The sequence below is a fragment of the Melitaea cinxia genome, chromosome 14, assembly GCF_905220565.1.
Source record: "Melitaea cinxia chromosome 14, ilMelCinx1.1, whole genome shotgun sequence".
Taxonomy (NCBI): domain Eukaryota; kingdom Metazoa; phylum Arthropoda; class Insecta; order Lepidoptera; family Nymphalidae; genus Melitaea; species Melitaea cinxia.
Window position 1 is genome coordinate 9,179,991 of NC_059407.1, and position 54,141 is coordinate 9,234,131.

At 34.6% G+C, this 54,141-nt stretch overlaps 3 protein-coding genes across 3 annotated transcripts; 1 reads left to right on the forward strand and 2 right to left on the reverse strand.

Moving 5' to 3' along the window:
• Positions 1 to 17,189: 17,189 nt before the first annotated feature.
• Positions 17,190 to 35,216, forward strand: LOC123659752 (cAMP-dependent protein kinase type I regulatory subunit). The gene is made up of 7 exons (XM_045594933.1): positions 17,190 to 17,557; positions 19,385 to 19,546; positions 19,840 to 20,040; positions 20,874 to 21,093; positions 21,415 to 21,537; positions 28,544 to 28,712; positions 34,854 to 35,216. Exons 1-7 carry the CDS (start codon positions 17,396 to 17,398, stop codon positions 34,936 to 34,938), a joined length of 1,122 nt encoding a protein of 373 aa, XP_045450889.1. The 5' UTR covers positions 17,190 to 17,395; the 3' UTR covers positions 34,939 to 35,216.
• Positions 35,217 to 39,186: 3,970 nt separating this feature from the next.
• LOC123659741 (ATP-dependent DNA helicase Q4) lies at positions 39,187 to 43,352 on the reverse strand. The gene has a single exon (XM_045594922.1). It carries the CDS (start codon positions 43,090 to 43,092, stop codon positions 39,232 to 39,234), a length of 3,861 nt encoding a protein of 1,286 aa, XP_045450878.1. The 5' UTR covers positions 43,093 to 43,352; the 3' UTR covers positions 39,187 to 39,231.
• Positions 43,353 to 49,392: 6,040 nt separating this feature from the next.
• LOC123659742 (xylosyltransferase oxt) lies at positions 49,393 to 53,335 on the reverse strand. Its single transcript, XM_045594923.1, has 4 exons — positions 52,619 to 53,335; positions 52,297 to 52,439; positions 51,464 to 51,621; positions 49,393 to 51,268 (listed from the first exon to the last, which is right to left on the reverse strand). Exons 1-4 carry the CDS (start codon positions 53,203 to 53,205, stop codon positions 49,460 to 49,462), a joined length of 2,697 nt encoding a protein of 898 aa, XP_045450879.1. The 5' UTR covers positions 53,206 to 53,335; the 3' UTR covers positions 49,393 to 49,459.
• Positions 53,336 to 54,141: the final 806 nt, after the last annotated feature.

A 54,141-nucleotide genomic window follows, 5' to 3' on the forward strand; every position in this document is an offset into this window, starting at 1 on the left:
TTGAAAAACATTCTTTTATCAATATTTTCAAACTCCTGTATCTTTTGATGTATACAATATTTTAAATTGCTCAACGTGTTAAAACCCTGCTGAAGTTGCATTTATAATTGCTCAAGTACAGATTTGAACAGCTCCACTTTCCTTAATTTTTAAATAAATATATAAAGTTGGAACAAATTTAACGTTTATATCGATAAAGTGAGCGCTGCAGATGCGCATAGACAATGATGGGAAGCCAAAAAAATTGCGGATATTCGTAATAAAAAGATGCTAATCGTTCGATTTTCAATAGCTCAATTCAACTACGTTGGCCTTTTAAATTGCTCACTTCAAATTATTTAATTAAAAATCAAAAAAGTCGTTGAAAAAAATTCATTTATCAATATTTTCAAACTCCTATATCTTTTGATGTATACAATATTTTAAATTGCTCAACGTGTTAAAACCCTGCTGAAGTTGCATTTATAATTGCTCAAGTACAGATTTAAACAGCTCCACTTTCCTTAATTTTTAAATAAATATAAATAGTTTGAACAAATTTATCGTTTATATCCATAGAGCAACACGGAGGGGAGTGGCCATTGCGTTTGTTACCGATACAAAACTTTCTGTCATTTTTTGCGGGGGGAAATTACACAACTACTCAAATTATTACTTACTCAAATTATTTAATTACAAATCAAAAAAGTCGTTGAAAAATATTCTTTTATCAATATTTTCAAACTCCTATATCTTTTGATGTATACAATATTTTAAATTGCTCAACGTGTTAAAGAACTGCTCAAGTTACATTTATAATTGCTCAAGTTCAGTTTGGAACAGCTCCACTTTCCTTAATTTTTAAATAAATATATAAAGTTCGAACAAATTTAACGTTTATATCATAAGATAAGGTGAGCGCTGTGGATGCGCATAGACAATGATGAGAAGCCAAAAAAATTGCGGATATTCGTAATAAAAAGATGCTAATCGTTCGATTTTCAATATCTCAATTCAACTACGTTGGCCTTTTAAATTGCTCACTTCAAATTATTTAATTAAAAATCAAAAAAGTCGTTGAAAAAAATTCATTTATCAATATTTTCAAACTCCTATATCTTTTGATGTATACAATATTTTAAATTGCTCAAAGTGTTAAAAAACTGCTCATGTTGCATTTATAATTGCTCAAGTATAGTTTGGAATAGACCCACTTCCCCTAGTTTTTAAATAAATATAAATAGTTTGAACAAATAAAATAATGGTATTTGTAAAAAAAAAATACTAATCGATAGATTTTCAATAGTTCAATTCATCTACGTTGTTATTTTAAACTGCTCACCTTAAACTGTTCAATTAAAAATCAATAAAGTCGTTGAAAAAAATTCATTTATCAAAATTTTCAAACTCCTATATCTTTTGATGTATACAATATTTTAAATTGCTCAACGTGTTAAAGAATTGCTCAAGTTGCATTTATAATTGCTCAAGTACAGTTTTGAACGGATCCACTTCCCTTAATTTTTAAATAAATATATAAAGTTGGAACAAATTTAACGTTTATATCGATAAAGTGAGCAATTTAAAATATTGTATACATCAAAAGATATAGGAGTTTGAAAATTTTGATAAATGAATTTTTTTCAACGACTTTATTGATTTTTAATTGAACAGTTTAAGGTGAGCAGTTTAAAATAACAACGTAGATGAATTGAACTATTGAAAATCTATCGATTAGTATTTTTTTTTTACAAATACCATTATTTTATTTGTTCAAACTATTTATATTTATTTAAAAACTAGGGGAAGTGGGTCTATTCCAAACTATACTTGAGCAATTATAAATGCAACATGAGCAGTTTTTTAACACTTTGAGCAATTTAAAATATTGTATACATCAAAAGATATAGGAGTTTGAAAATATTGATAAATGAATTTTTTCAACGACTTTTTTGATTTATAATTAAATAATTTGAGGTGAGCAATTTAAAAGGACAACGTAGTCGAATTGAGCTATTGAAAATGTATCGATTAGTATTTTTTTTTTTTACAAATATCATTATTTTATTTGTTCAAACAATTTATATATATTTAAAAATTAAGGAAAGTGGAGCTGTTTAAATCTGTACTTGAGCAATTATAAATGCAACTTCAGCAGGGTTTTAACACGTTGAGCAATTTAAAATATTGTATACATCAAAAGATATAGGAGTTTGAAAATATTGATAAATGAATTTTTTTCAACGACTTTTTTGATTTTTAATTAAATAATTTGAAGTGAGCAATTTAAAAGGCCAACGTAGTTGAATTGAGCTATTGAAAATCGAACGATTAGCATCTTTTTATTACGAATATCCGCAATTTTTTTGGCTTCCCATAATTGTCTATGCGCATCTGCAGCGCTCACTTTTTCGATATAAACGTTAAATTTGTTCCAAATTTATATATTTATTTAAAAATTAAGGAAAGTGGAGCTGTTCAAATCTGTACTTGAGCAATTATAAATGCAACTTCAGCAGGGTTTTAACACGTTGAGCAATTTAAAATATTGTATACATCAAAAGATACAGGAGTTTGAAAATATTGATAAAAGAATATTTTTCAACGACTTTTTGATTTATAATTAAATAATTTGAGGTGAGCAATTTAAAAGGACAACGTAGTCGAATTGAGCTATTGAAAATGTATCGATTAGTATTTTTTTTTTTTACAAATATCATTATTTTATTTGTTCAAACAATTTATATATATTTAAAAATTAAGGAAAGTGGAGCTGTTTAAATCTGTACTTGAGCAATTATAAATGCAACTTCAGCAGGGTTTTAACACGTTGAGCAATTTAAAATATTGTATACATCAAAAGATATAGGAGTTTGAAAATATTGATAAATGAATTTTTTTCAACGACTTTTTTGATTTTTAATTAAATAATTTGAAGTGAGCAATTTAAAAGGCCAACGTAGTTGAATTGAGCTATTGAAAATCGAACGATTAGCATCTTTTTATTACGAATATCCGCAATTTTTTTGGCTTCCCATCATTGTCTATGCGCATCTGCAGCGCTCACTTTATCGATATAAACGTTAAATATGTTCCAACTTTATATATTTATTTAAAAATTAAGGAAAGTGGAGCTGTTCAAATCTGTACTTGAGCAATTATAAATGCAACTTCAGCAGGGTTTTAACACGTTGAGCAATTTAAAATATTGTATACATCAAAAGATACAGGAGTTTGAAAATATTGATAAAAGAATGTTTTTCAACGACTTTTTTGATTTATAATTAAATAATTTGAGGTGAGCAATTTAAAAGGACAACGTAGTCGAATTGAGCTATTGAAAATGTATCGATTAGTATTTTTTTTTTTACAAATATCAATATTTTATTTGTTCAAACTATTTATATTTATTTAAAAATTAAGGGAAGTGGATCTGTTCCAAACTATACTTGAGCAATTATAAATGCAACTTGAGCAGTTTTTTAACACTTTGAGCAATTTAAAATATTGTATACATCGAAAGATATAGGAGTTTGAAAATATTTGTTTTTTTTTTAATTTTGATTTTTAATTATATAATTTGAGGTGAGCAATTTAAAAGAACAACGTAGTTGAATTGAGCAATTCAAAATCTATCAATTAGTATTTTTTTTATTACAAATATCATTATTTTGCAGGCTGGAGTGGGGTAGGTCAATAAACGTAATTGCCATGTTTATACAAAAAAGTGTGTGCCAAAGAGTATATAAGGTGTGTGTGTGTCGTGTCAGCCTGTCAGGTCAACTCCGGCCACCTAACTATTTATATTTATTTAACAATTAAGGAAAGTGGAGCTGTTCCAAACTGTACTTGAGCAATTATAAATTTAACTTGAGCAGTTTTTTAACATTTTGAGCAATTTAAAATATTGTATACATCAAAAGATATAGGAGTTTGAAAGTATTGATAAATGATTTTTTTTTAAAGACTAATGATTTTTAACAAAAATAATTTAAGGTGAGCAATTTTAAAGGACAACGTAGTTGAATTGAGCTATTGAAAATCTATCGATTAGTATTTTTTTTTTTTTTTTTATTTCAAATATCACTATTTTGCAGGCTGGGGTGGGGTAGGTGCTCTGGCCTCACGCACGATTAGGGACAAGAAAAAAGTATCGATACTTTGTGGTATCGAGTGCATTTCCTTTCGATACCGATACTTTTGTTCTCAATAAAATAAAAGTATGGGTAAGATATTTTTTTTAATACTACTCATGAGTACAGTATCGATACTTTGTATTCGATACCGTGTCCCTACGCACCATTGGAGTTTACTCTTTCAGATCGACTATAATATAAATAGGCACAAAAAAGGCTTACTAGTGTAAGAAAAAGGGGAAAAAACTATGTACCTATATTAAAATTAAGTTCGCAATATTGTAACATATAGTTCATTTTCTAACTTATATTTCGTTTATCGATATAATTGCTGTTATAATTTTGCTAGGCGTTGTCGCTCTTAGCACGTGTCCTCGCATGTTTCTTGTGACGTAGGGTTGTGCGTAAGTAACCATAGTTGGGGGTCCACTGAGTAGGGTAGGCTTAACGCTATTTAAACGCTGGTGGTGTGTGGATCCTTCCTTTTTCCTTTGTTTTCAGCCTCAGCCAGGTTCAGGGTGCGATTTTGTTGGGGTCCTTGGCGTGGCGGTCACGGGCGGTGCTGTTGGTGCCTGTTAATACCACGTGGCAAGACAATTGTGGGTTACCCGCTGAGACCCCAACAATACTGATTTACGGTGTAATCCGTACTATTACCAGAGTACGGATTCGCATTATTAGAAACCTACCCTCTGGCATGAAGATAATATTTTTAACCCTGAAGTGATAATTCTCCTGTTTCCGGTTGTTATCATGGGGGTATACGGTGCTGTGGAATTGTGAGGTCGAAGAAACTCGAAAGTTGGCGTGAGATCATCCGGTGGTGCTACGGCGGAGCCACGTGTTCACGGAATCCAGTTGACGATAAGTGAACTTAGTTAACCTCCACCCATGTGCCAGAAATAATACGAACCTTAATTTTGTTTTAAAATAATATTGTATTGTTTTAGAAACGTACGTTTAATTCTCAGGAGTAAGTTAAAGATGTTGGTTCATACAAATCTGTGTAAACCCTAATTTTTTTCGGTTAAATCCAGGTTATTGAATAACTTTGTATTAAATTTCTTTCTAATTATCGTCTTATTTAATTTTGACCTCCAAATCATATTTTAATTAGCTATCTTTTTTTTTTTTTTTACCTTTCTCTAATTTAGTTCGTCGCATAAAAACATAGAGCAACACGGAGGGGAGTCGCCATTGCGTTTGTTACCGATACAAAATTGTCTGTCATTTTTTGCGGGGGGAAATCACACACATGCACACTTTATCTAATTCCCACACAAAAATAATCCTCTGTCACTACGAAACTCACACATACTAAATTAAAATCACACTTACATTTTTCACACACACATAGATACATTTTGTGTCATTACACTATAATGACACGCCGCAACTACACTGACAAGTTGCTTACAGCCGTGGTTGTAACAACGGTCGATATGCATTATTGATAAATTCAAGTACTCGGTTAGGGAAATAAGGTTTTTAAAGTGATACAAAGGTAAGACGTTATTATAAAAATAGACTTAATTTATTATATACTACAAATCAAACATATTCATGTAAAATAAACGATTATAAAGAGTAAAGATTTGATAGTTTGTTTGTTAGCTATGAATAGGTTTCGAAACTACTGGAACGATTCAAAAAATTATTTCACCGTTGAGAAGCTACACTATCCTTGAGCGACAAAGGTTATACTATATTTTCAAAAATATTAGGGATCCTTACTAAAACTCCAATAATGTAACCCAAGGGATAAAAAAATAACCTAAAAAATTCCTTACATTGCGTGCGCTGCCAAAACTAATGATAATAGAAATATATAATGTAGTAAGACTTTGTACAACACATCATTATCTACAATAATTGTATTTGCTCGCGAACGAAAAAAAAACTAACTTCAGTTACATCGCCAAGTAATACAATATACGTAATATATACGCGTTATCAAAGGTTACTCAAAAAGTTGTTATCAGATCTCGATGAAATTTGAACGCAGCCACATGATAAACATTAGATTTCTATTAAATTGATTGATTGATTGATTGGTTTAATGGCTTTCAGTTGTGCCAGAGAAGCACGGTTGATTCCGCCAATGTCACGTAGTGGAGAACACACGTAGGAGATTGATTGATCGGTGCAGTTGAGATAACAGTCTCAATTTAATTTTGAAAACAGGCAAAATAGTAAGACTTTCATTGTTACACCTTAACCTAAAACAACACAAACATTTAGTGTTAGACTAAGACAACCACTGTTAGTAACTAAACTATTACAAACTAATTACACTAGGACAGACACGTGGTTTATTTACAACTTAATTTTATTTATTTCAAAATATTTACACAAAAATGTACAGTAGGGACTAAACACTAACATCAACAAACATTGAACATTTATAGGGCGGGGAATATCATAGGGAAGGATGTCATATATAGGACGGAGGAGGTTGGGACAGGAAAAAAGGATGTGGGAAACCGTGCCTTCGTCAAGGCCACATTCACACAATGAGTGGTCACGAACTCTGATTTTGGCAAGATGTACAGGTGTACACGCATGACCAAGACGCAAGCTACATATGCTGGATGTGACCCAGCGACTAGCATGTCTATGAAGAAAAAACCAAGGGCGTCTTGGGATGTCTGGTTGTATATTTGAGTAAAATTTACCCTTTACCAATTTTGATAAACTCCAAGATAAATTCCAGGACTTGTCCATATGGATTTTGGCTAGGGAACGGAGGTCTTGGCAGGAGTTTTTGTAATGGTCAAGGATACCAGTTTGGATTGCAGCTTTAGCACATGAATCCGCTGTCTCGTTGCCTGCAATGCCAGAATGGCCTGGAATCCAGACAAGTACAATATGCAGACCCTTTTGACTGCAAGAGAGCAAAGCCTCTCTAATCTTAAAAACAATAGAAACGTTTAATTTGCTACGAAAGGGATTTCCCTTAATGGCTAAGAGACAACTTAGTGAGTCAGTAAAGATTACTGTCGGTCCTAAGTCATGGGAGAGGGCAAAGAGGATGGCTTCCAGTATAGCAACAGCTTCACCGGTAAACACAGATATTTCAGGGGGACATTTAAATTGGAGGATGATTTTAAATTTAGGGATCCAGCAGGCAGCACCAACACAGCTGGACGGGGAGAGTTTTGATGCATCGGTATATATATGATGATGATTTAACCAATTTTGATGAAGAATTTCTTGAAATTTAAACTTTATATCAGGATCTCCTTTCTTTAGACCCAAATCTGTGACGATAGGAACATTGTAGGTAAGGGCTTTGAAGGAAGTAGAGAATAAGGGATTGATACAAAAGGCTGAGAAAGGATTTGGGAGGTTTGAAAATTTGGTGTAACTGATTAAAATGTAGGAACGTGGCCGGTTTGGGTTGCAGAGTTGGGAGAGCTTGTTAAGTTTAGGCCAAAGAGGATGGGAAGACAGCTGTAATGATTTTATGACAAAACGATCGCTTAGAAATTGTCTTCTGATTTGCAAAGGAGGGTCAACACACTCAACCTGTAGGGCATTAGCGGGCGACGATTTCATGGCACCTAGAATAATCCGTAATCTTTTGTATTGGATTTTATCTAACTTTTGTGATAGCAACTTACTAATAGGGTCTAAGACAAACAGACAATAATCCATATGGCTACGTACAAGGGCATGATAAATTAATTTTAAGCAGTAGGGATGTGCACCCCACCATACACCTGATACTGCTCTTAATACATTAAGTGATTTTTCACACTTTTTGGAAATATATTCTATGTGGGAAAATCCGTTCAATTTGTTGTCGAGTATTATACCAAGAAATTTTGCCTTGTCCACCAGGTTGATGCGCTCACCCTCATAAAACAAATCAAAGACAGGGGCTACTCTTTTTCTGGTAAAGGTGACTTGTTTGGCATTTGTTTATCGATAGTGATAAACTGTTATCACATAGCCACTGACCTAGATAATGTAAAGCAGAGTTGAGGCGGAAAGATAAATTTTCTACTGAATCTGAACTATAATACAAAACTATGTCGTCTGCATACTGAGATCATGTGTATAAATACTATAGAGCAAGGGACTGAGGACAGAGCCTTGAGGGAGACCCTTCCAGATAAATCTGGAAGGAAGCACAAATAGTGGATGTCTCACAGATATTGTTCTGAAAGATAGCATACTACATATAAAATGAACCATTCTTGGCGGAATACTCAGCTGGTGCATTTTCTGCCTGAGTATCGGAAGAAGGACACTATCGTATGCAGACGCTATGTCCAGAAAAATGCCTACAAGATATTCTCCCTTAGCAAAAGCTAATCGAATGTCTGTTGTGAGTAAGCTTAAACTGTCAATTATGCTGAAACCCTTCCGGAAGCCAAATTGGGAGGGAGACAGAATGTTTCTACTTTCCACTCCGTTCCAGGCGATTTTTCAAAAGGTGCTCAGTAACTTTTGCCAGAGTAGACGATAAAGCAATAGGACGATAAGAATTACTGTCTAGGGGATTTTTACCTTGTTTCAATATAGGGATAATAATTTGAGACTTCCATGATTGCGGGACGATTCCTGTCATAAACAAGGTGTTAATTATGTTAAGATAACAATGTTTTGCTTTATCATTTAAATTTTGGATAAAAGAGTATGGAATGCCATCTTCCCCAGGTGTTGAATCTTTCAATCCATTCAGAGCACACTGAAGCTCAGAAAAAGAAAAGGGGGCATCCATTTCATCCGAGATAGACGCTGGCATTGAAGTAAAGATGCTGTCCTCACAAGGGACAAACGGAGGGGCGAGTTTGTCTGCAAAATCATTAAGCCATACAGAAGGGTCATCAGAGGATAGGGTGTCCGAGGCAAGGGATCGGCGAAATTTTTTAAATTGGTTCCAAACTAGACGGGGAGGAGAGTGAGGAGTAAGGGATTCACAGAAACGTATCCAACCAAATTTTTTCTTTTTGGAAACCAAGCGTTTAAACTTGGCATCCAATTTTTGATACCTGATAAAGTTTTCAGGGCACATGCTCTGAGAGTATGCCTTTTCTGCTTCCAATCTTAGTTCAGCCAAACGCTTGCAATCCTCATCCCACCAGGGGGTGGAAAGCAAACGTGTTTTTGAGAGGTGCTTTTTAGGTAAGTGGATATTAGCGGAATTTAAAATAGCTTTAAGAAAAAGATCATAACAAATCAAAATATTTCCATCATCTTGAGATTCAGGGAGGATGTCAATCATGCTATCAACAGATTCAGCATAATGGGAGAAATCAGCAATATTCAATTTAAATTTAAGAATGGGCATAGGATTAGGAGGCAGGGAAGGTCGTAAGTGCATAGCAAGGATAATGGGAAAGTGATCACTGCCAAAAGTGGATGAGAGGACTTTCCAGGACAACATAGAAGCTAGGGGAGGGGAGGCTAAGGAAAGGTCTACAGCAGATTTGGGGTTCTGATTAGGATAAACTCTTCGAGTTGGTGAACCATCATTGAGAATGCAAAAGTTGAATTCGTCAAAGATGTTCAACAACAAGAGAGCAAAACCATCAGTAAGGTGGGATCCCCAGGAGGTGTGATGGGAGTTGAAATCTCCCATGACAAGAACAGGGCTAGGAAGAGAGGAAAAGATAGAACGGAGTTCAGGGATAAGGGAAGGACTAGGATGAGGAATATACAGAGATAAAAAGGAAATGTCACAGGATCTAACAGCAACAGCATTGATATGCTGGCTGGAAGAGGATATGGAGATTTGGGAAAAGGGGATTTTGTGCCGAATAAAAATGGCACTACCTGCATACCAATCACTTCTGTCATCTCTCAAACAAAAGTACCCCGGAACTCGAAAACGAGAACCTGGGACCAACCATGTTTCAGAGATGGCAATAATGGCAGGATTATGCAGGTTGATTAAAGATAGGATTTCGTGTTTTTTTGGGCGGATGCTCTTACAGTTCCACTGAAGGAAGCTGAGTGGGGCCATTTTTGAGAATAGAGAAGAGTTGAGAAAGTGATGCGGCAACGTTGGGCGGTAAGGACATATCATTACATGTAGTAATAATACTGAGGATCATTTGGACAAGGTTTTCTAATAGGTTACTACTATAAGGAGTTAAGGGACTTTGAGGGTTGTTTAGTGCACAACCATTAGGGAGAGAGGAAGGGATGTCACCCACAATAGATTGGTGGGCTTGTTTATCATATCCTTTGCCTAGGGCGGGTACAGGACGAGGATAATGCGTTACCGTTTTACGATAGGACCTATTAAGTGAAGAAGGAGGTTGTGTTGAGGAGGTGGGAGTATATACGGGGGGAGTGAACATTTCCTTTGTCATCTCTGCATATGACCGACGAACAGGGGGATAGCGAGAGGATGCTTCTATATAGGATATGTTATCCGTGGACATATCAGTTTTAATTTTAATTTGACGGAGGTATTCAGGACAGTCCTTCTCGGTTGTAAAATGCCTACCAGAACAATGTAGGCAGGTCGCATGTTCTTTAGACACGTCGCATGACTCACCTGTGTGCGATTGTAAACACTTGTAGCACCTTGGCTTTGACCTGCATTGTGTCTTAATGTGGCCAAAACGGCAACAATTGAGGCACTGAATGGTAGGTAAATTATAGGTCTCTACTGGTAAGGATGTGTGGAACGAAAAAACTCTACTTGGGAGAATTTGACCTCTAAAAGTTAAAACCACTGACTGGGTTGGAACCCAAGTGACTGAGCCTTCCTGAATATTTTTGCGATTCAGCCTTCGAGCTTTCATGATCGAACCGCAGCCAGAAGGGAGCTCTAATGACTCCACTAATTCCTCCATTGACCAGTCGACCGGAATACCCTTTACAAGACCCATTCGAGTTATATTGTAAGTCGGTACAGTAGCATTGAACTTACACATTGCTAATATAGGGTTTTTTAAAAATTCATTTGCAGCTTGAGCTGAAACAAACTCAACAGAAATTTTGTTTCTGCCTACATTTTTTACGCCGTCTTTTACAACTGAGCCAATTTTATGAGTGTGTAAAAATTGGCCGAATTTCAAAGCGCGAACAGTAGTTCCTGAAGCTGGGTCTGGGGTTTCACGGGCAACATGGACAATGAAAGGACCTTTGTCGTCATCAGAGTAACTTTTAGGGCCTTCAGAAAAGGATGGATGGGTGTAAAGTGATTGTATTGACGGACTAGCTGTGGATGGATGAACAATAGTTTTTTTGTAAGAGGCATTGCTGGAAGGTTCAATAGCGGGGCGTTTTCTTAGATTTTGCTGAGAGGAAGAGGATTCAGAAGTTTTTTCAGTGTCAGTAGTACCACCCGTATCTGGCGGGTCAGGAGGACGATCGAGGTCCATTTTAAAATTTAAAATATGCTCTAAAGAACGATACAATTACAACTAAACACTTACCTACAGTAAAAATGTTAGTTTAACCACTATTCCCACAATAATCTACTATTTACACTGTAAACAATTAGAAAAAAACACCAAGATGACTAAAGCACATGTGTTAACCACAGCTAACGCAAGCAGAAATCCTTCTATTAAATTAAAAATCATCAAAATCGGTCCACCCAGTCAAACGTTCTGAAGTAACATACATAAAAAAAATACAGTGTCGCGACAGCATATGTCTAACTATTATAATTATGTCACAATACGTTTGGTGCAACGTTGTTGTGCCAAACAATGCCAGTCTACAATAAACGATTTAAAGTTAACATACATTTTGAGTCATCTGCTAGATTGAATGATTTGTTGATGACTCTGAAAGGATGGACATTGTTAATTTTCAAAGTTGATAAATCTAAGCTTCATTTCACTACTATGACCAAGGTGAACCATATCTTGATTACCTTGTACATGAGACAAAAAAAAACTTACGGGACAAAAACAGTGTGGCGTTAGTGTTGGTTTGGTGCCCTCAACTAATCCTTCTATTATGTACGATTTTATTTTTGTGTTACCCACAATTAGGAATTCTAAACATTTTTGAATATCATATCAAAAATTCTTCTATTGTTCGCCAACACTTGAAAGTCAGTGGTATTGATATGATCTGAACAAATTGCATTATTTTTTGTGGGCGTCCAGGTTAATCTGTTATTACAAATTTTTCCCATGTATCCCTTAAATTTGGATTTTTAGAAAACCTGACAAATTTTTATATAAAACATTATGGTTGAAGTTCACATTAAGTAATTCTAGTAAAATGTATTAATACTCATAATACGTGTATTATATTTAATTTAATGCAATTTTATTATATAACTATGTTTATTAAAAAAAGCTAGCAATATAATATTTTAAATAAATCAAATTCTCAAAAATGTCTGTCTCCTCTTTTGCCTTTGCCGTTTTTATCGATAACCATCTACAAACAAACCGGTAACAACACTATCGCTCGGCGATAGTGACTTCTTGGAAATAGACTCCGATCAGTCGCTCGACCGATCCGCTTTGTATGAGGGCGAGCGGCCTGTGTTGGTAAACAAATCGAGTCAACACGACCGATAATATTTGTAATTTTTAAGTTTAAAAAAGGTTTAAAAGAAGTATACAAGTAATAATGTGATTAAAAAATACTTACGTATGAAAGATAACGCTATGTTTTAGTAAATTTGACGTGGCAGATCTTTTTTTGCAGCAAAAAACAGAACAATTTAGCATTTTTTGAAGGACGTTGATTCAATCGCGCAACTAGATTTAGTCTAGTAATCAGTACATATGGCCATTTGGCCTTATACCTTGACAGAGGGGAACGCCTGTACATGGCTACTCCCCTCCGTGTTGCTCTTTGCATAAAAAAAAAAAACTATTTTTTCCTCTCTTAATCTTATTTTTTTTCTTTTTACAGAATAAATCAGAATCTCAAATATGACTCTCTTCTCCTTTGCCTTTGCCGTTTTTATCGATAGCTATCTACAAACAAACTGGTAACAACGCTATCTCTCGGTAACAGCAACTTCTCGGAAATAGATTTAGATCAGTCGCTCGACCAATCCGCATATTGTATGAGTGCGAGTGGCCTATGTTGGTAAACAAATCTGAAACAACACGACCGTTAACATTTGTAATTTTTAAGTTTAAAAAAGGTTTAAAGGAAGTATACAATAATAATGTAATTAAAATATTATGGGTTGTCTGGAAGAAATGGCTAATTAGCCATAAGTCCGCCCTGTCTGTAACTATCTTTATGCTTTGTTTGTAATATATTTGTGGTGTACAATAAAGTAAAAAATAAAATAAATAAATAAAATTAAAAACACTTACATATGAAAGGCAATCCATCTTTTAGTAAATTGTACGTGGCAAGATCTCTTTTTGCAGCAAAAAACAGAACAATTCGGCATTATTTGAAGAACGTTGATTCAATCGCGCAATTAGATTTAGTCTAGTGATAAGTGCGGCTACAACTAGTTTTATTGTACGCGTAGGACAATTTGGATTACCTTGTGTAGCGTCCTTTATTGACTACACAGTTTTTACTTGCTAATAGGAAATAAACCCGAATCACAATTAATTAAAATAAATTAATTTATTGATCTCTTGATTATGATCAAATGACCCGATGTGCGAGCACGCGAGATTGCCTTGATAGATCGAAACGTGCTGACTAATTATTATATTTAATAACCAATTTATTTAATAAATTCTCTGATTCGCAAATAGATTAATGTACGACTTGCTTCGTATATCTTAACAGAGGGGAACGCCTGTGCATGACTACTTCCCTCTGTGTTGCTTTATGGTCTTAGTAGCTAAAATAAAACATTAAAATAGAGTATTTTACTCAAGGTATGTTCCGATATGCACTGCGAGCACTGCACAGTGCTATTGAAATGAAAAATTTGTTCCGTTATGGACTGCCAGTATAGTGTCGCAGTACCCTAGGGAAATATATGACGTCATAAATCGCCGCCATATTCTACTGTGAGGCCTGGCGTTTTCGAGGTAAGGTACTCATAGTACTTTGATTGTGTGATCAGTCAAAACCAGTCGAGTGCCAACTGCCAAAGTTCTTTTAAACAATACCTCCAGTTAGTGTAGATAAGTGATAAAACAACGTAAGGATTGCAAAAAGTAACAATATTAGACTGTGTTAAAAATGTTCGATACGAGCTAAAAGTTACGCAGGAAATTTTTGATCGTGCAAAGACATGTAAATTTACCATTGTTATATTAATTAAAAAAAAAAACTCCTAAATTTTACCCTACATGTGCATGACATTCCTCTGTACATTAACTTATATACAAAGTTAATATAAGTTGAGTAATGAAAAACATATTTTTATAATGAAAAACTACTTACTGTTAATATATTATAAATTCAATTACATTTAATTATTTACATTTATTTTTATTCAATTCCAAATTACATCTTTGTGCCGTTTGCAGTCGAAACACTTGGACCTTGGAGTACTAGTGCTAAAGGGGCCTACTCAAAGCACTGCCTGCAGGGCCTGCTTGCAGTTACTGCCGCAGAGGATGTTGCTCCACAAAGCACTGCAAATCATTTACGCGGCATACGTTGTCGTGTTCAGTTGTGTTCTCTTTGTCCTTGCCTAAATTCGTCAGTTTTTATAAATGGCTCCTACATTATTCAAACACCAAAAAATAGCATTGGGTTTGACTGTATTGAGTACTTGTAGCGTTCAAAAAAAAAAAAAAAGGAAGCACTGGTGTAAAAAAGTTTAATATTTTTCATGTAAAAGCGACATAGCCTGCGACCGCATATCTTTGTTATGATAATGATCGTGGTTAGTTTTCCAAAGACATGGCAAATCCCTATACAATTAGATTACGTCCCTCCACACCTCTTTTTCTCGCTGGCTCATTTTTCTTGAAGAAAACAGAGCCAAACAAATCTTTAATATAAAAATGAGTCGCTGAATGTGTTGCTAAGCGCAAAACTCGAGAACGGTTGGACCGATTTCGCTAATTCTTTTTTTTTAAATATTCCTTGAAGTACGAGGATGGTTCTTACGGAGAGAAAAATTCAAAAAAAAAAAATTTAAATTTCCTGAAAAAGTCTAAAAACAACACTTTTCTATACTCCCATACAAAATATTTGTGATAATACTTAAAAGTCAATTTGAACTTTAATACCATACGATAAAGTTTGTGTTAGGCGATACGAAGTTCGCCGGGTCAGCTAGTAATATAATAAAACCAAACCAACTAACCACCAACTAACTGATTAATTGCTAAATGACAACCACTGACAAGACAAACCCCAGGTCAAATAGAGTAGACAAACGTCGCAATGTACCGACGTAAACAAAATGGTGGTCTAAATCGGCCCGACCGAGCTACACATGTCCCTGATTGCAGTTTAAGGGGCCTACTCAAAGCACTGCCTGCAGGGCCTGCTTGCAGTTACTGCCGCAGAGGATGTTGCTCCACAAAGCACTGCAAATCATTTACGCGGCATACGTTGTCGTGTTCACTTGTGTTCTCTTTGTCCTTGCCTAAATTCGTCAGTTTTTATAAATGGCTCCTACATTATTCAAACACCAAAAAATAGCATTGGGTTTGACTGTATTGAGTAGTTGTAGCGTTCAAAAGAAAAAAAGGAAGCACTGGTGTAAAAAAGTTTTATATTTTTCATGTAAAAGCGACATAGCCTGCGACCGCATATCTTTGTTATGATAATGATCGTGGTTAGTTTTCCAAAGACATGGCGAATCCCTATACAATTAGATTACGTCCCTCCACACGTCTTTTTCTCGCTGGCTCATTTTTCTTGAAGAAAACAGAGCCAAACAAATAATATAATAAAACCAAACCAACTAACTGATTAATTGCTAAATGACAACCACTGACAAGACAAACCCCAGGTCAAATAGAGTAGACAAACGTCGCAATGTACCGACGTAAACAAAATGGTGGTCTAAATCGGCCCGACCTAGCTACACATGTCCCTGATTGCAGTTTACGGAGTGGGGAGATCGTGTGTCGGGCTGGCAGAACGACACTGCGGCCCTGCGACAGGGTGAACAATTAAAATATCGGCCCTGCATGCATACATACAATACGATCGGCAGTGGCACTGCAAGCAGGGCCCTGCAGGCAGTGCTTTGAGTAGGCCCCTTTACGGAGTGGGGAGATCGTGTGTCGGGCTGGCAGAACGACACTGCGGCCCTGCGACAGGGTGAACAATTAAAATATCGGCCCTGCATGCATACATACAATACGATCGGCAGTGGCACTGCAAGCAGGGCCCTGCAGGCAGTGCTTTGAGTAGGCCCCTTAAGAAAAATTTAAATGACATAACTCCTTGCCTTATTGCCTCCACTGGTAATAAGAGGGCTGGTACATTTTTTGCCCAGAGAATCGGCATAGCGATTCAACGGGGAAATGCTACCAGCATTCTTGGCACAATTCCACGCGGACATGATTTATACCAAAACTATGTGTAAATATTTAATTCTTAAGTTGTGAATTGTAAATATGTATAATGTTTAATAAACAATTTTTAAAAATTCAATTTAAAATTAACATTAATTAAAATATTTTTAATTCGATAGTAACCCAAGAACAGTTTTTTTAGTGAAATAGAAAACTGTTTAATACACTTATTTGAAACTAGCTGACCCGGCGAACTTCGTATCGCCTAACAGTGACTTTTAAGTATTATCACAAATCTTTTGTATGGGAGTATAGAAAAGTGTTGTTTTTAGACCTTTTCAGAAAATTTAAATTTTTTTTTTTTGAATTTTTCTCTCCGTAAGAACCATCCTCGTACTTCAAGGAATATTTAAAAAAAAGAATTAGCGAAATCGGTCCAACCGTTCTCGAGTTTTGCGCTTAGCAACACATTCAGCGACTCATTTTTATATTATAGATTTGAATGCTGCGTCAAAAAATGCGGCTGACAGTACACGGGATTGCGTTCCGTTTTAAATAGTAACCAGTATAACTGACTTAACGGAACAGCTTCACAGTATACTAAATTGACGTCTCACTGTACAGTGACTCTTTGTACAGTGGTCTGTATGGGTCTGTATCAAGGTCTGTTTATATCATAGCTATATTATACTATGGTATAATATCATAGTACTCTGTGACAGTGGTCGCAGTGCATATTGGAACATACCAATCCATAATCCATATATACAATATTTACGGTTCAATCAAACAATTCTTACATAGGTTTCTTTGTCTTAGCAACATAGGCAATGTATTGAAATCCGTCAAAATATTGTTGAAATTTATGACCTAATCTGTACGATCCTTAAACATCTCAATGACAACACCAAATGCAGTAGAATATCATTGGTAGAAAAAATGGACTCAATGGAAGAGGAACAATGTTTACAACAATGTGAAAATTATATTCAGAACCATAACATTCAATTATTATTAAAAGAATGCATTGTTCAACTTTGCTTACATAAGCCTGAAAATCCAGTAGTCTTTTTAAGGCAATATTTTCAAAAGTTAGAAAGAGTAAGTGCTTTTCTTTTTCAAATAATCACAAAAACAAACTACCTTGCCACCAAGCAGTCAGAAAAAGAACGTTTGTATCTATTTTTTTTAATTTTGAATTAAAAATATTATTTGGTACCAGAAATTTTGTTCATATGATACTTCAGTTGACAGCTAACTTAAAATAGAAACGCACAAGATTGGAGAGAAGCGATCTATTTAAACTATAAATATTAACTGAATCCTATATTTAATAACTGCGTAACTTTTACTATTTTCGAAGGAAAGTTTCGCGAGTACAGCCGCAGTCGTTCTTTTTTATGTTTATGTACTTGTCATCTATAAGAGTATTATATGCTCAGATAATTGAATGTGCTTAGGTGATTATAAATAAAATGGTAAGATCAGCTATTATTTCAGACTAACCTAAAAAAATGTAAAGATCAATATTCTATTAGAGTAGCTGCTGTTTGACTTCTTATTGTTTTTTTTTTTTTCAGTTGAACAAAATAGTATCTTTAGTTCATCAATTTTAGTTAAACCTTTAGCTTAACACTAATATTGTTATATTAATACTATATATAATATTTCATTATATAAATTAGTTGAAGGTCACCTGATACAAATAGAACACAAATATTTCAGGTTTACCACAGTTTATAATACTTGCTATGATTATTAAATTATTCATGAATTATTACATGTAAGAGAACAGTTGTTAAATGGATTTTTCTCACACATAATCATTTCATCATCATCATTTCAGTCTATTGCAGTCTACTGCTGGACATAGGCCTGCACAAGTTCACAGCTAAAATAGCCTGAACTCATGTGTGTTGCCCATAGTCACCACCCTGGGCAGGCAGGTTGGTAACCGCAGGGCTGGCTTTGTCGCACCGAAGACGCTGCTGCCCATCTTCGGCCTGTTTATTTCAAGCCAGCAATTGGGTGGTTATCCTACTATCAGTCGGCTTTTTAAGATCCAGGGTGGTAGTGGAACTGTGTTATCTCTTAGTTGCCTCTTACATCACCTTGCTATATTCTTTAATGCCGTAGCTACACAGCATTTGCTGGGCGGACATATTTTGATGGTTTTTTTATAATCGCTAGGTTGTGTGTCATGCCGGCCCATTTAAATTTAATTGAGATCTAAGAAGTATTTTTCGAGTTATATCTAATAATGCGTACATTTGCTTTACTATTTCTATGTTGACCTACATTGTGTTATACAGCATAACTTTTTACTAGTTATTTTGATGAGTCTTGTTTTGATCAAAAGCTGATGCTTGTCTTGCAATTATCCTTTTAGTTATCCGAAATTTATTTGAGATCTGATGATTATTTTTTGAATAATCATTGACAACGCGAATTTATTTGACCATTTTTTTTTCCTACTTACGTTCTCTTATTTTCAATGTAATTGGTTGGTTTTTTTTTTTTTTCATTTGCGAGCAAACAATTCTGTATACTCATACATTTCCATTTCAACACTGAAAAATTAAAAAATAAAATTATATAAATCATAATTAAGATGCTTTTCTTAATGCATTATATAGTTATAATATAGCTTTTCTTAGGTAAATGACATGCATTATTAGTATTTATGGCTTCGTATGGTTGTAAAAACGATCAGTTTTCCTATACTAAATTATACATGTATTATACATATAAACCTTTCTCTGGAATTACTCGTATTTACTAAAGAAAACCGCATCAAAATCCGTTGTGTAGTTTTAAAGATCTAAGCATACAGATATCGGGAAGCGACTGTTTAATACTATGTAATGATATACAGTATATTTTAACTATATATATTACATACTATTATAACATTATATATTTTAATAGGAACAAGTAAAAGCTGCTGCTGCGGCAGCAGCAACATCAGAGGGTGAGGCAGATGGTGAGTTGTCACCACTACCAGTGCCGGGTGGACAGTTACCGCGCCGCCGTGGTGGCATCAGTGCTGAGCCCGTTACAGAAGAAGACGCAACAAGCTATGTTAAAAAGGTTATCATGGTCATATGTATGGTAATGTAATAATAAATTATTTTAGTGTTTTTGACAAGTCCGTTTTTTCCTGTTAAAATATAGCCTTTGCACCCAGTGATAATGTGGCATTCCAGTAGCGAAAAAATAAAACATTACCTCTTTATAATGGAGCTATTAAATTAACGTATTTTGTCACTTAACCTTACCATTAGCTTTTTTACAGAATACTAACTTATAATTTTTTTTAAATATAACATTTTTAAAATAAAACATTTTTAAAAAAATCACAAATATTACTGGTTTTTTCCCAGGTAGTGCCAAAGGATTACAAAACTATGGGTGCGTTGTCACGAGCAATTGCATCCAATGTTTTATTTACACACTTGGATGAATCAGAGCGTGCGGATATGTTTGATGCTATGTTTCCAGTGCAATGTTTGCAAGGTGAAACTGTGATTCGGCAAGGTGACGAAGGAGACAACTTCTATATAATTGACTCAGGTGAAGTTGAAGTGAGTACTTTATGACCTTTTTTTTTGTTATAATAGACCAGTATAACAATTTGTTTTATGCTTTAGAGGAGCTTAAATGTCGTAGATAATCCATAGAAACCTAAATTTGAATGTAAAAGATTTAAAAAATGAAAGCCCATGGGATGACAAGAATACCGAATCGGCCCTGGAAAGATATTGAGCTCATAATTTCAAGAAATGTTGGTATTTATAAGAAACTTTGATGGTGCAAGTTTCAGATTTTTAACTATTACCGTTTCCGAATAAATCGAAAATACTGAAAATCAGTAAAAATTGTTATTCTCAGCACCTTGTGAATTGATTGATCTAAATACCGGATATGTTTTGGGGCATGATGGTAGACTCTAAGGAAGAAAAATATGAGGAATATTGGTTTGTAAGAACCAATATTCCTCATAGAAAAAAGAGAAGGAGAAGTAGTAGGATATTACAGGCTGAAGTGAAGAACCATAAAAAAAAAACGAGGTTATTTTCTTAATTTTAATTTTTAGCCTAAAATAATTATAAAAAACATTAACGCTAACATTATGAAACAATTTTTTTTTTTAATTTCATTAGAATCTACAAAGACTAATAAATTTCTCTTACATATTATTGTATGATTAGAAAGAAACTTGTAGTGCTACCAGTTTTTATCAACTGATCAGTGCTCAAATATAGTCTCAATAGTGTTTAAATTTCATACGTTAAAATTTCATCAGCTGTGAACCAAACCGGCTTATCTCAGTAGAAATTATGAGATTTTTACATTGTACATTCACTAATCCTTATGATGGAAACCTTTCATAAATACTCCGAGTGAGTGGGTGTAGGTGCTGGTGAACGGCGAGGTGGTGACGACGATAGGCGAGGGCGGCAGTTTCGGCGAGCTGGCGCTGATCTACGGCACGCCGCGCGCCGCCACCGTGCGCGCGCGCTCGCCGCTCAAGCTGTGGGGGCTCGACCGCGACTCCTACCGCCGCATCCTCATGGGCTCCACCATCCGCAAGAGGCGCATGTACGACGAGTTCCTCTCGCGCGTCTCCATACTGGGTGAGCTCTGTTACCTCATTACTATCGGGGCTCTGCATCCAAACAATGCCAATGAGACCTTTCTACAATATTGTGTTAGACAATATCATACCGCCATATTTAATAACGTCGTAGACAATTTTGACCAGATAATATGTTATATGTGTCACGCTCAACTAATTTTTTTTATAACATTGTAGTGACTGTCCTTATGTATTGCTTTCATTAAAATGCAAATATGTATTTAGATGTTAGGAAAAGTTCAAATTTTTAAATCCTGGAATGTCATGCTATGTACAATTGGAAACAAAGCATTTACAAACACACTTATATATATTTCAGAGAGTTTAGAGAAGTGGGAGCGTCTCACAGTGGCCGATGCACTGGAGCCAGTGTCCTTCAACGAAGGTGAAACTATCGTGCGGCAAGGAGAGCCCGGGAATGATTTCTACATCATTGTTGAAGGTAAAAAATGTGTAAATATAACGCTTTATAATAAAAAAATAATTATCAAAATATTATCATCAATAATTATCAAATACTAGCTTTTACCCGTTGCTTCGCTCGCATTAAATTTTTTTAAATAAAAAGTATCCTATGTTATTTCAGAATATGTGTACAAAGTTTAATGACGATCGGTTAAATAGTTTTCGGGTGAAAGCGTAACAAACAAACTTACATTCACATTTATAATATTAGTAGTGATTATCAGAGGATGTTTGACTTCCTAACTGCATTCCTTTAAATAGAGGGTTCTGTAGGTGTTATAAATTACTTTTTTAAATTAGATTTTCATTAAAATAGACCAGACACTGATATGTAGGTTTCGCATGACGTCTTTCGTGAGCACGTAAGCTCGGCTATAATTTACAATAAAAAACATTCTACCAGAAAAATGTTTCGTTTCCATATGCGAAAACTTACAAAACACACCTACGGAACTCCCTATTTGCAGGAACACAATTAGAAGTCTAATACTTATATGAGAATAAATTATTTTATAGTGCCCACTTTGAGCAATCTTTTAATGAATATTAGTTGATGCTCACAAGTTGTAGTCGAGAGTCCTTATAGATTAAATGACAAGTCGCCCCCCCAAGCCTTTACACAGCGCCCACAAGGGGGCATTATCGCCCACTTTGGGAAACACTGCTCTATATAAACAATGTACGCATTTTTGAACAGAGGCATAACATGTAAAATTTTTCAAAGGAATGATATTGATAAGACCCTATTTTAGTCTACAAATCACGAAATTTTTTAATATTATTGGTGAAAAATCCCCGAATCTATAATTTTTTAACTTTAACTTTTTTTAACTTTTTTAAAATAACATCATGTAAGGTCTGTTTTTTTGGAATTGTCCTAATTGGTAAACAAATATGGCGTATTTATGACCACAGACAAATAGAGTATAGTGTAGCTTAGTGAAGTGACACAAAGAGCAAATGAATGAACAATATCAATAAGCCATAGACAAAGTAAAATTAATTTTACATCGAAATATTTAATGATACCATGTTGCTGAAATTATTTCAAAAACTAATAATATATTAAATAATTTTGTTAATAATTAGTAAAGGTACAGAATTACGAAAAAAAATATTAATCGAGCATCGAGCATAAAAGGCAACAAAGGGGACTGTCCATTTTGGCCCAAGGTGAACAGAATTCATACAAAAAAACAAATATACCAATAATTTTCATAAATTAAATCATGTTTATTCGTGAATTGCAGTTTTATCAATATAAACTGATGAAAAGTTTATTTAATAAGTATTTTAATTCATTAATTATATACTTCTAGTTTATTTTCGGTTGGTGATTTGATTACAACACGTTGCCAGTCTTAAACAAACAATTATTATTAACGAACAATTGATTTTAAAATATTTTTAAATCAATTATTTGTTAAAATCGATTAAAAGTATTGTTAAATCGAATTAATAAGAAAAAAGTCTAAAAAAGTCTATAAAAGTGTATTTAGTAAAAAAACATTTAACTTTGGTGAAAAATAAACTATTTTAGAAACATTGTTATTGACTAAATAAAAAGCAAGCAATTAATTATATTACATTCGATTATCGATTTAATCGATTTATTTGTTTATTGATAATATTATTTATTATGGCAACCCTAAACTACAGACTTTTGTTTCATACATTCATTTGACTTCGATGTTGCTTTCATGGTGATATAGCAACCTACTGTAAGGTTTTCCGTCAACCGAGAATTCATCACTACTGCGACGTAAAATACACAGTAGGCATATTCATAAGTAGGAAAATATATTTTGTATTTATTTTATATGTAAACAATAAAGGTCAGGCAGAGAAGCCATAAAAAAATATTATTGTAACTGCATGGTTGGTCGACGGACAGTAGGTTGTTGTGACCATGTCATGAAATTATTTGGTTTTTGGGCTGAAAAAGGTTTCAAGATTTTATAAATCTACCTGCCTAGTTTTTAGATAACATTCTGTTAACGTACGAATCCGATTAGTAAAACAAAAATAACAAAACAATGATTTTTTATTTCAGAAACCTTCTTGTAATTATCCACAAAAAAACAAAAAATGAAACACCTGGATACAAAACTATATCATTTTTCTAATTCATACTTGTTAGTACTACTAACTTAATATATAATTATTATTCTCAGTGACTGTCCACTCGGGGTCGAAACCCCCATACAAAGTGGACAGTCCCCTATATATTTCGTTTATGTGATATGGTCGGTAAAAAAAGCCAAAAATAAAATTTACAACAAAATAAAGGGGCCGCCTGTGTCTAAAAAAAGTCGACCCTATTAATATTATTGTCACATTATTTGTATTTACTATGAATAAAAAACCTTGCGCCGGCGGCACACTCTCTCTAACATCTAAAAAAAGGACTAATAACATTGTACTCCACGAAGCTCTCATTGGGTAATCTTAAGTCTCATCCTAAAGTCTCAAATTTTTTTCCTGTGAACTACAGTAAACGTTCATGCCGTTGCTATGTGGTATACTTTAATATTATATGGGATAGCATTAAAAATGTTCAGGATGAAATTGATATTCAGAAATATTCATAATATAAAATAAAACCTTTACAATGAACACTTTACCATAAATGATTGACATTTGCAATATTTTGTAAGCATTTTTTTTGTGCGCTTAACATAAAAAAAAGAAGAAAAAAAAAACAATTAATAACAAAATACAAATAAATAACAAATCGCTTTACTGTAATATTATTTAACAAGTTATAATTCGTGAAATTTTAAAATATAGTTAAAGAATATGGCCTATTTTATCGCTCATGCTGTTCATTCATTTATACTCATTCACTTCTAAAAATATTATGACCACATCCCTATTTGCCTTATAAAAAAAAGATATTGAAATGTCATATTCGAAAATATTAGTTATCTGTACTCTCGGAATTCGTATTTTGTAGTTTTTATGTGTTTAAAATGATAAATTGATATTTGTTTTTAGTGAAATAAATAGTAAATGGAGTTTTACAAATGTCCGTAAGCTAATATGTTGTGAAAGTGAGTGATAAATGCGGAAAAAACGTGAATTACGATTGACAGCGGTTTGTTTACCAATTAGGACTCTTCCAAAAAAACAAGATATAAGTCTTCTATGTCGTCTCCTCACTGCGGAGGAAAGTGACCACATATGATCTTCCACTGAACACGGTCGTGTAAATAAATATAGTTAAAAAATTATAAATTGATTTTTTATTTACTCTTCTTTGCTTGAAATTTTTTGATTTTGAGACTTTAGTTTTGAGTCTGATTATAATTATTGTAGCTCGTTGGATAGCTTCGGAAGTGTAAATATTTTTAAAATAATACGCAGATACACGTTCATAGATTTTTTTTTCAGGACGTCATAAGTTTATAAAACAAAGACATTAATTATTTTCCTCTTTTTAACTTTGGTGAGTCAAGGGTTAAAAATTCAATAAGTTATCGTTATGTTTGTTGTTATTTTTTATTATTTAGAATATTGTTTATCATTCTATGACAAGTTTACGAATATTCGTCTATTCATTTCTTTTTAATGCCATTTAAAGTGATAGATTCGGGGATTTTTCACTAATAATAATAAAATTTAATAACATCTAAAATAGGTGAACATGGATACCCCCCCCAACCCCCTGACAACCCAAGTACCCCTTCAAGGGATCGTGGCATATTACAAGTAAACCTGTATAATAAAAAATATTAACACAGATTAATTTTACAAAATCCAGCAGTTTCCACCAATTATTATCTCATAAAAGCACTCCAAAGTAATGATAAGGTATAATACATTAATCAACATCAAAAACTCAAAAAAAAGCACAAATCATCGGTATAAAATTCATTCCACATTAAATTATTGTTCAGCCGTACGGTGAACGTGCAACAGTAGTTCTCCAGCCGTACGGTAAACGTGCAACAGTAGTTCTCCAGCCGTACGGTGAACGTGCAACAGTAGTTCTCCAGTCGTACGGTGAACGTGCAACAGTAGTTCTCCAGCCGTACGGTGAATGTGCAACAGTAGTTCTCCAGCCGTACGGTGAACGTGCAACAGTAGTTCTCCAGCCGTACGGTGAACGTGCAACAGTAGTTCTCCAGCCGTACGGTGAACGTGCAACAGTAGTTCTCCAGTCGTACGGTGAACGTGCAACAGTAGTTCTCCAGCCGTACGGTGAATGTGCAACAGTAGTTCTCCAGCCGTACGGTGAACGTGCAACAGTAGTTCTCCAGCCGTACGGTAAACGTGCAACAGTAGTTCTCCAGCCGTACGGTAAACGTGCAACAGTAGTTCTCCAGCCGTACGGTGAATGTGCAACAGTAGTTCTCCAGCCGTACGTTGAATGTGCAACAGTAGTTCTCCAGCCGTACGGTGAACGTGCAACAGTAGTTCTCCAGCCGTACGGTAAACGTGCAACAGTAGTTCTCCAGCCGTACGGTGAATGTGCAACAGTAGTTCTCCAGCCGTACGTTGAATGTGCAACAGTAGTTCTCCAGCCGTACGGTAAATGCGCAACCCGTACGGTGAATACGCAACTCGTACGGTGAACACGCAACTCGTACGGTGAACCTCCAGTTTCCTGGAACGCGTCGAAATGATACTTGAAGCGCGAAAGATCCGACCCCCAGGCACTAGGTAAGACCAGGAGTGGGCATCGGCAACTTTCGCGAAATAATTAAAAAATTATGGAGTGGTGATATTTAGGTCCGCTTTTAAGTATAAGGCAAAGAAAATCAATTAATTTATTGTTAAAAGAAAATCAAATTATTAAAATTGAAAAATTAAATAAAATAGAATTACCCAACCCAGAATCAAACTCTGACTATTTATATACCGGACGATCACCATTCCACTACGTCATGAGGTACAAAAGAAAAGATTACATTTTAACTTATGCAAAGGCAGGAATTTAACAATATATCGAGCGAAGCAATGACCGTTGATATTTATTTTGCGGGTACATCGAGAAATCCTTCTATCATAACATTACGCTAATTTAGTAATTAAATCTCAAAGCTATTGTGTTACATTATAATATGAACTAACACATAACATTCCAACTATTATACAATTGGCTTTAAACCTAAACGAATTTAAGATATGTGACAATTCAAATATTTAAATTACATTATTAAAGTTTTATTATTCATAAACACAATTTTTCAGCGGTAATTTTCTAATAACTACTAACGATAAAAATAAAAGCTTAGTAGGTATGGAATTTGAACAAAATAAATATTTTAAAATAATAGGTTCTTATTTAAGATACAAACAAGCCACCGATGTTAACAACACACGCGTGAAATACACAATGGGAATTATAGCGGCCATAGCAGGACTGATTAGAATTTAGACTAAATTAATATGATAATAGAATGTTAATAAAGACAAACACCACGGTGAAACATATATATAAAACTACTCGGATTGATTAAATAGATAAGGTTATACCTACTTTAATAATTATAAGGTACTCACTGTCACATTTCGTTACGTTGTTAAACCACCATTAAGAAATATAAATAGCCATAGCACTTTTTTGCACTATTAAAAGGTTGAAGAAATCAGTTTTTGAATAATAATCGAATTAATCCAGACACGAAAAACAAGTTAACGGCAACTAACTTATTAGAATCAATTAAGTATATTAAATTTACCATGAGGGTTGACAAATAATGCTATCTGATTTAATTTTCTTCGTTATTTTAGTGTAGCACTAATTTAAATTATTAATAAGTACTAATCACATATAGTTGTCGTGTCACTCTCTGGCGTCGAAAAATACCTTTTCTCTTCCCCGAATTCGTATTTATATAGTTATATGGAACGGCCTACTTCCGCCCTGAGGCGATGCGTACTCGCAAATTTCTAGATTTTTCGAAGGGACATGACAATTCATGGAAGGGACGGTTCGATCGCACAAAATACGTCTTCGGCAGGGACGCGCACCGCGGTTCGCCATTTGACGACTCCTGGCTCACGTTCCAGAAAGTTCTTGTGGTACTGAGATACCAATAATCAAACGAGCGAAATGGAGACAGATGTTCTAGAAAGAATTTGATTTCCGGTACCAAACGATTACGGTACGGTAATTAGGATGCTATCACTAGTTAAAGCGCGCGGTTGCCGAACGATCGTAACAACTAATTATTTTGTTTGTTTGTATGTAATTATTTTATATTTTTCCCAAAACTTTGTCACAACGTAACAGTGAACCAGACCGTGGACAGTTCAAAAGTAGATTGCTAAGTAAAAATGAAGAGTGTATGTGACTATTAGCAATTTTAAATAAAAATATTTGGTCTCGAACAAAACGGCGTCTAGAGAGACTCAATGGCTTGTTTGGTAAGTCAGTAAATTTATACGACAAATACTTCAGAAACTTATTCTGAATATTCTCAATCCGATTCTTATAAACGCCATACTGTGGATTCCAGACCGTAGAGGCATACTCAAGTACAGAGCGAACGTAGGAATTGTAAAGAAGATTAAGCGTGGAAGGTCTCCTAAACTCAGATCCTATCCTCATAATGAATCCAAGCAAACTATACGCCTTTGTTAAAATGCTGTTAACATGGCTCCCAAAAGTAAGTTTACGGTCTAGAGTAACGTCCAAGTCTCTCACCTCAGATTTCCGGGTTAATAAAGTATTGTTAAGAGTATATTTATAAATTAAAGGTTGGAGTTTACGTGAGAAAGAAACTATCGGTCTAGCGGGCTCGATGCCGGTCTTAGCCTGGAATCACTTGTCCCTTATCGGCTCTAGTTCGAGGAGTTTTCGGCTTAACCGGTTTTCCTAGATGGTCGGCCCTTAGAAACAAAAAAAAAAAGAAAACGAAATATTTAAGTTCGAAATTTAGAGGTTGCCGTAAAGCTTATTACGGTCACTTTGTGACCGGAACGAATTGTTATTCAATATAGGAACTGATCTTAAGTCAAAACGGGCCTTACAGGCACGGCGGTGGTGCTGCAGCAGCGCGGCGCCGGCGGGGACGCGGTGGAGGTGGGGCGCCTGGGCCCGTCCGACTACTTCGGCGAGATCGCGCTGCTGCTGGACCGGCCGCGCGCCGCCACCGTGCGCGCCGCCGGCCCGCTCAAGTGCGTCAAGCTCGACCGCGCCAGGTACGCACTACTAACTAGAACTTACTATATCATCATTCCAGCCTATTGCAGTCCACTGCTGGACATAGGCCTCCACGAGTTCGTGCCAAAAATGCGTGAACTCATGTGTGTTGCCCATAGTCACCACGCTGGGCAGGCGGGTTGGTGACCGCAGGGCTGGCTTGGTCGCACCGAAGACGCTGCTGCCCGTCTTCAGCCTGTGTGTTTCAAAGCCAGCAGTTAGATGGTTATCCCGCCATCAGTCGGCTTCTTAAGTTCCAAGGTGGTAGTGGAACCTTGTTATCCCTTAGTCGCCTCTTACGACACCCACGGGAAGAGAGGGGGTGGCTAAATTCTTTGGTGCCGTAGCCACATAGCACTTACTATATACCATGTACTTAACGCGCTGGAGTCCAACTCACACTCTTCTATCTGCTATAGTTATGGAAATAATGTTTTGTACAAAATGATATACGAGGGGAGGTCAAAAAGTTCGCGGAATGGCAGGGTTGGCGAGGGTTAGTTTACTCATCCAGGTAGGCGCTAATTGAGTGACTCATTTTTAGTATATACACTAAGTTTCAGCCTAATCAGGTATTTTCATTATCTTTTGAGTTATAAACGAACAAACAAGTCAATCCGGAAGAAACTAGCCACTATGGAGAAAATTGAATATTGTGCCGTCATTAAGTTTCTCACCAAACAAGGAAAGACACCTCAAACCGTTTTTCAAGAGATGTCAGCTGTTTATGAGGATTCCGCTCCTGGGAAAACCATGATTTATAAATGGCACATCCTTTTCAAACAAGGGAGGGACTCCATCGAAGACGACCCCCGACCAGTAGGCTTACTCTTGACTTCAATCCCAATTTCACAAAAACACAAATCCAATACAGTTCCAGTTCCAATCTGTAATATTTTGGCACTCTTGACCAAATCGAGCTTTCAATTGAATTGAAATTGGAATCGAATTGACGATCGCTTTCCGGTGTAGCCATTATAATTAAAAATAATAAGAAAATAAAATTTAACTCATGCAAGTTTATGTTTTTTAAATTATTAAGTGTCTCCAATAATTAATAATTATCTATTATATTGTAATTCCTTAAATTAAACCTAAAACTGATTTTTTTTAAGCATAAAAACGCAAGATATATTCTGGATAATGTGTGTTGTTGTTAAAAAAAAGCTCACGACTAGCGCAATTTTGAGACTTCTTAAATTTCAAATTATCTCAATTACGTATTTTCTTTATTTATATTTATAATTAACTTATCTTCTTTCTTTATTTACTTCTATAATAATTTCTGCTATTTTATCAGTGTTAAGCTTAAATTAGTGAATAAAAAAGTATATTGAAATAGTTAAAATAAAAGATATAAGAGACTTAAATACTGTGATTTTTATTTAAATATTAGAAACATAAATACTGTGATTTATATTTAAAAATTGCTACCTTAGGTTATAAGAGGATAAAGGCTAATAGTTAAGTATTTAGTTCTATTTTAATAAATATTGTGATTGTCATATTGATGATAATATAAAAATATCCATAGTTAATATGTTAACAATAAGAGCCAGTCGCGCCATTATCTTAATAAAAAACACTTTAAGATACACAATCGAACACTAAAAAGTTAACTTTATTGAAATAAGTAATTGATTGATTGATTGGTTTAATGGCTTTCAGTTGTGCCAGAGAAGCACGGTTGAACCTTGAAATAAGTAAATTCGATCCCAAACACGATTTCCAAGTCGATAGTCAACGTCAAAATATTGTCAAGAGTGCAAAAAATGTATAAGGTCGAGAAATCCCAATTTCTATTCTTTATATAAAATTCCACTGTAATTGAGTCAAATTGTGCGCTAGTGTAGTATTCAAGAGTACCGATCAACAAGTTCTCGAACCTAATTCTAAATTTCAAATAGGATTGAGTTTAAAGAGTAAGCGTGCTGGACGGCCGATTGAGGCTACCACGCTAGAAATGATCGAAAAATTTGAAAAACTTGTATAGGAAGATGCCCGGCTAAAGAAAAAACAGCTTGCAGCATTAGTTAGAGTATCAGAAACAACCTTTTTGAACATCCTACATCAACACCTTGGTATGACTAAAGTCTGTGCAAGATGGGTTCTGAGAATGCTTTATGCGCATAAAAAACGCAAGCACGTCGAAAGTTGTTGCGAGTTTTTGGACCGCTGTGGAGAGCAAAGGGAGGAAGTTATGGCCCGGATTGTAACTGGCGATGAAACTTGGGTTTACCATTATGAACCTGAGTCAAAGCAAGAGTCGATGCAGTGGCATAAAGAAGGCACACCTCCTCCTTAGAAGTTTAAGGTGTCTCAATCGGCCGGAAAGATCATGGCGACGATCTTTTGGGATACAGAGTGTATCCTTTTGATTGATTATAAGGAACGTGGTGTTTCCATAACAGGAGAATACTACGCTTCTTTACTAGATCAATTAAAAGAAGCTATTAAAGAATAATTGTGTTTGCTCGCAAACGAAAAAAAACCGACTTCAATTACATCGACGAGTAATACAACGTAGATCAACGAAAAAATAGTCAAGTAACTACGCGTTATCAAAAAGTAGTTATCAGATCTCGATAAAATTTATATGTGACCACATGATAAACATCAGCTTTTGATTAAATTAAAAAATATCAAAATCGGTACACCCAGTAAAAAGTTATTGCGGATTTTCGAGAGTTTCCCTCGATTTCTCTGGGATCCCATCATCAGATCCTAGTTTTCTTATCATGGTACCAAACTAGAAATATCCCCTTTCCAACAAAAAAAAAGAATTAACAAAATTGGTACATCCAGTAGAAAGTTGTGCGGTATAATACAACGTAGATCGACGAAAAAAGCGTCAAGTAAAAACGCATTATTGGATATAACTCGAAAAGTAGTTGTTAGATCTCAAATAAATTTAAATGGGACCAAATGACACACACCACCTTTCGATTAAAAGAAAATTTGTCGAAATCGCTCCACCCAGTCAAAAGTTCTGAAGTAACATACATAAAAAAAATACAGTCGAATTGAGAACCTCCTCCTTTTTTGGAAGTCGGTTAAAAAAGGCCAGGAAAGCTTACAAAGTGCTCCTTTTGCACGACCATGCGCCCGTGCACACAAGCCAGGTTGCGCCGGCTGCCATTCACCAGTGCGGTTTTGAACAACTGCGCCACCCACCCTACAGCCCAGACCTGGCCCCAAGCGACTTTTATGTGTTTCTAAAAATGAAGAAAGAACTACGCGGAAATTTAACGCCGTTGATGAAGTGAAGTCGGCAATTTCGGCCTATTTCGACACCCTAGACAAATCATTTTTTTTTTTTCGACGGTATTAATAAGTTATTTAACAGATCTAATAAATGTATTAGGGTTAAGGGGAGAATACATTGAAAAGGAAAAATAGGAATATAATTTAATGTTACATTTCATTATCGTTCCCTGTCATTCCGCGAACTTTTTGACCTGCCCTCGTAACTGTTTTAAAAGTTTGTGAATATCGATATTTGTGAAATTGTACCTCTACCCCTTTGGCAATAATCAATATAAGTATTCAAAACTACTTTTAACCGACTTCAAAAAAAGAAGCAGGTTTCTCAATTCGACCGGATATATATACTAGAGATGCCACGAATATTCGGCAATTATTCGGTATTCGGCTATTCGGCCTCTTTTTTTCGCTATTCGGTATTCGGCCGAATATGGTTAACCATTTGGCCGAATACCGAATAGCAATTTTTTTAATTCCTACTAACTGTTTTTCCGCGACTTCGCGTAAATTATAGCTCATGTCCTTTCTAAGGCTCTAGAGTATCTGTGTACCAAATTTCATTTAAATCGGTTCAGCAGTTTGGGCGCGAAATCGTGATAAACAGATTTACTTCCTTATTTATGATAAAATACAGTAAGGATTACCAAATAAATTATGAAAAACTCGAAATATTACTCACAAAGATATTTATTTAACCAAAAAAGAACTAACAAATTAATATTTAAAATCTACCAGTGGTAAGAAAAACACAACAAACAAACTGCCAGTTTATTGTCATCACTATAAATTTCATAATAGGTAGTTCCAAATAGGCGATTTCTTATTAAATTGATTCATTTTACTTTTCTCGAAAAAACGGTGATATTTCTTATGGTAATCAAGCACATTCAATGTTATATTTTAGTATACAGTAAGTACGACGCATCAACGACCAACAAATAAAGCAGGTTGTAACACGACCGCGAAGTACTTACGTATTACTTCAGCGACGCAAGTTTAAACTCGTATGGTGACGAGTTGTGTCTTGTCCCCCGCGAAAAGTACTAAGTGTGGCCGAATATTCGGCTGCCGAATGTTCGGCGCTTCGGCCAAGAGCCTCGCCGAATATTCGGTATTCGGTATTCGGCCAAATTACTATTCGTGGCATCTCTAATATATACACATATATATGTGGGATTAAAATCAAAAAATCCACAGTCGTTAAAATACTGGTTTAATCGAATACACAGAGAAATAAAATTATACACGTCTTGCCGTCTTTACTGTCTTAGCGCCACCCACCCACTCTGTCACACGTTCGTCTGTCAATGTCAATCATTCTTCACATCAAGCATACTCACTCTTACATTACCTTTCATGCATTCGTCTTTAAAGTTACACATCCTACACACATATATATATATATATATATATATATATATATATATATATATATATATATATATATATATATATATTATGTGTGCTCGGTGATAACTTCGTCATTTATGAATCTATTTTGATGATTCTTTTTTTTTTGGAAAGGAGATATCCCAATGGTGGTACCATGATAAGGAAAGCAGGATCTGATTATGGGATCCCAGAAAAATCGAGAGGAACTTTCGAAAATCGTAGTGGCGACTAGTGCTTTTGTTAATTTTTTTCGCCTACTTATGTTGTATTTGTATATTGTCGATTCTTTTACTAGCAAACATTCATGCTTAGTGATTTAAATGCGATTCTGTTAAATTTCACATTGAAAATGTACAATCTAAAAGCAATGTAGGCTAGATACTTGTCAGCATAATATATGTTTTTTATTTCTTTTTTCCTCTATATATATATATTTTTCTTTTGTTATCAAATTATTATCTGTTTATGTCGGTATTGGTGTAGATGTATGTATTCATGGAGGTATATTTGTATTTATATGTATATATAATTATATCTATATATTAATACGTGAAGCAAAAACTTTGTACCCCATTTTTACGATAATTACGTGGATGGAATTGTATGAAATTTCGCACACTTATATGACATATACATAGAAAAGGAGTGCAGAATGCTAATATTTTTTTAAATTATGCATAAAAATATATTTAATCAATAAAAAAAAAAAACATTACACACACTACCGTGTATTTGACACACACAAGCATATTATTCTCTTTTGTTGATTGTCAGTCTGTGTCTTACAGTTAGTCAAATTGATTTTTTTTAAAAGGTTCTTTATAATTTTTAGGTTTTCTTTAATTTAAATTTTTAAAATGGTTGAATTTCGACCTTCTGGGTGACGACTAGAATGAATAAATCTATGTATGTTTAAGTGTGATAGTACATATTTTGCGCCTCTTTCCCTGCTAACAACTCTAGTCCTCTGATCAATTGTTGTCTGGAAGGAATCGCTGCCTTAGCGATAAGGCTGCCTGTTGCAGCTATTGCAACTTTATTATTTTTGTTTACTTGATTAAATTTTAGTTACATTTTGTGTTGGTGTGCAAAAAAGTGAAAATAAATAAATAGATGTGTATTCAGGTTTCTATCTTTAAACAAAAAGTTACAATGCGCAGCTTTTTAAGGTGGCCACAAAAATTATAATGTTAGCTTTAGAAAAAAAAAAAAAACAAAAATCGACTCAAAATTATAATAAAATTGACCAAACATACCGAACTATCTTCAGAAACACTGTCAATAACAAAAACAAACAACTAATTGAAAATAAATTAAACAAAAACCTTTCCTTTCAATTATATATTAAGAGTGTGGGATCACTCTGATCTTAACATTGAAATTCCCACAGGAGGCACAGAAATATATATAACACAGTTTTTTTTACGAAAATATTTCGAATTATTTTTGGTCTATTAATTTTAAACACGTTTTGTTTATTTCAGATTCGAACGAGTTCTGGGTCTATGTGCCGACATCCTTAAACGAAATATTGCACAATATAACAGTTTTGTTTCTCTCTCGGTTTAATATTCTGTTGTTAGTTATAGTATTACTATGTACACATACATAGGTAATTCAAATTATCTACGAGAAATGTATTAAAATGTTATTTGTGCTAATAAGAAATCATCAAGTTTATAAATAATCCATAACTAAAAATATACGAGATTAACATGACTGCTTGTGTTAGTCTAAAAAGTCTTACCCTTCGAATAACAATATGTCTCTCATTGTTAAGTATACGATAATAATTGAATTTTATTAATTAAAATTATTTTATAATAAAATGTACCATTGAACACATATTAATAATTCTTCAATATATCCGTGCATTTGTTTATATATAACCTTATTTTAATAAGTCAGTTTTTAAGTATTCTGAAGAACAGATTATTTTTGTTCACTTCAGCCTATTGCAGACCACTGCTGGACATAGGCCTCCCTAAGTTCACGCTAAAAACGGCGTGAACTCATGTGTTTTGCCCATAGTCACCACGCTGGGCAGGCGGGTTGGTGACCGCAGTACTGGTTTTGACGCACCGAAGACGCTGCTGCCCGTCTTCGGCCTGTGTATTTCAAAGCCAGCAGTTGGATGGTTATCCCGCCATCAGGCTTTTTAAGTTTCAAGGTGATAGTAAAATTGTGTTATCGCTTAGTCGCCTTTTGCGACACCCACAGGAAGAGAGGGGGTTGCTTTATTCGTTACTGCCATAACCACACAGCATTATTTTTTGTTCTTGTTATTTATTTCTTCAAAACGAGGTTTGCCATTGAGGCATATTATTAATTATAAATGTTGTATTTTAATTTATTATTTCTAGTAATTAAAAATTTGTTTCAAAAATTGTATGACTTGTTAGTAAAAGAAGTATAAATAATATTATAAATATTTACTTAAGTAACCTATCAAAATATAATTTTGTTTTGCCATATAATTTTTGTTTTTCTTTCCACGTTGAATGTTCTTAAAACCTTTTACATAACGTAAATAAAGTTCTTAAAAGCCTTCACATAAAGTGTTAGAAATTCTATTATAGCATTGTTGTTCTATTTCTTTCATCACTTTAGCCTATCGCAATCCGCTGCAGGACATGGCCTCCACAAGTTCGCGCCAAAAATGGCGTGAGCTAGCGGTGGGCGTTATTTAACGTAATCGGTTTCAGTAACTAGTTACGAAGCGAATAACCATATACGTAGTTTCGCCGATACGAATGTAACGATTATTTTACGTACGCAGTTTTTTTGCGTACGCAGTTTTATCAAAAACTTGACACAACGACCGGCGCATAAGCGTTTTGCCTAATAACGTAACACAATACGCAGATACGCTTACGCGTAGGATAAAAAGAGATGGCTATAAGTACTATAGGTGTATCTTTGTTGTCGAATATGCTCATGCGATTTTGAACTTAACGACTATGAACTTAAGTTTATTTTTATATGATCAGTTTTTAAAGAAATTTTAATTTCGGTCGTGTTTCTTTTTAAATATTTTCGAATTTACTATTTAGTATTAAAATTAATGTTATTGTCTCGCGTTGAAGTTTATACTAAAAAGTGTGGGTTTTTGTTGTATTTTTAATTATAATGTATGTAGATATCTCGAAAAATAATTAAAAGCTGTACATAAAATCAAATGAACTTCTAAATACGCCTGCATCGATTATTATGTCTATACAAAAATCAAAAAATTAATTTAAATAACATGTTTTGCAGCCAGTCGTGAGCCTGGATAAAGTATGAAGGGAAGTTAATTTGATTATACTAACCATCAATATTAACGTACGTAACGGCATTCGTATGTGTTACAATTTATAACATATAACTACTTCATAACCATAACTGATGCTGTATACAGAAATAACTAGTTACGAAAAATAAGCAGTTTCGAAACTAGTTACGCGTATCCACGAAACTACGTATAACCGATTACACATAAAAGACGTTACGACTCACGACTAGCGTGAGCTCATGTGTGTTATAGTTCGCGTCATGTAAAAAGAACGCTGGCCTTGAAGCTGCGCAGAAGCGATTTATCGGTCTATTTGGTGGTATGGGGTAGGGGGCGGCCGTGTTTATCATGTGTTGCATGCTTGCCGGTGTGCTATTGGTTGGACAGTTCGACGTCGACTCAAAATATTATCGCGCACAAAAGTTTTAAATTACGAAATAGTTTTACATAGAGAAGTGAGAAAAATTATTTATAATATATAATCCGCGTCATGTAAATAGAACGCTGGTTGTCAAAATGCGCAAAGGTAGATCAAGTGACCGGTGGTCGTGGACTTGCCGGAGTCAACGTGTCCAATGCGCAAAGGCGACTTACAGTGTTGCCAACTCTTGAAAAAACTTTTTCGTACTGTCCATTTTTTGGAACAGTCTTATTTGGTAGACAAACCACTGTCAATCGTAATTTACGTTTTTTCCGCATTTATCACTTAGTTTCACAACGTCAACACATTAGCATACGGACACTTGTAAAACTCCATTTACTATTTATTTCACAAAAAAACAAATATCAATTTATCATTTTAAACATATAAAAACTATTAAGATACTAATATCTAGAGTTCAGATAATTGATATTTTTGAATACGACATTTCAGTAACTAAAAAATTTGTTATTGCTTTTGTTTGAAAAAAAATTGTAATTTTGTAAAGTGATAATTATTATACTTATTTATTCGCACTGGTATTTCTAGTATTTTTTAATGTACCTACCAATAACCATTATACGAAGCAGCGAGTGAAAGCCTAATTAAAAAATAAAACAGTAGTACTTTTGTGCGCGAGTATACCCATGCGCAAACGCACCCCCTCCAGTTTCTTTCAGCGTGCTTTTTACATGACGCGAACTATACTTATAGTCACTAGTTCATCGCGCTGGGCGCGGGTTCGTGACCGCAGAGCTGGTTTTGTCGCACCGGAGACTATATTTCTTTACATATAGTTAAAGCTTAAAATTATAGTAAAAATAAAAAAAAAACAAGGAAAGAATGGACTTAAGCATGGTATGTCTGGACTAACTTCGACATTCTAAAAATTTTTTGGAGACATTACTTCCTTCTTTTTGATTAATTTTTATTTATGTCATACCGCGAATATTTTTTTGGGAACTATAGTTCAAAATATAATATAAGTGTCCTCAGGTCCACTACATTTCAAACTATAAGGGGTCGTCCATAAACTACGTCATACTTTACGGGGGGGTTCAACATGATATTTGAACTACATAACCATTAACGATTAACAAAAAAATTGAAGTTTAAATTCGTTGCCTCTTGTGATAAGTGATATCAATCGAGTTATACCCTTTTTGTAATTTTAACAGATGCAGAAACAGAACAAAATAAAGTTTTGTTTTTGTCTACTTCATGTCCTTCTATCTGCTATAGCTACGGAAATAATTTTGTTACAAAGTGATATAACTCTATTATATAAATCGTGAATATACCGATATTTGCAAAGTTGTACCCCTTTGTCAGTAAGCAATCATTTATTGGGTATTTTTAACACTATTTTTCGTGCTTTGTGTTTGTGATTTAAGGGCGATTGCATTGAATTTCACATTTAATTTTCAGTTAATTTTTCGTAAATACTGATTTGTCTAGAGTTATATCCCTTTGAACTTTCGTAGACTGGTAAAATTTAGGTAGATTCTGCAAAGAAAAATCGGCAAGAAACTCCACGGAGACTTAAAAATGTGTTCAATTATGAAAATAGTAAAATCTTGCATTAAATACATCGCCACACACACACATCATTACACATCTTTATTATTAATATAAGTACTTTTGAACCAAATAATAGGCTTTAGCTATTAATTTATTTAAAAAAAATTACATTTATTTCCTGGAAATTTTAAAATACTGTTATTCAAGCGCAGTTGTGCAGTCGATTGAGAGTTATAAATAAGGTATATGCTCGAAACGTTTATCAAATCTAATATTATATAAGCAATTTTAAAGAATAAAGTTACCCTTGACAATGATTAGTAATATCCATGCTTTAAAATATATCTAACAAACACTATAGTAGGATCTGTTTGAAGTAATTGTATTAGTAATCGTGTTCTTATCATAGTTCCATGTGAATTTAACTTATCATATTTAAAAAAAAAGAAAAAATGGATCTATGCATTTGGAGGGGAGTAGTCTCATTTTACCCTACATATACATATACATACATAATACGATTCTCATTCCACTATAGTTATTAAAAATGCTGGAGACAAATATCCGATTTAGCTAATGATAATAATTAAAAAAAAAGCAATTTATGAAAAATAAGTATAATTTATTAATTAAAAAAAAAATAATACTAAATTTTCATTTGGATAATTTGTTGTGTAGCTATCCTAACAATGCCATCAAAGTCTTCATGGATGTGTGACCTCCAAAATTTACACCTACCCCAAACTAAGGCGGGGTAGTTTGGTGATGATATGCCTTGAAAAATTCGAGCTATACTGCGTCCTGTAAACTTGCAATCTTTATAGGTCGCTATTAAAGCACGGACGTCAGATGTAACTCGTTCAACATCTAATGGTCGTTCCTGCAATACAAAATTATCTGGCAAATTGTTTTCTCTGGTAAAATAATTGTTAATTATCTGCTTTATTTCATTTGATTTTTCTTTGAGCGTTTCTTCAGTAAAAATAATATTGTCACACAACCTTGTTGATTTTTTTATAAATACTTTGTTAATTTCTTCCAATTGACATAACATTACTTTTTCTTGAGTATTTACAGTATTATGTAATTCATCCAATAAACTATCTAATTCTGAGGCCGACAAATCACCTGGAGTTTTAAGTCGGAAACCAAGTGTATTAAATTCAACCTTCAAGTGAGATCGTTTGGATACTCCATCTTTTATTGTCCATTCTAAGTTTTTTAGATGATACTTCGTCATGCCACTTTCCCATCCAATTGCAGCAGCTACTTCTATAACATTAAATTCTAGAATACTATTCTTAGTAATATTTGAGTTCTTTTTTCCTTCTATTAAGTATGCCATAGCAAGAGGAGGGCTTGTTTTAGCTGCTTCTAGAATTTTCATTGGTCCACCATAAGATGAAATTTTACACATTGTGTAAGCATTGTTAAGTACTTTTACGTAATGTTTATGATGAAGTTCTACATAACATAATAATGTGGCTATATTTTCAGAAGGTAAATCTAATTCTTCAACAGTATCATCAATTGGGATACTTACTTCATGACCTTCACATCTTAATGGATGTTTTGATAATTTATTTGACAAATTTGCTGAGGAACTACATTTACAAGGTATAAATACTTTCTGGAGAAGTTTTCTAATTACTGGTCTATCAATAAAGTTTGCATAAATATGCTTGAGTAATTCATCTTTATCATTACTATTTTCACTCATAAAAACATGACAATATGCAGGCTGTCCGTCTCTACCAGCCCTACCAACTTCTTGTACATAAGACTCAAAACTTGGAGGCATGTTATAGTGAATAATACATCTGATATCAGGTTTATTAATGCCCATACCAAATGCCACTGTAGCAACAATAACTTTCAAGGAACCATCCATAAAATGTTTTTGAATTTTTCTTCTTTGAGCTGCTGACATTCCTGCGTGATAAGCTTCCGCAATATAAGACATTCTCTTGCGTTTTTTACTTTCCTTTTCCATATTGATTTTTCCTGGCTGTGAGAGACATGATCTTATGATACCAGCTACTCGTTCACATTCATTTCTTCTAATACAATACACTATTATAGAATTGAATGAATTAATTTTTTCTGAAGCTAATAAAGATACAATTGCTCTATCTTTATCTTTTTCAAAAGAAATAGACAAGTGAAGATTGTCTGGTAATGGAGGATTTGTTAAAACCCCTTTTAAACCATCTGATATATTGATATGACTAATTATGCTATTAATAGTTGGCTTACTTGCTGTAGCTGTTAAGCCAAGAATGCATGTGACATTCAATTTTTCCCTTAATACTCTACAGATCATGAGATAACTGGGTCGAAAATTATGGCTCCATTGGGAAACACAATGAACTTCATCAATGCAAGCAAACGCAATCTTTGGTAGAGATTTAAATAACCCTGCAAACCCACTAGAAGTGTCGCCAGCAACTAAAGCTTCTGGTGATATTAAAAGAACATTTATTTCTCCACTTTTGACATACTCAATAATTTTACGTCTCTGTGTTGGTTGTTGATTAGTATGTAAGCATGCTGCTTTTAAAAAATCTGGCATGCTAAGTACTTGATCTTCCATCAGTGAAACAAGTGGAGATATAACTAAAGTAATGCATTTATAATATTTACTATAAAGATAGGCCGGAAGTTGATAACAAAGAGACTTTCCACCTCCAGTTGATAGTATGAGTAATGTGGACAATCCACAAAGAATTCTATTAATAGCTTGTTCTTGTCCTGGACGGAATGATTTATGTCCAAACTTATTTAGTGCCTCATATAATTCTTCTGAATTTTCTTTACCTTCTGCATATATAGGTTGAATGCTAGTTGCTGCATCTGGTGTTTCAGCTAGTAGTTGTAAAAATTCTTCAGGAACTTTACTAGCTTCAAATAAAACTGAACTTAGTTGCTCTTCTAATGGTTTGTCATTCTCCTGTTTCTTATTATCACTAATAATTTTTTCCATGTCTTCCAATGTCAACATACTGGGTTCTTCGCAACTATCTAAAGGAAGCAGTGTATCACCCCGATGAGCTGTACAATAACGAGCCATATGCCCTTCTAATCCACATTTAAAGCATGATATTTTACCTTGTTCAGGAAACTCCATTCCAGCATGGAGAGCTTTCTTATCTTTCCACAATTGTTTTTTGTATTTTGAATAGCTAATATTCCTCTTACCTCGAACAAATACTTTTTTTTCTATATTAATTTTAACAAAGTTTTCATTTAGAGTACCATTTTGGATTTTCTTTTCAATCTTATCATATTCCATTACTCTTTGGGTAATTTTATCTATTTTTGTAGGGGTTTCTATAGTTTTTAGGATATCTGAAACCTTATTGTGCCTAGGATTTACTTTTTCATTCAAACCAAATGGCAAATAGTCCGAAATGTCCGGAGGATTTAATGTCTCTTTAATAGGATTTTTAATGCCTTTATTTTTATCAACATCTCTTTTATTATTATTTGATTTTACCTTTTTGCAATTTTTACTTTTGATGTCAATAGCATCATTTTTTTCTTCTTCATGTCGGCTTGTGTTATCAGCAATATCTTCAGTCTTTTGTTTTTTGAGAGCTGGCTTAATTTTGTTTATAACTATATCATCATCGGATTCACTGTTTTCTACATAATCACACAGTTTTTCTATGGGTTCTACTGGTACTGTAATATTTCCCATCCCATACATTTTCACTTGATCATCAATTTGAATATCATTAATAATACCTGTTGCTCTTTCAACCCAACCACTGTTTATTTGTCTTAATGAACAATTTTTTGATATATTTGCAAAATCACATAAAGAAAATGAAGATTCATTACTATGTGAGTCTTTATATGTTTGTTGTGGAATAAATGTTTTATTCATTGTATCTTCTACATTAGTTTCATTAGTTGTTTTTAGAGGAACACAATCTTTCATTACATCATTCTCTATTGAACCAGACTTGTTAATATCTGGTGGCCGTGTGGGCAAATTTTTCTCCAATGAATTATTATTTTTAAATTGTTGAACCTGACTTTTAGCTGTGATACTTTTTCTAGGATTTCTAAGCGAAAATTTCGTGTTTTTAAATAATTTTTTTGACAAGTTATCCATTGAAGAACTTTCATTAATTAAATTTGTTTTTGGACTTGATAATAATCTGTCAAGTTCTTTTGCACTAGGCAAATCCGGCAATAGTGAATCTGGAGTTATTACATCAGTGTGTGTGAAAAACGTTTCATTTTCCAACTGAGGAATTGCTTCTGGAGATAAAACTGATTCATCATTGTTGACATAAAAAGACAAAGAATTTTCCAGAGCTAAACTTTTGAGTTGAAAATACTTTTTATATGCATATTTTATATTCACTGGAGCTTCTTTTATATCGAACTTTGACGGAGTTCGAGAATGTTTAATTTTAAAGTCTTTTTCCCAATTTTTCACCATTAACTTATACTTTACGTATGTTTTATCTTTTTTTATATCTTCTAATAAATCCATGATTTAAATTAAATCCACAGTAAACTTAATTGTTATTGTTTATTGATTTTGAATAAAAATACACACGACACGAGTGACACTCAGCTAAATAGTACATTAAACCTACCAAAGAACATAATACTGATAAAATGAAAATACTGGATAATACTCAAGTCAACCGTCAACGTCAATTTTTCGCGCCTTTACTTTGACACGTTTTTCTTGGTGCTCCCGCAGACTAACAATTGTAAGTTGGCCGACTAAATCGCAGAGTATACTAATAGGTATAGTGACATATGCTAGCCCGCACATCTTCTCCAACTAAATTATCCAACTAATTAATTGGATACCGATCGCATCAGAATCGAAATTCACTTCCAATCGACGTCCAACTGTTCGTTAGCACGAAGTAATGATTAAACTAATTTAATCGTAACAATTGTATGAAATTCTTGTGATTAAATTAGTTTAACCTCAATGTGACCACATGATAAACATCGGCTTTCGATTAAATTAAAAATCATCAAAATCGTTTTACCTAGTAAAAAGTTATGCGACTTTTCGAGAGTTTCCCTCGATTTCTCTGGAATCCCACTACCAGATCCTGGTTTCCTTATCATGGTACCAAGCTAGGGATTTCCTTTCCAACGAAACAAGAATTATCAAAATCAGTTCATAAACGACAGAGTTATCCCCGAAGATACATAATATATATATATATATATATATATATATATATATATATATATATATATATATTTTATGTACATATATATATATATATATATATATATTGTTAGCATACTCTCGATTATTTTAATACGTTTCGTGACGTTATGCAACAGTGTTAATAAAAATAGTTCCCTACCCGCTAATACGTTTTGTAACGTCATGCAACAACGTCAATAAAAGCAGTCCCTACCCGTTCAGAGGGCTCATTTGCTTCTCGGCTTTCGGAACGATAGGTCGTTGTTACATGACGAGTGCGTTGATCATTTTTATATTCAAAGTAACGGTTGTTTGCTTGGTTAATTTAAATTGTAATCCTCGGTCATTATTTTCGATTAAGTTAGTGGTTAAGGTTAATGTTTGTGATAATTGTTATATTTGTAAAAATGAGTAATAAATAGAAGTTAAGTGTTCGGTTCTCTGTCTCTTTTTTTTTAAATAAATAAGTTTGTTTCTCCTAAAATCAGAAGTGGGATAGCTCCTTACGACACCACTTCATAAGCAAACAGCCGTTAATTTGAAATCGTCATGCCGCGTTCACGATCGTGCGGTTCGTGTTTACATAGTCGATCAGGTAGTACTCCTAGCCGTGAAAATAGGCAGTCCCGCGGTAAATCTATAAGGAACGAACAAACGCGCAATAGGCCGTCACGGGTAAATCACCGTCGTCATAGATCGCGAAGTGAATCTGACGATGAAAGGTTATCTCAGGTGTGTGCAATCGTCGCGAGTGGGCGTCGTGTCAACTTACTGAACGTTCCCTGCGACCACGCAGGCTGTGTACGGAGAATCGCGAACGGTTATCACGCAGTAGCAGTGAGTATTCGTTACTTTCTGGTAGATCTCGTTTGCGCAGATGTAGTAGTTCGAATAATCGTACGATAGATGCGATTATGACTCGTCTGTCTGCTATCGAGCAATCGACAGTCAACTCATTACGAAATTTGTTACAAACTGACGTACGAAACTGGTAACGTACTTGTAGTGGAGAACAATGCGTCCACGAGGGCCGCAGAGTTATGTCTCAAATTTATACAGCTGTGCGCAATTTTAGAGCGTTTTATAGTGAAGTTGACGTGAAGTAGACGTGTTATAGAGAAGATTTTGAGGGCTTATCGCGAGTCGCTAATTGTTTTAAGGGCGATGCCAAAATTTGATTAAACGAATGGACCAGTAATGATCGTTCGTCGTTCAATTTCTGTCGCGAGTTTAGGTCGTGTGGGTAGTTGTTTACGGGATGAAGCGCAGTCGTGGTTAAATGATTGTGTGATGCAGGATAGAACGTGAAGCAGCTTTAAGTCGAGTATCTTTTTAGAAACAGGTAGAATATCTTGGTTGATTAATTTACCAAGGTCAGGTGAGGCCGAGACCTAGTAAAATTGAAGCACTTATTCAGTCACCGAAGCCTACCGTTGCAAGACAGGTTAGCCAATTTCTAGTTCTTACAGGCTATATCCGTCATTATATTGCGTCCTATTCCACCAAAACTGCTTGTATTACCAAATTATTAAGAAACGGCAAATCTTTGCTGTAGTTGACCTTGTCTTTGTGATTAAAATCTAGCAAGCACTTACAGTGTGCTTAGCGTACTCCCGCATAATCGGTACGAGTTTAAGTTGCTGGCAGGCTCCTATGGTAAGACGATACGAGCAGCTTCTGAACACATGGTTCAGTGGTTCGGCGAGTGGACGCCGGACACGTGCTTCGTATTCTTCGATAACGGTTGGTATACACCGCCATGGTAACAGTACGGGTAAGCAAACGTGGAGCCTCTGCTATCATTATCATTACAGCCTATACAGTCCACTGCTGGACATGGGCCTCCACAAGTTTGCGCCAAGCGTGGCGTGAACTCGTGTGTTTTGCCCGTGGTCGCCACGCTGGCTGGGTTCGTGGCCGCGGGGCTGGCTTTGTCACGCCGGGGGCGCTGCTGCCCATCTTCGGCCTGTGTATTTCGGGGCCAGCGGTTGGATGGTTGTCTCGCCACCGGTCGGCTTTTTGGGTTCCATGGTGGTGGCGGAACTGTGTTGTCCCTTGGTCGCTTCTTACGACACCCGCGGGAAGAGAGAGGGTGGCTGTGTTCCTTAGTACCGTAGCCACACAGTACTATATTTACACTGCTATATTTTTCATGAATTAGCAAGCTAACCAATTGCCGTATTTTACAGCAATGTACATAAATAGTGTGGTATGTGAGATGCCTTTACGTGTGGTCACGCGTGTCGGCGTAGTCATGCGTTTGGTGGCTCCGTATATGGATGCGGCGTGGTGCGGAGCGGTACACGTGCGATGGCACCTGCACGTTGCTGGCACGACGTGACAAAATGACCGTTTTGTTATTTGAGACAAGCGTAATACTGCCTCTGTCTGCTTTCTGTGATGGGTATTGCGTAATACTGCCTCTACCTAAGGGATATCGCGTAATACTGCCTCTGTCCCTGGAACACATCGTGGGTATCGCGTAATACTGCCTCTGCCCGTAAGATAAAGTAAATGTTGTGTGATGGGTATTGCGTAATACAGCCTCTGCCCAAGGGATATCGCGTAATACTGCCTCTGTCCCTGGATCACCTGATGGATATCGCGTAATACTGCCTCTGTCCGTTGATTACATAGTGGATATCGCGTAATACTGCCTCTGTCCCTGGATCATATAGTGGATATCGCGTAATACTGCCTCTGTCCCTGGATCACCTGATGGATATCGCGTAATACTGCCTCTGTCCGTTGATTACATAGTGGATATCGCGTAATACTGCCTCTGTCCCTGGATCATATAGTGGATATCGCGTAATACTGCCTCTGTCCCTGGATCACATGATGGATATCGCGTAATACTGCCTCTGTCCGTTGATAACATAGTGGATATCGCGTAATACTGCCTCTGTCCCTGGATCACATAGTTGATATCGCGTAATACTGCCTCTGTCCGTTGATTACATAGTGGATATCGCGTAATACTGCCTCTGTCCCTGGATCACATAGTGGATATCGCGTAATACTGCCTCTGTCTCTGGATCACATGATGGATGTCGCGTAATACTACCTCTGTGGCAACTGTTGATTAAACTCATATTTTGTTATTTATTTCTCTTGAACAGAGTCTGCTACAGACGATGAATGTGACAATGCTCAGCTTGGGCCTTCGACGGCTCCCGCTACTGCTTCCCCAGGAGTTCTCCCTGGAGACGGCGAGCTCGAGTCCTTATCAGCGTCCACCAACTAGCCAGCGCTCGTGGTGAAAATGTGCACCGGGGACGGCGCACGGTCAGGAGAGGCCGTGTTAGCATACTCTCGATTATTTTAATACGTTTCGTGACGTTATGCAACAGTGTTAATAAAAATAGTTCCCTACCCGCTAATACGTTTTGTAACGTCATGCAACAACGTCAATAAAAGCAGTCCCTACCCGTTCAGAGGGCTCATTTGCTTCTCGGCTTTCGGAACGATAGGTCGTTGTTACATGACGAGTGCGTTGATCATTTTTATATTCAAAGTAACGGTTGTTTGCTTGGTTAATTTAAATTGTAATCCTCGGTCATTATTTTCGATTAAGTTAGTGGTTAAGGTTAATGTTTGTGATAATTGTTATATTTGTAAAAATGAGTAATAAATAGAAGTTAAGTGTTCGGTTCTCTGTCTCTTTTTTTTAAATAAATAAGTTTGTTTCTCCTAAAAATATATATATATATATATATATATATATATATACTGGTCAAATTGAGTAACCTCCTCCTTTTTTAAGTCGGTTAAAAAATACAATTATTATAATCTTTTGAAAATTCAGTGAATTTACATTAATTTGACATATCACGTCACGACTAACGTCAAAATGCATTCGGATCTACAAATGTTACCATATGAAAAAAAGGCTCCCTACGAAAAATTACCTTACCCTAGGTTCATTGCAATGGCAATACTTTAACTATTCTATAATACTTACTAAAGTTAAAATAGCGATCAAAAAACGAAACTTCGGCTTAACCATTAGTTAGTATCTTAACTATAGTCAATTTGACAAATAGTTAACTCTACTTTTACTACGGATCAAAAAACCGGCCCTAAGTTGTAAACGTCCGCACACGTACGCAATTTAGTTGTTCGGTAGTCGGCGGCACAGAGTACTTTATTATATATAGGAAAGTCGGCGGTGAGTGTGTAGTAAGTGTGCGGGAGCACTAAGCTGATGAATGCTTGACGAGAGCGTTACGTAAATTGTAATCGGGCGAGGCGAACAGAATTGGAAAGGAAAGGTATAAGTTAACTAAGATAAAGACTGAGAGTTACGTTTCGTACCGTGCCTCGGAGAGCACGTTAAGTCCCGTTTGTTATCATGCACACCTGATAGCGATCGTTACTCATAGTAGGGAATATATCCGCCAACCCGCATTGGAGCAGCGTGGTGGATTAAGCTCCCCCTATGTCCAGTAGTGGGATATTACGGGCTGAAGCGTACGTTTCGAAAGTTTTATTTCAGTCGTGTGGTCTACAGCACACTCGTTTTTTTTGTAATGTTTTATTTTACTTATTATTTTTCAATTCACGGAGAACAGAAATACAGTGTGGGGCTCTTCCACTTAACCCGTATGGAACTGTTTAGATATAATACCTACCTTATGGAAAAAAAATCATAAGCCTCATAAAAATATGGACAAATGCAGACCAAATTTAATCCTCGTAGATATCATACCCTCTCATAGGTCAAAATGAATTTGCCCATGTTATTATGAGGTTTATCAGATTTTTCAATAGGGTACTTACACCTACACTTAATCGGGACAAATTCTTATCGATAGAGAATGTTCGTCAAGATTATTTATGTCAACCTAAAAAGTGGTTTTTCTGAAATTATGAAAAAATGAGGGCAAGGTATTAGGGACACTTGTTTCGTAAACAATCAAACTCGCAATCGTAAGCGCACCAGCTAGCTGCTGTGAGCGATAAATGAGTTTTCTTTCTATATATTAGCGCCATCGCGGCCATACTTTGCATCCAAGTTAGGACAAGGTTTGTTTAATAGGAAATAAAAAGAATTTTTCGTTTGTAATATAGGAAATAAAAATGAAAAATATTTTCGCAAGCAAAAATATTGTAGGGAGTACGAAATTCGCAGTAATATTTATCTATTCATAAAATCGAGTAATGCCTCGTTAGCGTTTTAAAACCCTTTTTTGTGCCGCCATGTTTAACTAAAGTATATCGAAAAGTTTTTTAGGGTATCATTTTTAGAATTCTTGTTAGTGAAAAGCCACTGATCTTAAATTATACACGGATTTTGATGAAATTAAGTTTCATTATAAGCCTAGTCTATATAGGCTTCAAAAGATCATACGATAACGCATAGAAGCGTAGCATGAATAATCGTCATTGCTGGTTAGTTTAGCATGAAAAAAACATAAATTATGAACAATTTTTTGCAAGAAATAACTCCTACAATTGATTTCAAAATAAAACCTTAGTAACTTTATTTTATAATAATTTTTGGATTTCAGATAGATATAAATAAAATCTCAACTGTAATAGTAACAGTATAATTATTTACAACTATTATTTTATTAACTGATAAGAATTTTTAATTGAACACAACTTAGGTATTTTTATTTGTCATTGGTTTCATTTTTATTTTATTATTATAAAAATTAGTACTTTGCATACAATATCAAATTCTTTTTAAACGACCTGATTTTTTATCTGTTTTTCCAATAGAGCCCTTTGGATCAGGATAATAAGAACTCCAATCTGATAACAAGCATTGCTGAAATTTGTAATTACCACATGAAACATGTTTATCAATATTGGTGTCCTGATGTATTATACAAGAACCTAACACATTATAAAACTCTAAATTTAAACTATCTATCCATTCTAATAAGTCATCATTAATTCTCTTGATATTAGCATTGGATATTTTGGATAACAAATTCTTTTCGTCTTGATCAGGTAAAAAATGAACCGATTTTATATATGTAAAATTTTTGTATGAGTTTTGTGAACCACTATGGACTAAACTAGCCTCTTGATGAGTTAATTCTTTCCCAGAAAAGTATTCAAACGGTGTTATTAAGAATTTTGTTTGTGCAATTAAATTTGATTGATCAAATAAACCCACTCTCCAAATACCCGGCAGTAATGGTTGTTTTACATTAGGTTTAATAAAATTAGTAAGGTTATTCTCATCTCTTTGAATAATATTTACGTCTGCCACCATACCAGTTGGATCTAACCAAATTGTTGTAAAGTTTCCAGTATATTTATCAACATTTGCAGTAAATTCGTACAGTAACAAAGGTTCTGACAAAGGTCCCAAAATATTACCTAAGTTTCTAAAAGTCATTTCTTTTTGATCATACTCTGAATTAACTTTAAATTTTTTTATAAAGTCAACATTTCGATTCTCAAAATTTAAATTTAAATGATGCTTTGGCTTATACCAAGTTTCTAAAAATACTTCTTTATTATTTATTATTGCTTTGTGTAATATCAAGTTCCCTTTGTACACATCAGCATATTTATAAACATTCACTTCTAGAATTTCACCCACTCGAATATGACAGTCCTCTGCACTTAATACTTTAGCATTCAAACGAACAATACTGCCAGCGTGAGTGAGAATAGTATCATCTGTGGGAGCTGTTAAATCATCAATATCATAAAGATTTTGCCAGTATGCATCTAAATTATTAATTAAATAATGATCAGTATAACCTATATATTGTTCTACTCTAGTAATTATTTCTTGATTTATTATGGGTTCAAATTTTCTTGCAAAATATAGCTGCCTTGATTGGGTATTTTGTAATCTTGGCCAGTCTTCAGTTTTAAAATCATTTGGAGAACATCCACACCAATCCACAACATGTTTGTATTGACATTTACAACCTAGTTTTCTTTTCCAATTTGTAACATGTAAATTGTTATCTACATATGTATTACAAAAATGTGAATTACGTAACACAGTGTGAAAATAAGACTCAGCAGGCAGTAAAGTATGTTTAAATATCACATCCAAGCCAGTAAGTAGTTCATCAGGCTCCCCAGTAATGTATGATACAAACTCAGGGGATAAAGCTACCCAATCACTGCCTCCGTCTACAATTATACCCTGAGGTAATTTTCGTTCGCCAACTCTCCACATGTGTGTTTCACATTCAATAAAAGTTTTATCAAGGCCTTGTTTCTTAATAAATCTCTGAACCTCTCTTCCGTGAGATTTTACGAAATTAAAACCTTTATTTACAGTCAGAAATACTTCAAGTTCTTCTAATGATTTTATAGGAAAATCACTTTCACTTAAGTTTATAACATAGTCCCATTTCCAACCTAGCTGCGATATATCCCTCATGGATGTGAGCAACATTCTCAGAAGAGATGCACCTCCCCATATTGTCGAGTATCTTTTTGTTGCTAACTTTATATTTGAAAATTCTTTCTCCAACTTTGATAATTTTCGATGTAAGTAATCTTGCCTCTGGAAAAACAAAATTATCAAAATGAAATAAAAAAGTATGTATTCGTAACTCAAAGCTAACAACTTTTTTGTTCATTAATAGAGTTATTTTTTTAAGGCATAACCTAGTAACTTAGTAATAAGTACAAAATTAGAAAAACTGAAATAAATGAAAATTAGGAATATTTAACATTTTTTTATGTAAGATATACTTACTCTATCAACATGAATATAGAAGTAATGGTTAGTTCTATAGAGAGCGTTTATTAACCTATATACTTGACGGAGTGCTCTTCCATTTAGTGTTAAAAGGAATACAATCTGAACTTTAGAGACTACATTATGCGGATTTATAGGCATTTGTGGAAAAAACTCTGAAAAAAAAATTGTGTGTGTATAATTATCTATATACTGCCCAACATAACATATTATATTGCAATATATATTATAACATGCTGTAAAGCTACAGCAATATATAATATAGCCACCTCCTCTCTTCCCGTGGGTGTTGTAAGAGGCGACTAAGGGATAACAAAGTCTCACTACCACCTTGGAGCTGTAAACCAACTATCCAACTGCTGGCTTTCAAATACACAGATCAAAGACAAGCGACAGCATCTTCAGTGCAATGAAGCTAGCACTGCCGTCACCAACCCAACTGCCCTGCCTGGTTGGTGATTATGGGCAAAACTCTATGAGTTCGCTGCAGAAATTTTGGTTCTCAGACAGCAGTTGTGGTAACAGTGGGGCAGAGAGTGCTACGATTACATCATGAGAAGAATGCTATAGAGAACAACGCTTCAGCCTGTAATATCCCACTACTGGGCATAGGCCTCTTTCTCCATGTAGGAGAAAGATCATAGCTTAATCCACCACGCTGCTCCATTGCAGGTTGGTGGATATATTCTCTACTATGAGTAATAATCGCTATCAGGTGTACATGATAACAACCGGGACCGACGGCATAACGTGCTCTCCGAGGCACGGTGGGGAGACCCACAAGGACTACATAGAGAATAAAGTAATGGCAAAAAAAAATTAATACTAACTGTCCAGGCCCGTCTCATATACATTCATAGTGAAATATCCACCACATGCTTTTGTTGAATCACCAGGACACTTCATATCACATGAGCCATCAGAGGTTTTAGAAGATTCTGGTGGCACATTTTCACCACAAAAACATTCTGACCTAAAAGATGTTTTACAGTTATGTACTTTTGGTTTAATTTCGATATAATAATAAATTTAATATTTACGTATTTAAAGAAGCTAATATCTACTTCATCATTTTATAAATTAACCAAATTAAATTAAGTCTTCAACAATGTCTTCATGAATAAATTGTCCTTGTAAATATTTCTGACTTACGCGTATTGAACTCCTGCATACGGGAATCCTGCTTGAACACAAATATCCAAACAAAATTTTGGAGAGTTTGTATTTGCATAGTTACCGTAAAAACTTGTTAGTAATCGCAGTTTCTTTTCATCTAAGTAACATCCTAGATGATGTCCATAAGTCTTTTCTTTCGAAGTACAGTGATTTGGTAAATTTGTTGGATAAAATTGTTCATTCTGTATAAGACAAGTTTTATTAACAATTTCTTGTTTACATATTTGAGTTTTGGCACGATGAATAGCTGATATGGCTTCTCGACTTCTTACTTCACAATTTGGTGTAAAATCTAATTCTTCTAATCTCAGTTGCGGTATAGCTTTATTACGATTTCTTGATGATAAGTCCTCGTCGTCTTCAATATTAGGTCCAAGTTTTCTAGCGGAAACATCACCTAATTCATTTCTAAGTATTGATGTATATCCTTGCCTCTTAAGTAAATTGTCATGAACAGAAGGAAAGAAACTTATTGAAATAAATAATTGAGCAAAAAACGTTATTAAAACAATTAACCCCAAACACTTTGCATACTTATAAAAAATCCTACGAACAATCGCCATTATGACCGGGAGGCATCATATTACATTTTTAAGAAAAAAATTGAAAATAAATCTTTGAAAACCGCATTTATAATACCAATATTATTATTCGTTATTATGATAAACAATTAGTTCAGTTAGTTCCACAGAGCATAGTAGTACTTACCAAAGAGTATGGTACTATTACTATATAAATATAGGTACTCTTTGGAGCATACTTGAACCTACCCCACCCCAGCCCGCAAAATAATGATATTTGTAATAAAAAAAATACTAATTGATAGATTTTGAATTGCTCAATTCAACTACGTTGTCCTTTTAAATTGCTCACCTCAAATTATATAATTAAAAATCAAAATTTAAAAAAAAAAATCAAATATTTTCAAACTCCTATATCTTTCGATGTATACAATATTTTAAATTGCTCAAAGTGTTAAAAAACTGCTCAAGTTGCATTTATAATTGCTCAAGTATAGTTTGGAACAGATCCACTTCCCTTAATTTTTAAATAAATATAAATAGTTTGCACAAATAAAATATTGATATTTGTAAAAAAAAAATAATACTAATCGATACATTTTCAATAGCTCAATTCGACTACGTTGTCCTTTTAAATTGCTCACCTCAAATTATTTAATTATAAATTTAAAAAGTCGTTGAAAAATATTCTTTTATCAATATTTTCAAACTCCTGTATCTTTTGATGTATACAATATTTTAAATTGCTCAACGTGTTAAAACCGTGATGAAGTTGCATTTATAATTGCTCAAGTACAGATTTGAACAGCTCCACTTTCCGTAATTTTTAAATAAATATAAATAGTTTGAACAAATTTAACGTTTATATCATAAGACAGGTGTACGCTGCGCGTACGCATAGACAATGATGCGAAGCAAAAAATTGCGGATATTCGTAATAAAAAAGATACTAATCGATAGATATTCAATAGCTCAATT

Bases quoted from the DNA above. Each gene is read 5' to 3' on its own strand.
- LOC123659752 (XM_045594933.1), top strand. From the start codon at position 17,396: ATGGACTCAATGGAAGAGGAACAATGTTTACAACAATGTGAAAATTAT. The intron at 21,538-28,543 runs GTAAAAAATGTG...CGGGCCTTACAG, and splicing joins TTTCTACATCATTGTTGAAG to GCACGGCGGTGGTGCTGCAG. The intron at 28,713-34,853 runs GTACGCACTACT...TGTTTATTTCAG, and splicing joins GTCAAGCTCGACCGCGCCAG to ATTCGAACGAGTTCTGGGTC.
- LOC123659742 (XM_045594923.1), bottom strand. From the start codon at position 53,205: ATGGCGATTGTTCGTAGGATTTTTTATAAGTATGCAAAGTGTTTGGGG. The intron at 51,622-52,296 runs GTTAGTATTAAT...TTTTTTTTTCAG, and splicing joins ATATGAGACGGGCCTGGACA to AGTTTTTTCCACAAATGCCT. The intron at 51,269-51,463 runs GTAAGTATATCT...TTGTTTTTCCAG, and splicing joins TCTATATTCATGTTGATAGA to AGGCAAGATTACTTACATCG.
- LOC123659741 (XM_045594922.1), bottom strand. From the start codon at position 43,092: ATGGATTTATTAGAAGATATAAAAAAAGATAAAACATACGTAAAGTAT.